Source organism: Hyaena hyaena, unplaced genomic scaffold, assembly GCF_003009895.1.
Source record: "Hyaena hyaena isolate Hyena2069 unplaced genomic scaffold, ASM300989v1 scaffold_377, whole genome shotgun sequence".
Taxonomy (NCBI): domain Eukaryota; kingdom Metazoa; phylum Chordata; class Mammalia; order Carnivora; family Hyaenidae; genus Hyaena; species Hyaena hyaena.
Genome location: NW_024081010.1, coordinates 1,702,885 through 1,774,973, shown reverse-complemented (window position 1 = coordinate 1,774,973; position 72,089 = coordinate 1,702,885).

Genomic DNA, 72,089 nt, shown 5'->3' with positions numbered 1-72,089 from the left:
GAATACTTTTTAGCCTTGTGATTTATTTTATAACTGGAAGTTTTTTCACCCCTTAATTTCCTTCACTGTTTTGCCCATCCCTCAACTCCCTCCTCTCTGGCATGTACCAGTTTGTTCCCTGTATTTATGATTCTGTTTCTGCTTTTTGGTTTTCTGGTTTCTTGTTTTTTTGTTTTGTTTTGGTTTGGTTTGGTTTAGATTCCACATATGAGTGAAATCATATAGTATTTGCCTTTCCTTGACTTACTTCTCTCAGCATAGTACCCTCTGGTTCCATCCACAATATCACAAATAGCAAAAATCTCTTTTTGTTATGCTAAGTAATATTCTACTGTGTGTGCGTGTGTGTGCGTGTGTGCGTGTGCATGCGCGTGTGTATACAGACACGCATTCCCTATTTTCTTTATCCATTCATCTATTAATGGATACTTGGGTTGCCTTCATATCTTGGTTATTGTAAATAATACTGCAATAAACATAGGAGTCCAAAAACTTTTCAAATTAGTGTTTTTGTTTTCTTTAGGTAAATACTCCCAGGTGGAATTGCTGGATCCTATATCATATTTCTATTTTAAGTATTTGAGGAATCTCTATAGTGTTTTCCACAGTAGCTGTACCAATCTATATTCCCACCAGGAGTTTACAAGGATTCCTTTTTCTCCACATCGTCACCAACACTTGTTATTTCTTGTCTTTTTGATGCTAGCCATTTTGACAGATGTATGGTGATATCATACTGTGGTTTTGGTTTGTACTTCCCTGATGATGAGTGATGTTGAGCATCTTTTCATGCGTCTGTTGGCCATCAGTATGTCTTCTTTGGAAAAATGTCTATCCAGGTACTCTATCCATTTTAATTGTTTTTTTTTCTTTTTTTCTTATTGAATTGTTCAAGGTTTTTAAGTATATTTTGGATGTAAAGCCCTTATCAGTTATCTCATCTGAAAATATTCACTAGGTTGTCTTATATTCAGTTGATGCTTTTCTTTGTTGTGCAAAAAAAAAAATTTTTGGTATAGTACCAATAGTTTATTTTTGCTTTTGTTTGTCTTGCCTGAGGAGACATCTAGAAAAATGTTGCTAATCCCACTGTTCATAAGATAAGTACCTATGTTTTCATTAAGCAATTTTATGATTTTAGGTCTCAAATTAAGGTCTGTAATCCACTTTGAGTTTATTTTTGTATATAGTCTAAGAAAGTAGTCCTGTTTCACTCTTTGGTATAGAGCTTTCCCAGTTTCCCAGCACCATTTTTTGAACAGATCATCTTTTCTACATTGTATGTTCTTGCCTTCTTTGTCATAGATTAATTAATCATATAAGGAGGGTTTATTTCTGGGGTTCTCTATCCAGAGAACATCTCTATGTTTTATTGATCTATGTGTGCATTTTAATGCTAGTATCATACTGTTTAGATTACTATAGCTTTTTAATATATTGAAAATCCTGGGATTGTTTGTTCTTTTGCAAGATTCCTTTGACTATTTGGAGTAGTCCCATAAAAATTTTAAGATTATTTGTTCCAGTTCAGTGAAAAATAATATTGGGTATTTTGATAGAGACTGCATTGAATCTGTAAATTGCTTTAGGTAGAATGGACTTTTTATCAGTATTAATTCTCCCAATCCATGAACATGGAATGTCTTTCTAATTGTGTCATCTTCAATTTCTTTCAATAGCTTTTTATAGTTTTCAGAGTACATGTCTTTCACTTCCTTGGTTAAAGTTATTCCTAGATACTTTATTCTTTTAGTACAGTTATAAATGGCATTGATTTCTTAATTTCTCTTTCTGCTACTTCTTATTAAAGTATAAAACTACAGTAGATTCCTATATGTTAATTTTGTATCCTGTAACTTTATTGAATTAATTTATTAGTACCTATTATTTTGTGGTGGAGTGCTTAGGCTGTCCTATCTATTGTATCATTTTATCTGCAGAGAGTGACTTTTTACTCCTTCCTTTTATTTATTTTTCTTGTCTGCTGACATTAGGCCTTCCAATTCTATGTTGAATATAAGCGGTAAGAGTCTTACTTAAGTCTTGTCTAATTTCTGATTTTAGAGGAAAAGCTGAAAGCTTTTCATCATTGAATAATTAAATATGATTTTAGCTATAAATTTGTCACATATGACCTTTATTATGTAGAGTATGCTTCCTCTAAAACCACTTTGTTGAGAATTTTTATGAATGGATGTTGAATATTGTCAGTCTTTTTCTTCATATATTAGTATGATTATATGGTTTTTATCCTTTATATTGTTAATGTGATGTATGATACTGACTGAGTTGGGGATTTAGAACTGTCCATGTATCCCTGGAATAAATCCCACTTGATCATGGTAAATGGCCCTTTTAATGTTAATTGAATTTGATTGGCTAATATTTTGCTGAAGGCTTTGCATTTATATTTACTGGGGATATTGGCATGTAGTTCACCGTGTGTGTGTGTGTGTGTGTGTGTGTGTGTGTGTGTGTGTGTGTACTTTTGTCTGGTTTTTGTATCAGGGTAATGCTGGCCTCATAGAATTTGAAAGCTTTCCTCTCTCTTACATTTTCTGAAATAGTTTGAAGATAGTAAGTACTAAATTTTTTTTTTTAATTTTTGATAGAATTTACCTATGATTTCACCTGCTCCTGGACTTTGGTTTTTTGGGAATTTTTTGATTACTGATTCAATTTTGTTATTAGTTATCAGTCACTTAATATTTTCTATTTCCTTCTGATTTAGTTTTAGAAGACTTTATTTTTCTAGGAATTTATTTCTTCTAGATTGTCCAATTTGTTGGCATACAACTTTTCATAGTCTATTTTAACCCTTTGTATTTCTGTGATGTTCATTATTACTTCTCTTTCATTTGTTTTATTTGAGTAAATCATCTTTTTTCTTCTTAATGAGTTTGACTAAAGGCGTATCATTTTTTTAATGTTTTATTTATCTCTGAGAGAGAGAGAGAGAAACAGTATGAGCAGGGCAGGGTCAGAGAGAGAGGGAGATACAGAATGTGAAGCAGGGTCTGGGCTCTGAGCTAGCCGTCAGCACAGAGCCTGATGTGGGGCTCGAACCCACAAACCTTGTGATCATGACCTGAGCCGAAGTCGGACGTTTAATAAACTGAACCACCCAGGTGCCCCTAAAGGCATATCATTTTTATCTTTTCAGAAAACCAGCTCTTGGATGTCTTGGAATCACTGATTTTTTTGTCTCTATTTCATTTATTTCCTCTCTGATCTTTACTTTTTCTGCCTTCTACTAATCTTGGGTTGTGTTTGTTTATCTTTTTCTAGATCCTTTAGGTGAAAGGTTAGACAGTTTAATTGAAATTTTTTGTTTGTTTCTTGAGTTTGGCTACAAATTCTTAGAACTGGTTTTGCTGTATCCCAAAGATTTGGACCATCATGTTTTCATTTGCTTCCATATGTGTGTGTGGGGTTTTTTTGTTGTTGTTGCTTTTTGGTTTTGGGATTTTTTTTTTAATCTCCTCTTTGATTTTGTTTGTTGACCCATTAGCTCTTTAGTAGCATGTTTTTTAGCTTCCATGTTTTTGTGGTTGTTTTTTTTTTCAGTTGTTGTTGATTTCTCGTTTCACACTGTCATGGTTCAAAAAGATGCTTGTTATGATTTCAGTCGTCTTAAATTTTTGAGACTTGTTTTGTGGCCTAACATGTGACTTCTACTTGAAAATTTTCCATGTTCACTGGAAAGAATGTGTATTCATTCTACTGTTCTGGATGGAATGTTCAATATATATATGATTCTGGTCTAGTATGTCATTCAGTAACACTGTTTACTTACTGATTTTCTGTCTGGATGGTCTATCTATTGATGTAAGAGAGGTGCTAAAGTGCTACTATCAATTTTTCCTTCATTTCTATTAATAATTGCTTTACATATTTACATGCTTTCTCTTGGGTGCATATATGTTTACAACTGTTATAACCCTTGTTGGATTGATCCCTTTATTATTAGATAGTGCCTTTCTTTGTATCTTGGTACAGTCTTTGTTTTCAAGTCTATTTTGTCTGATACAAGTCTTGCTAGCCTGTTTGCGGGGGGCGGGGCAGGGCTTTCATTTGCATGGAATATCTTTTTCCATCCTTTCTTTTTTCTGTCTTTTTTAGGTTTGAGGTGAATCTCTTATAGACAGCATGTCGTTTGTTTGTTTGTTTGTAATTGTTGCTTTTAACCATTCGTTTACCCTATGTGTTTTGAATGGACCATTTCGACCATTTACATTCAGAGTAATTATTAAGAGGTATGCCCTTATGACTATTTTATTGATTGTTTTGTTGTTGTCGTTGTTATTCTATAGTTTTTCTCTGCTCCTTTCTCCTCTTGGTCTTCCCTTATGATTGATGTCCTTTTTTGGTTAGCCTTATGTTCCTTTCTCTTTACTTTTTAGTGTACATATTATAGATTTTGGCTCATATATGACACCTTAAACATATAGCAGTCCATATTAAGTTGATGGTCACTTAAATTTGAACACATTCTTAAAGAACTTTATCTTTACCCCCATTCCATGTTTAAAGTGTATGTTGTCATACTTACACCATTTTTTATTTTGTGAGTTCCCTTAACTAATTTCTTAGGTAGAACTGATTTTACTTCTATCTTTTAACTTTCATACTATCTTTACAAATGATTGCTCTACTATCTGTACTTTGTGTTTGCTTTACTTGTAATTTTTTTTCTTTTCATAATTTTCTTAACTCTACTTATGGCCTTTACTTTTCCACTTAAAAGAAGTCCACTTAATATTACTTGTAAGGCTGGCTTAGTCATGATGAACTCCTTTAACTTTTGTTTGGGAAATCCCTTTATGTCTCCTTAAATTCTGAATAACTATACCAGGTAGAGTATTCTTTCTTGTATGTTTTCCCGCTTTCAACACTTTTCTCATGCCACTTCCTTTCTGCTAGAAAATCAGCTGATAGCCTTATGGAGTTTCCTTTTTATGTAACTAGTTGTATCTCCCTTGCTTCTCTTAAGATTCTCTTTTTATCTTTAATCTTTGATATTTTAATTACTGTGGGTTCTGGCATGGATTTCCTTGCATTAATCTTGGTTGGGGCTTTCTAGGTTTCCTGGTCTTGGGTGTCTGTTTCCTTCCCTAAGTTAAAGAAGTTTTCAGCTCTTATATTTTTTTCCAATATTTTTTTCACCCCTTTCTCTCTCTCTTCTCCTTTGCTTACTTCTGTAATGTGAATGTTAGTATACTTGATGTTGTTTTAGAGGTCCCTTAAACTATCCTTGTTTTTAAAATTCTTTTTTTTTTTTCTCTTTAGCTTGGGTGATTTCCATTTCCCCGTCTTCCAAATTGCTGATCCATTTTTCTGCATCCTCTCATCTGTTATTGATTCCCTCTAGTGTATTTTTCATTTCAGTTATTGTATTCTTCAGCTGTGGTTGATTCTTTTTCATATTTTCTATCTGTCTGTTGAAGTTCTTACTGAATACATCCACTCTTCTCCCCAGTCTGGTGAGCATCTTGATGACCATTATTCTTAACTCTTTATTAATCAGGTAGAGTGCTTATGTCCACTTCATTTAGCTCTTTTTCCTAGGTTTTTTATTTTTCCCTCATTTTTTCATTTGAACCATGTTCCTCTGTGGCTTCATTTAATTTGACTTTCTGTGTATTTTTTTTTTCTGTTCATTAGACAAATCAGTTACTTTTCATAAACTTGATGGAATAGTCTTTCGTACAGACATCCCCTATGAGACAGCTTTAGCTGGCTGGCCTGAGCTGTACTGAGGTTAGGCTGGGGTCCCAAGGAACTTTGTGTTGGGAACACCCTAGCGGGATGGCTGAAGCCAAAGCATGAGCTGGGCCTGGGGAGTCCTGAGGTGTTCTGTGCAGGGGGTGCCTTAGCAGGACATTTGGAGCCAAAGAAGGCGCTGGCCAGGAGGTGTGAGGGCACTCTGCCTATAGGGGGCTGTGGCAAGACAGCTGCAGCTGAAGTGAATGTGGGTTAGGTAATCCCAGGGTACTCAGAACAAGGGGTGCCTTGCTAAGTTGCCTGAAGCTGAAGAGGGTCTAGGCCTGGAGTATTCCAGCATGCTTTGCACTTAGGTCACTTTGACGACATGGCTCGAGCTGTAATGGTGTCCCAGGGGTTGCTCGGTGTATGCCGCACAGGGGCTGCCTTGATGGGAAAGCTTGAGCTGGTGAGGAGTGAGTAGGGGAGCTGCCTTTGGGGCATGCCTGGAGCTGCTGTGGGCTAGGGGCCTAAGCTCACTGAAGTGTCAGGTCAGCTAGGACACCAGACTCTTCCTGTCTGTGCTCGCGAAGCGGAGGTGGATAAATAAACAGTGGCACCTACCAGTCCCTCTGACTTCAGAGAGTGTTCTGTGGCCCCCTTACCATTTGGTAGACACTCAGGGATGTTTTTTTTTTTAATTCCAGCTGCTCTTTAAACTGAAGTTTTGTTTGTTTGTTTGTTTGCTTGCTTGTTTTTACTGTGACCCAGGGCAGCTGAATCTGTTCCCTGTCCCTTCGTACTTTCCCAGCCTACAGCAATTTGCAGCCTTGTGGGTGGAGGTTCACACCATAACATTGCCTCTGTCTCTCCTGCTGTTCTCCATGTGGTCTCTCAGTCTTTGTTGTTCAGCAGCTGTTTCATTCAGTCCTCCCTCATTCTTCTTCCGGAGAAATTACTCTGTATGTAGGTGAAGAATCACTGTGTCCATAGAGAAGGTCAGTTCATCGTCTTCCCATGTAACCATCTTGGACCCTCCTCTAGTGCTGTGTATATTTTGGACCGCTTTCTCTTATAGCTAAGAAATCAAGGTAGTTCCCCAAGTATAGTGAAGTATTGAACAGTTGTATGTTTTGCTAAATCATATTAATCTCTAATAGCACCATGAATTTGTTTACTTAGCCCTGCCAGCCTGAGCCATGACACGCAATTGATCTTTGTCTGCCAGAGCCTGAAACCCTGGTTCAAGACAGCACACTGATACGACTCCGGAAAAAGCATTTGGGGTTAAATATGCCAGGTGTGGGCCAGGCAGATGGCATCGCCGCGGTGCCTTGTGTTGTCATGCACATAATCTGATTTTCTGAAATGACCTCGAGACACCAATTTGCTCTGCTCCATATCAGGTGTGATGTGAGGAGCCCAGTCTCCGGGGAACGCGAGCACCACTCTTCAGCCCTTCTCATCTGTGGGCTAATGGACAGCACTCTCATTGGAGATGGCACTGCTTGCTCTTCGAACAGGAAAAAATTGTTAAACTGCTGGTGGCTTTAGCAGGCAGCAGGTGTGGCTGGAGATCCTGAATAGATAATTGAAAAGAATTTTTTTTTTTTTAGTTGCAACTTTGGCACCCTACAGAAAATAAATAATACCATTAGGAGTTCCAACAATGCATAACAATCTAGTTTAGCTTTTGTTTGAACAGCTATTGACATCTACCTTTCTTCCTCTTTCTTTCTTCTTTCCTTCTTTCTTCTTCTTTCTCTTTCTTTTTCTCTCTCTTCCTTTTTTATAAAAAAGTTTGTGCTGTTTTTCCATATGAACTTTGAAAAAATAAAACAGTGCAGTGATATAGCACGCTGTTATTTTCTGTTTAGTGACTAATAATAATAACGATGACTTGTGCATTTGTTTCTAGTGCACTTTCTATGATTTCTAATAGGATAGGTTGTCTGAGAAAAGTGTCTGTTTTTCTTCAACTAAGAAAATTAAAGGGACCAGATGCTTGAGCTCTCTAAATTGAATGAGCCAAACACAAAGGATTTTGCTAAATATAAGACATTCACTTAGGAAACTCCACCAACTTTGTTGACTTGATTAAAGTACATTTCTGAGTTTTGCTTAGAAAATCAGGTACTATGAAGCCTTTTGCCAAAATTACACTTCTCCATCCTAAATCTACCAAATAGAGAACATCATTTCTCTCCCTGGATTTATGAGACACTAAAAGCACACTATTTTATTAGTTGTCCATCACTTACTTAATAGGTCAAGTAATTATTTTTAGTCCTGGAAATTATTGATGGATTGATAAAATAATTTAAGTTTATTTATTTATTTTTGAGAAGGAGAGCTAGAGAGTGAGAGAGTGTGTGCATGCAAGTGGGTGAGGAACAGAGAGAAAGGGCGAAAGAGGGAATCCCAAGCAGGTTCTATGCTGTCAGCAAAAAGCCGGACGCTGGGCTCAAAATCATGAACTGTGAGACATGACCTGAGCCAAAATCAACAGTAGGACCCTTAACCAGCTGAACCATCTAGGCACCCCAAGATTTTAACTTTTTGACAACTTGAGTTGCTAATCTGAAGGCAAAATTTTATCATTAGTGGAAACTTTCCATAATGCTGGATCTTAAAGTATAGGATTTCAAACATAACTATACAAATAATGACCTAACTCAATAGTTCAAAATTATTTGCTGTACCAGTGGAGGACAATATTTCTCCAGAGAACTCTGAGCTCTAGACAAGCTGTATACTCTAGGGATTTCTGGATGTGGAACACTATTTTGATTTATCATGAAATCATTCCTTATTTCCTAGAAAAGAAAGATCTACTTTAAATTTTTGACAATACTACTTGACAATATGTATGGGGAGGCGCTGTTTTACCCACAAGTGAGATATGATGTTCATTTCTGTCTCTTAATTTCTGTATCTTAATTGGGAGACTGAAACCCTGGAATATATTCAAAGGAAAAGACTAGGATCTAGAGAAGCTAGGGAATATTATTATCTAAAGAATGCCTGAAGGGATTAGGTGTTTAGCCTGGAAAAGTCAAGGGCTAAGGTCAACATAGATAGTCTTTCAGGGATTGAAGGACCAGCCATGAGGAAAAGATGCTAATCTCAGACTGGCCCTGAAAGACAGAATTTACCGCTAAAGATTACAATCGAGAGAGAGGCAGTCTTCAATTCAGTAAAATAATGAAGTTACTAATTCTTAGAACTCTCTCAAGTAGTGTGTGCTCCAACAGTATGTAGTCATGGTCAGTGTTCCTGGAATTCCTGAATTAGCCACGGGAACCATTTGTGGAGGGGGGGTGAGAACTTGGACCAGATTACCTTGAAGTTCCCTTTTCAAAGGCTGGATTCTGTTCCTCTAGGTGAATCTGTGCACAGCCTTTCTCTTTGTGCACACGTATGTTTCAGTATCCATTCCTGATGCCTTGGCTCCTGGTCCAGCCTTATAATTTTCCAGTACATTCTTGCTCTCAACTCCTCTGCCTCTGGAATTGATTCCACAGGCCCGTTCATTCCCATCCCATGGAAGTATTTCTTTTCACGTGCATCGGGACGAGGGGAGAAAAAGCAAAAGTCAACGCTTCTCAAAAAGTATTCGGGACAAGAATGTTCCTTCTGAAATACTAACGACCGTCTTAAAGAGTAGGCAACTTGCACGTGTGTCATCTAAAATTACATCACAGCAGCCAACGGCGCACTATTAAATGCATCTAAATTCCCTGCCTTCCTTTTCAGAATCTGTTTACAAAATGATTCCTAAACACAGATGGAGCCTTTTCTGCCTGCACATATTAATTTGTGTTTTTATTTATGCACTTCTGATCTTTGTGACGTTTGGTTCTTTCGCCTGACACCAAGTCATTTTTTATGCATGTCCTGTGGAAAGGTGGCCTTTGGCCTGCAGTCAACCTCCCAAATCCCTGACACACACGCATGCATTTTTTATTGTTCTCACATGTTGCTTAACAGCCTGAGTGATTACAGCTTTACAGCACAGCAGATGGGGGTTCTTACATAGCGGTGAAACAGATGAGATGCTCAAATCGATTGTTTTATCAACAATCAGTTGCAGATAAAAATCATTTTAATGAGAGAAATTAATGGTGTTTGCAAACATGATGTTAATTAAAGAACATTGCTTAGGCGTCTCCTTTTTTTTTTTTTTTTTGCCTCTCTCTTTTCTCCGTGCACCATTTTTTGTTACCCATGACATCTTTCATTATTGACTCATGCCCCAAAGAAAAGGCGATTAAAATCTGCTTTTGTTTGATGTAGCTTTTATTGAAGAAAGAAATAGATCTTTCTGAAGCTTCCTGGTGAGATGAAAGTCTAATTATCTCCGCAAATGAAAGGAAAAGCTTTAATTAGGCCTGTGCTGAATCCGCGCGCTGTGAATTTGTGCATTGTGATGGATGGAGCCCGCATCTCCTCCGTGGCCGCTGCTAAAATAATGAAGGAAGAGGAAGGTACCCGCTCCCATGATTCAGCTTCCAGAGCCGAGTCGGAGGCACACCTGGGTTGTGAGCGGGTGCCCAGAGCAGCTGCCACAGGCCATGTTTCAGTGCAGGGCATTCGGCTGTTTTACAGCCTCCCTCTGAGCTTTGATCTCTTTTCAGACAGCAGGGGTCCTAACAAATCAAGCTTTTCATGTTTCACTCAGTTTCACTCTCTTTTGCTGCGCTATTCACACTCGAACTCCAAAGAGGATGGATAAAATATTGTCTTTTTCTGAAGCAATTAATGATCAGCAGCTGACATGATTGAAGTGGGTATTATGTGTTACAAGCAGTATTTTAAGGGTGACTGTAGGGAGGAGGCCTGGGGAAGGAATGAATCATTTATTTAACTTTTTAGTTGTTTACTTCTCTGTTGATTATGTTACTAACCATTTGTAGATAAGGCTTCACACGTAGGACACTTTAAGAAACGCACCCAAATGTCCACAAGGGTGCGAGGGGTGACGTTGCACATTATTTTCAATGGCTGATTGTAACATGGGATAATTAGCTATAAGTACCCAGTGTGGTCAGATCCCTTATTTTGTCCACTTTTGCCATGCCGAATGTGGTTGTTTCTATTTCCACGTTGTCACTTCCGCTGATGCCAAAAAGGTCAGACTCCTACTTGCTCTCTCATAGCTTGCTGTTAATTTATTCTTTTCAGTGAATCCAAAAGCACTTCTGACATCAAGCGATGATTAGGATTATTTCAAACACTTTTTTTTTTTTTTGCCACAATTCACAAACAAGTTAGGAGGGGAGAAATTATAACAAAATTGAGCAGCATGTAACAAGGGAATTTGACTTCCCCTTGCTTAGGAATTCCTATTTTGAAGGAGTGATGAATTTGTTTCAAAGGTTAAAAAAAAATTAAGCTGTCAACCCAGAATCATAAGAGAACAGAAATTGTGTGTAGAACATGGCACTTCCTCATAATCTAAGAGAGAGGGTGAGCTGACAGGTAACTCTGGTGAGTCGAAGAAAAAATACTACCTTTAGATGACCCTTTTTTTATTTTATAAAGGTCAAAATTGGGCAGTAAAGTTGTTCATTGGATGGAATATGGTTGAATTAACTGAGATAGGTACTGAGGTGGGCTCTGACTCGTTCTGGGGGAGGGAAAATTTGAGATGAGTGCCTTCTTGAACGGAGCTTGTCACTTTCCTGAAATGGCGAAGTTTGGTATTCATGGCTGAAGTGTAATTCTTTTTTTTTTTTTCTTTTTTAACACTTCTGGTAATTGTTAGGTCTCTTTGTAACCGATTGTGCCTCCCTCCCACTCTGGTTCCTCCTCGTTCTCTGCCAGCTGTTTTCCTCATCTAGGGAAAGCTTGATAGCCTCTGTGTTTTGTGTTCGGGCATGATCACTACTGTTTATAGATTTCATCCTCCAGCCCTGACCTTCTCGCAAGGTGGCTGGCACCCAGCAGGAGGGCCTTATTAAGGTCACAATAAGGAATCAGAGGGCTGGAAACAGAACTTGACAGCTGCCTTGCTCTCATTCCATACTGCAATGATGTCAGTTATGGTCAAAACAGCACCGAGGGAGGAAGGAATTTAGAGAGGTGCTAAGGGTGACAGATGATGCGAATTAGGGAAGAGTAGATGAAATCAAACAGTTCATTCCACAGCACACATGAGTGCCTGGCCTGTCCTTCTCCTAAAATCAGAAGTGTCTAGGGAAGGGTAAGAACCTTCGAAACTCTATAATTTATTTCAGTGGCATAGAGTGTCGGCGTTAGAGGGTAAAATACAACTAAAACTGAACGCCAGAGAACAGATGCAAGCAAACCCCCTCATTAAATGCTCACTTTCCTCCTTTCAAGCTTTATCTGCGTCAACATTCAATTTCACTATGTGGAGCTCAGCCCCATCTCCTCCATATGTGAGTTCAATAGTGATATAAATGTCTTACGTGGGAGTGTGTACAATGCGGATTCCATGAAGTGACACGGTGGCATCACGAAGCTAGGAAGACTCTAAAAACTTAGACCGTGTTTATTGGTAGTTAACTTTCACAGCTGAAAAATTTTCAAACTGGCTTTCTCTTTTCCTTCTTTTTAAAAATTGGTGTGAGATTGAAGGCCATTTAAAGTGGAAGCGATGACATTGGTCCTTGAAAAAGTAGGAAAAACCATCCGACGTACAAGGGCGGGGAGATAAGTTAGCCTTTGGGGGGCTTCCCCACTTTCTCCAGGGCCAGCTGTAACTTTTTCACAGTTCAGCCCTAAGTCTCCCGGGGGTTAAAAGTACCTTGTAATAATAGCCTTAAAATAGACACTTCGTAGGAAACAAATAAATAAAACCTATTAAAGTTAGGTAAATTACGACTGCTTAGTAAATGAGTTATGTGTTACATACTCATTGAGTATTCAAATGAGAATTCAGTAAATTAATAATCACATCTTAAAGAGGCAAGTAAATCGGTATGTAAATAAACATATGTGTAGGCAATTTCAGAATTCCAAAATATCGGAGTCAAATACTCAAAATAAGGCTCATATCATACTCTGGAGATGAGAAGAGAAGAATTTCTGTGTTTCAAGAGTTCAAGAGGTTGTTAGAAACCCTCCCTGCCCCCCCCCCCAAATGTGACTCACTGGAGGGTGAAGGGGAGAAGCAGGGAAGGCATTCATAATGGCACCTTCTGCCCGGTGGATGCTTCACACCCTCCCAGGCCCTGGTGAGTGTAGGTTGGATTCCAGATGCGTTGGAGACTCCGCCTCCCGGGCCCCATTTGGCTAGTTCTCCATGCCTCTATTTTCTTATCCAGGAATGGGATTCCAAGATGTCTACCATGTATGGTGGCTGCTATGTGGTTGAAAAATAGTAGCCACTGTTCCAATGGGAAATCTCTTAATTATAAGCATCAGAATGGTTGTGCTCTTGTGACTTGAGTTGCTGTTATAGGACCCCCCCACCCCCATCCGACCCTTCGGTGAAGACTTTTCCTGAACAGAGGTCCTGCTGTCTCTTTCATTCTGGGGTGAGAAGTAGCGAATGAGTACAAGACACTTTCAGAAAAAAATAAGCCAGGGACTGTTCGGTAAGAAGATGTCAGGGGGCTCCAAAGCTGAGGACGTGGGTAGCCTGAAGGTCAGACGTGTCAGGGGTGGTCTCCAGCAGTGGGGAGTCACCAGAAGTGGAAGAGGAGCATAAAAGGAAAGGCTACAGTGTGACAGAGACAAAACTGGCCCGAATACCGGTGCAGCCAGTCCAGCCTTGCACTAAGTATTGATCCACGTGCCTCCAAGAGTCGGCCTTGGGGTACCAAGCATCACACCTGGCTTCAGAAACCTTCAGTAAACTCTCTGTCAGCGTCAAGAGGAAGTTCAAAGTGTTCAGCACAGTTCTGTAAAGTCTGACTCGAAGTCTTGTCTCCTGCTTAGCCGCCATCTTTTACTGCTCACCGCTGGCCCTCATGAGGCCAATGTCACGGCCACCCCAAACTCTTTTTCAGACACAGATTCCCTGCTGGGTTTCCTCCTTGGGGCTGCCAGCCTGAGTCCATCTTCCCCCACAATTTTCTGTGATAGCCTGATTCTCTTATTGCCATCTGTTTGCCTAATGTCTCTCTTACAGAAGAATCTACCATGTTCCCAGAAGGCCAAAGACTGTCTCATTTTTCTCTACATTTCCAAGTCATGGCATGCCGGCTTGCACATGCCAGCAGTAGAAACGGAAGCCATTTTCTTTTTCTTAATTAAAAAAAAAAAAAGGAACTTAAGAGTGATGACAGGTGGGGAATTGATCGATCTGTATAACGTGAAGTGTGTATTTATGAATTGTTATAAATCAGTCCTTCATACTGTCTGCTGGTTCAGCCATCGTTTCCTCCCTTACATTATGCAATGTATAAGTTCCTTGCAAATATGCAAGTTCATTTCTTTATAGGAAAAGCTCAATGCTTATAAACATCTGAATTTGACTTCTTGGCTAACCCATTTATCACCCAGGCTCCTGTACTTCCACCTACATTTAAAAACCAGGACATATTTCTGCTGCAGAGTCTATGAACCAGATTGTCTATTGCACTTAAAAGTGTTTTTATAGGAAACAACCAAACATAAATAATAAATAGTGAAGTACATTTTACTCTTCCATCATGGTATTAATTTGCCCTCCAGCTCCTATGTAATGCATCAGGTACACAAGTCTAGACTCATTTAGATTAGGAAGAGACCAGAATGTGGATTAGACACATGTTTATCATCTTGACTTATTAAGGAGCAGCTGTAGAATGATGCTAATTAAGTGTCTATGCTTTCTTTTTGAGACTATAATTGTTTCGGGGACAAGCAGAAATATAAGGAAACAAATAGGCAGGGTTATTTGAATCCATTAAGTCTCTCTTGTAAAGATGATGTTACCTTACTTTTTCCTGAAATTTACATATTTAAGGAGGAAGCCCATGGTTTATAAAAAGCTGCATATAGTAGACATTCTGCTAAAGCATTTTTATGGCATTATTTATACCACTTTGAATCATTTAGCCCCTAGATCCTGAGTGTCTTCAGCCTGCTAACCTCTGCTTGGCTTGTGGTCTTCCCATTAGGAAGTTTTCAAGCATTCATAATTTGTTTTAATTGAAATGGTATAAATAATCACGTGCAAGGAGAATGTAAGCCTACACACACACACACACACACACACACACATATGTACTTCAAATAACATTCTTCAGACTTTCATTCAAAATTATATAGTCTACCTTAACTAGCTAGTAACAGAGCAACTGTAACTGTTTTTGTTTTGTTTTGTTTTGTTTTTTAAGATTAACCAGAAGCCCTCAAAGTTTAAGGTCAGTTTCTTCTTTAAGACTACCTACAAAACTCAGGGAAAAGTAAATGTATTTCTTTGGATTAGTTATGGCAATAACATAGTTCCATAAAGTGAGAGACCTAGATCAAATAAGCTTACAGTTGGTAAGTCTAGTAAGAACAGAATAGGAGGGATGCCTGGGGGGCTCAGTTGGTTAAGCCTATGACTTCGGCTCAAGTCACAATCTCATGGTTCATGGGTTTGAGCCCCACATCGGGCTCTGTGCCGACAGCTCAGAGCCTGGAGCCTGATTTGGATTCTGTGTCTCCCTCTCTCTCCTTCTCCCATGCTCATGCTCTGTCTCTGTCTCTCAAAAATAAATAAATGCTAAAAAAATTTTAAAGGACAGAAGGATAAGAGAGTTTTTCATTGAAAACTTCTGGCCTAATAAAGAAATACAGTAAATACCCTCAAACCCCTGCTTCCACACTATCTGCAAAATGAAATTAGAAAAAAAGATTAAATATAAAGGACAACTTCACAGAATTATAAAATAGATGGGTTTTAGTCAGACATAGTCCCTGCATCATATCCCATTGCTCACTTTCTTGTTCCTATAATTGCTCCTACTTAAAGGTCATGTTCTTTAAACCTATGTTGAGAAGGACACCATACAAACCAGGCATATGAGGCAGGCTAGCTCTTGGTAAGTGTACTGTCCAGACCACAACATTAGATCGGTTTTCTTCTTCTTCTGTTTTTTTGTTTTTTTGTTTTGTTTTGTTTTGTTTTACCATTTTCCTTTTAGAGCATACTGCAAGGCTGGCTTTTAAAAAAACGTGTACTAGAAAATAATTTTCAGCATCAACTAAGAGATTTATATAAATATTTTAAAACAAATGGAATAAAGTACACCAGCAGTAATCCTGTCAACCCACAGCCAATAATATGTTCCTCAGCTGTGATACGAACAAAGAAATCACAGTTTAGAAAACAGTAAACACTATTACTACTTGAAAAACTTGACCCAGATAAGGTTCTTGAAAATGAGGGTTGACTCTCATTTTCAACTCAGACCTTTTCCACAGAACGGCTGTATTTTCCTGTGAGGATACAGGACTTGTAATTCCATTTTTGAAATTGCAGTAGCAGTGATTTTTTTTTTAATCTAAACCTTTGGTTCACTAACTTATTCTGTGCCTTCCTTATTAGCATCAGATTAAAAGTTCCAGGTTTGGAAGAAAGGCTGTCATATATTCAGAGCATTTAACTTCTTTCTTCTACTCAGTCTAATCTGTACTTTCGCTGTAAACTTTCTTATAGAAGAAAAGTGAAATAAAATTAGTAACCAAATGGTTATATTGTTCTCCTGGAAAAAGAAAATAAAGTAAGACAAATTTTCTCTCTCTGGAATAGTTTTATGTCAGATTATTTGACTTTGCCAAAATTTGTGAAAAGACGATGCTTTTGAAATGTAACACTTCCAGACCAGTCATGGGCCTCATTGAGGCAACATGGGGAGGTGTTGGGGGTGAGTGGGACCTTCTGGCTAGATCTACTCCCCTCTGGGTTCTTAGGTGTCACTGCTATCGATGCTGAGGGACCATTGCTTCTGTCACTCTCTATAACAAAAATCTAAGAAAGTAACAGAACAGTCCTTTTAGAAAAGCGAAAACTGTACTTCATAGCATGAATTGAGGGTAACGTATACTAAGGGCGCCTAGGTGGCTCCGTTGGTGGAGCGTCCGACTCCTGATTTTGGCTCAGGTCATGATCTCACAGTTCAGGAGTTCCAGACCCATGTCTGACTCTGTGCTGTCGGCATGGAGCCTGCTTGGGATTCTCTCTGCCCCCACCCCTGCTTGCATGCTCTATTTATGAAGGTAACGTGTCCTGAACACTCTCACATTTACTAATCAAAGCCTGGGGCCCAGTAGACGCTTAGGGAAATTTGAGGAATGTATGTTCCTGGAAACACACTAGACATTTCCTGCCTATAATGGCCCTACTTTGGAACAGACCTGGGAGACAGGTCTTGGTTATTTCCAGTGTATAGATTAGGTACCTGAGGCCAAGAGAAGTGAACTCTCCCCGGACACACACCATGAATAAGCAGTGGACCCAGGGCTGAAATCGAAGCCAGATTTTCCTTGAAACAACATTTGCATTCTTACATGACACTTTTATAAGCATAACCGTATACAAATGTCTTTATGTCATATTCACTGAGGCTCGGACTCAAAGCTTCGGTCCTTTTTGACTCAGGTGTGTGAGAATCTGCAGCTGGAAGTGGAAAGGGAGTCGCCTCTGTTGTCTCCTGGCCTGAATTTTTCTGCTTGCACCACCACGCTGTTCAGCATTTTTCTCTTTGCTCTACTCATTCCCACTAGGTTGGGCTAGGCTGGAATTTTCCTTGTGTTAGAGTTTGAAGCACTGACTGCACACCGTTGTGCTTCCTATTTGCTCAGTTCCCACCCTTGAAGTGGGACGTTTCCACCTAGTGTGTTTCCATGGCTCTTCTCCAACATTCTTTGAAAAGATCTGTCATTAACAACCAAGGAAGGGTTCCTCCAGACACTGTCTCTTTGCCAGTGCTTTCTCTTTGCCGTCTCTGGGTTCTGCCCCAATATCTGAATGAAGTTCCTTCAGAAATAGTGACAAGGAGCTTTTTCCATGTGCTATGAAATCATGATTGTGATTGAAAATAGATGTTGTCCATCCACTTTTTAAAATATGAATGTCAGTGCTCGCTTCGGCAGCACATACACTAAAATATGAATGTCATGGGGCGCCTGGGTGGCTCAGTTGGTTAAACATCGGACTCCTGATCTCAGCTCAGGTCATGATCTCATGGTTCATGGGATCAGGCCCCACGCTGCCCTCTGCACTGACAATGCAGAACATGCTTGGGATTCTCTCTCTCTCTCTCTCTCTTTCTGTGTCTGTGTCCCTCCACTGCTCATGCATTCTTTCTGTCTGTGTGTCCCTCTCTCTCTCTCTCTCGCTTTCTGTGTCTGTGTCCCTCCACTGCTCATGCATTCTTTCTGTCTGTGTGTCCCTCTCTCTCTCTCTCAAAGTAAATAAACATGAATGAAATGAAATGAAATGAAATGAAATGAAATGAAAAAATAAAATAAGAAAGCCATGAGACTTCTGTAAGACTGTTAAATAACCCTTGCAGTAACTCACTGTTTGAGCACAACTCCATTTCTCTGTCGCTCTTCATTTGCACATGCCATAATAAGAAATTGTTCTAAATCTTGTGAAGAATGAATTACAATTCAGGGAATGGTTTCATAGTCCATTCTTGCTGTTCTTTCTTGGCATCATTAGAGCCTCCCGTTCTCTACAACCATTGGCCAATGTTTAGCTTCTAGGTCTTAAGAAGACTCATTGTGAAGACTGACCAGTGGTAGAGCCTCTTGAGGAAGATTAATCAGGTCCCAGGCAAAGACAGAGCAGTTTGGAGTCCCTTCTTTTAGCCCACAGAAAATCAATTTGCTCCTGGATGCTAAGATTATAACCAACCCTCCTTCAATTGAATATAACACACACACCCCGTGCCCCATCTCTGACTGTGTCCAGTATTCCCAGGTTTCTTCATGCTCATGATGCTTTCTTAAAAGCCTGTGCTTGAAGCTTCTACATCAGGGCCAGGATGAGGGTGGTGTGACTGAGGCACTCATCTCAGGCACAAAAAGTCAGCAATCAAAATAAATGATATCTTAAAGCAATAGTTTTAAAAATCAAAATGTGTACAATAACCCATGGTAAACAAAATATAAAGATTTTTAATCAACACCATATCAGTGTTGCTTGTTTTTTTTTTCCTTTATTTTTCCTAAGGTCCCAATATGACATTAGCACAGCATTGCTCCAAATCCACACAGACCTGGAATTCCATCTCCTGGGGAACAAGGGCATGGAATGAGTAGCCACTGGCTTGCTCCCAGCCCCCCCCACCCCCACCCAATAATAATACTAATACAAAAGGGCCTCTTACTACGTACCACTTTAAGTATCATCTCTTTTGACACCTTGAGGTAGACATTACCACTATGTCTAGTTTATATATAAGGAAACTAAGGCCAAGGTCCACTTAAGAAGAGAGAGTAAGGATTCATATCTCTGCAGCCTGACTCCAGAGATCCTCAACTCAAGCACTAGGCTCATTTGCCCTGACTCTCCATGCAGTCATTTTCGTGCCTTAAAATCCTGTGTGTATCCTTTGCCTTGTACACTGTAATGTATTCAAAAGCCAAGGAGCTGTTAGTTACATTACTATCAAATGCAACTGGTTGGAAAGTAAGAAGTTGGAAAGAACTAAAAATTTTCTTAGATCAGTAAGAGAGAGGAAGACAGAATTGTTCTTGAACCGGAACAATTCATCAACAACCCCTTCAACTCATGATCCATTTTTTAAACTTTTTCAAGCATTCATATTATTTTCCTCAGTTCTTGGCATCTAGAATCATGTATACAACGTCTGTGTATTTCTGAATCATATATATTTTCTAAAGTCAAATAAAACTCTTATCAAGGAAGAAGGTGCCCCCCAGAGTATGGAGAATAGGTACCCATAAGTATATTTAGAAGGTGGGAGCACACAGAGATTGTGTGAAGCATGAAAAGAGAGCATAAAAGTTAGCACTGGCCCCACAGAGCAAGATCGCACCTCTGTAAAATGCTTTCATTACCCATTATTACAGAAATGCTACACAACTCAGGATATTAACAAAAAAAGTTCTCTTTACACACTCATGCCTATTTTGGGTTTATTCCCCTAGCACATCCCAATTGTCTCACAATCGGTTTGTTCATTTATTTTCCAATAACCACAATGTTTTTTCTACTTCACAACTCTTTTCAAAATACTGCTGATGTCTAAACCGCAGTGGGAAACCTGAGTGGTTCGCGTACGCTGTCCTGTGTGCTAAGTTTTCTACCACATGGGGCTTTCCAGGTGATAATAGAATAATTCTCTACTTGTATCAAACATGTTCTTGCACTTGATTTTTGTTTTTCAGTGGGAACAATATTTGGGTGTGTATTGCAGATTTTACCTAAGGAACAGACATAGACTATTTTGCCCGTTTTAATTAAGTCCTTTCCAGCACGCTCAGGTGCGCTCATTCAAAGCTATCCATCACATCCAAGCACATCAGGAGGAGGGTTTAACATGTGTTGGGTAGTAATCCTGTTGTATTCGTGTTCATCAAGGAAAAAAATAGTCAGTTTAAAGCAACATGGGAGTGGCAATCCTTGTCTTTAAAGCAACTGTTGTATAATTGACCTCCTTTAGCATTTAATTTCTCAAGCCTCTAGGAAGCTTAATTTTGAACATCAAAGAGGTACCTGTGGAAGAAACCGTTCCAGACTGGTGAGTAAACAAATTAGAGTTAATAGGGTCATTAGCTTTTGTGGTAAAAATTTAGACTGGGTATTCCTCACCAACGGATGTGCAAACTGTCAGCATGTGGGGGGTTTTGGTGTTTTTTGTAAAGCCTCTGAAAAATAGTTAGATCTAGAATCTGACAAAATGCTGTATATTCTTTGCTTCGTGCCTTTTCTCGGTTTAAATGGAGCTCCGTTGTTATAACGTTACAGTGTTGATGAAAATTCCTTCCTAGCCACATGTAATCCGCGCTGATAAATGTATTCCTGTATGGCCATGAATTATAGAGCTCCGCGATTCCAGCTACACAGCGAGAATCATACTGAACCATCCAGGGTGCCAGCTATGGAACAAAGTGCCTGGCTCCTAATTGCCCAGAGCACAGTATCAACAGTGATCTGTTTAAACACATTGAGTAATTCATGAAGATACAATGGTGGGGGGGAGGGGGTTGGAATTAATAAAAGAGTTTGTTTTGCATTAAACCTCAAGACTGGTGAAGGAAAAAAAAAATAGGTGTGTGTAACATAGAAGAAAAGCAAATATTTGCTAGCTTTGACAGAGGAGACTTACAGCAGCCTTTAGACTGGAAAGCTGCAGCTGGGCAAACACATCCAGTGGTAACCACCTTCGTACTGTGAGAACTTATTGTACCAGCAGGATACGGGGAGAGAGAACGACAATGAAAGAGAAAGCTAAAAGTCAAAGAAAAATAGAGTAAGGCAAAGATCATGTGGTGCTTCGTGTTTTAAACTGCTGGGTTCGAGACCTACAGGATATAGCTTAATTATGAATGAAGATTCGTAACTGCGCATTTACTCTTTCCCTTCTGAAAGTGTAACTTATTAAAGCACAGTTGTAGGTTTTCTGATTAAGTGGCATTAGGCAGCTTTACCCTAAAATTAGTCTTTCCTCATCCCCTTTTGTTCATCTTCTTTGGTCTCCATCAAAAGAGAAATGTTTTATTCCCACCACTACTTGGATCGAAACAACACACACGTAAAGGTAAAAATAAAAATACCGTAATGAGTGTTCAAAACTTCTAGAAGGACACAGTTCTTGTGTTGGGTTTTATACACCATTCAGAGATAACGATGGTGGGTTTTAATAATTTCATGCTTATAGGTGGCTATGTTACATCATTTTTATTCAATGGTCGTTGGTTTTGTACTTATGGAATTAAGGCAGTTCATTACTTTTAAGGTAATATAGTAATCGCTTTTTTGAAAACTTCTTCTTTCCCATATGGGGAAGGAGAGTGAGACAATAGATTTCCAACACTGATACCTTGAGGCCATAAAAGTCTAAACAATAGAAAGAGCACATTAGAAGCTGGCGGGCACACCTCGGGGAGGGAAGTGTAGCCAAGACTCTAGGACTCCAGCTCACAGCAGCTTTAGAATCACTCAGGTCAGAATTTCTGTCTTAGTGCCCAAATATGTGGTGATAAATACCCCCATAGAACTCAGGCCTTGGAGGCTGCCGGGTTACCAAAGTTCATTCTAGGTCAAGGTCAGCAAATGAAGCCTTAAGCTTTTCCACACTATGTCGGTAAAACCCCAAATCTTCTCCTCGTTTCAAGCATTGCCATTCTTAGGGAGATAAACTCTGAGGAACCATACAGGGCGTACGTTTACCACTTGTAAACAGCCTTATCATCTGACGGGGTCCTGACACACCACTTCTGCTCAATGCGGCTACAACCTGCACTGGGCAGACGGGTGCTGTGCTGGCAAAAGAGAGGAAATGCTGATGTGCGTTCTCGGCTGGATTCATAGCCTGAATTTGGGAATGTTTCTGCCCACACAATACTGCTGTCACTCCTTCACCTTTGCAACTGCCAGAGGGTACCTGAGTGTGTGTGTTTGTGTGTGTGTGTGTGCGCGCACACGCGTGTGTCCGTGCACACACATACTGAAAGAGAAAGGAAGGGATGAGTGACAGAGACTGTATTGTGGTAATGAAACAAATAACGATGCATAAACGCAAAGCCAAACAAAACCGTATTTTTTCTGTACAAGAACAAAAGAGGAAACAGTGTGCTTAAGGAGCTGTATTCAAGAAAGCATCAAAGACTTTGGGGAAATAAAAGAATGATGGAGATGAAAAGTCGATACCGAAAGACCACGAGAATGTGTTCTTTCTTGTAAACAGGTGGGGCTTTCCTTTTCACTATCCACCTAATGAAAATTATTTAACGGATCATTTTTGGCCACTCCAAATGCAGGTGTAGAGTTCTGTCGGCCCATGTCAAACACTGAACAATTTCATGACCCCAGAAGTTTCGCACATCTGTGTCGTTTACCTGAATTAATCATGGGGCACAAATTAAAAGTAAATCATCAATCATCATTAATTATCCGTTCGACTGATGTCTGCACCTTCTTACAGTTTCATCTTCATTACCGTGTAGCAAAGAGAAAGTCCCAGAGAATGTGCCACATGCGTTTGTGTGTTGCGGGTCCGTCTCTTCTGAACACTCCACCGCTCAGAAAAAATTGCTCTCCTGGGTGGAACCCCCAATGCCCCCAAGGCTCTTCCTCAGGACGCTTCAGATTAAATCACGAGGCTCAGGCTGAGCAGCCACGGGCCAAAGCTAGATTCAACTCTTTTTGTCTGAGATCCTGATGTTCTTGCTCTTGAGCGCTGTCTACAGCCCTTGAACCCTGCCCCGTAAGACACTTGGCATTGCATCCGCGCACCCTGGAGAAGCAAAACAGCCCCTTCCTTCTCAATGGGTTTCCCTTACTTCCGTTAGAAGCTAGAAACTAGAAGCTAGAATTCCACTAGCTTCTTTCAATTTGTGTTAAATATACAACACGAGGTTTGTAAAAATGGTGTGAAAAAATGGCTTGCAGTTAGGTTACTGGGAAAGGTAGAATGTAAAGAATGTTTTTTGATGAGCCCAGGTAATGAATGATAGATTTTATGCAGAAGCTTCTTGTTTCGCTTTGTATTATTTCCTCTACTGAAGGATATAGATGTTCTTCGTATGGGCAATTATAACTCAATGACAAAGTCTTATTGTATACGACAGAGTACTTAAATGCAGGAACCGCTTGCTCTCAGACTGTCCTCATTTCTGAACTCTTCTCTTGCTATAAATTAGAAGCTGCACTGTCCCTTCCTAATTATTTAACTGTATCATTTGCACTTGCCCTCCCTTATTCAATGTCAGTCATTAACACAGAAGTGTGAAGTGGCCCGTTCCAACCTGTATCTGCCAAAGTAACCTAAGAGGCTATTGTGGGGAAGAATATATTCCTCAGGCTGGCTGCTGTTTCCAATGGGGAATATATCGTTATACATAAACTATCGGTATTTTATAATTCACATGATTTCACATCAATGAGAAGGTCTGGCAAAAAATACTAATAGAATTCTTTAGAGCTTGGAGATATTTGGTGCTTACACACATCGCCCAAGAACCAGATTACTTTTATTATCTGTTCTCAGGCTTTTAAAATGTTCTGACATGATTAGAGCAATCTTATGAAAATTATTCAGTTGCACCCTGATTAGTTAAGCTAATCTCCCAGAAAGAGCCTCCAACCTTTTCTCTAAACATTTTTCTTTTAAAAATGGTAATTATTAGAGAAACGGTTGCAATATATCTTTTACTAGTGATAGAAACACGATGACTCAATATGTCTTGTTGCACTGAACTGATATTAGAAAAGCAGCAATTGTGGAGAAATACATAAATTCAGAGTCCGTTCCTCAGTCAGTGTGTAAAGGTCTCAGTTACAGTGCAGGGTGGTTTTCAGAATTATTTCCCAGGGACAAGGGGAAGACTGAGTGAAGGATGGGGAAGGTACATGGACCAGAAATAAGAATCCATCTCTGACTCAGTTGTAAATGCTGTCTTATTTTTTTTTAATGTTTATTTTTGAAAGAGAGAGACAGAGTGTGACCAGGGAAGGGGCAGAGAGAAAACAGGCTCCAAGCTCTGAGCTGTCAGCACAGAGCCTGGTGTAGGGCTCTAACCCACAAACTCATGACCTGAGCCGAGGTCTGACGCTTAACCAACTAAGCCCCCACCCCGCCCCGCCGAATGTCCAGTGTAAATGTTGTCCTATTGACAAATAAGTCTGCACCCTCAGAAAATGGGATTGTACATCCTCTGCATATTCTCCTTCTTCAGTTAATTCTCGAACTTGCTCTCCCTGCTCCCAAATGCCTTTGACCTGCCACTTCTATGGTGAATTGATAAACTAGCATGGAAATGCATTTCCTTAAAGCAAGCTCTAACTGAGAGGAGAGTATGATGCTCTTCTCCCAAGGATCAGATACCTTCACAGAGGTCCCCTGTGCACCACAAAGCAGTTTTAACCTTCAAAAGTATCAGTGTCCTTTGGTGTACTCAGAGCAAAGCTACATAGAATAACATCCTACAGGATTCAAACAGGAGCATACGGGAGCTCAATCATCTCTGAAAAGCTTTCATTTGACAAAGAGGGAAAAGGAAACAGGTCTTTGTTGGTTTCTCTTTTTTTAAGAAACAAAAGGGCGTTCAATCCTCTCTTCCTTTTCCTCGTCCTAATTAGACTCCCAGAATCGTATATGGCTTTGCTGCTGCAGAAGACAAAGATGGCTAGCTCCTTTGTCATCCGCAAAACACCAGCCTTCCTGAAATCATGCAAATCCTTCTTTCTAAAGATTCACCTGTGACAGAGTGGGTGATGAACAGTGCTGGTATTCATTTCCATGGTTTTGTTGGTTTTAAAAACATGGAATTTTTTTTTCACTTCTGCTTTACAGTATGAATCCAGATGGGACAGCGGCTCATCAGTTTATACCAGGACAAGTAAAAATTATGTTGAATAAATTGGTGGCTCATGCCCTACTGGATGTGATAGGAAAAATTTCAATACCAGGAAAATCTTGTTAGTGAATGCATATGCTGTTAGAATGGAGAGGAAAAGTTTAAAAGGAGCCACAGTCAACTGAGTGTCCATTCCTCCTCTTTGGGATGAAGGCATAGGTCTGCAGTCAGCTCTAGTTATATGCCCTGGTTTAACCAGGAGTCAAGAGGCTATTTGACTAATCAGTTCCTAGCAGGTTTTATGCATTAAATTTTCTTTTACATAATCCAAAAGTTATTCTTATCCATACCTCTCAGTTTGACTGATTAATTATCTATGGTTCCCCAGCACATAGCATGATCACAGTAATGTTCTTTGGAGATAGAATCATCAAAGAGCATCCCTTGGTTAGTGTGGTACATGAGAAGGGCATAAATAATGAAACAGAACAGGAGCCATTAATTCCTTCTGTTTTGTTTTCAGTGCTTGGAGGTTGGTTTACTAGGCAGGGGGTAGGGAGGAGATGGGGATTGAGGGGGAGCTGGAGAGTGGGGTTTGTGTATCAGAATCTTGCACTGTGCCTTTCAGCCAGTCCTTCTCTTTGGGCCATGAGCCCTGGAGCTCTGGCCAGCCTTGAGGGCTTAGAAGGTCTCATTTGGGCTTGCCAAGCTTTGGGTAGTCCTGAGGCGCATCGCTCTAATTTGGATGGTTTTACTTTTTAACCCATTGTTCAGTGCAGGTTTTTAAGCAGTTTTCTTTAATATCAAAGGTTGACATCTTATTGCTAATTAAGGACGCAGAAGAGCCGAGGAAAAAGCAAAGCTTTTAAAACCTGTGCCCCTGCTTTTGATGAGTTTGAAGCGCCTCTAGCTGAATTCACCCCCCACGTCTACAGTGCATTGTTCTTCCCAAATACTCATGTTGTATAACATTTATGTCAATAAATTCTGACAATCTTGTTCTTTGTTATATCCCTTTTCCTATTTACGTTTTCTCCCCGTGTTCTCATTTTTCCATAACTTGAATGTTTCTGTTGTATAGACATTTTAGAACAAAATTATGGTTGACCGGCTTACTGAATACTGATCTTTTCTCAAATGCAGTAGTCAAGGGCTGTGCCCTGGCAGGTGTTTTTACCACGTACTAATGGGAGCAGCTGGGTTAGTGCCCTCGGGCAGAAGTGACCCATGCACAGGGCCACTCCTCACAGCTCCCTGTGGGTAATTAAGTGGTGTAGTGCTCCAGCCTGCTAAGGACATCAGACCTACTCCTGAGCTGGATTTTTGTTTGTTTGGTTGGTTGATTGATTGTTTGTCTGTTTTTCTGGTCGAGAAGAGAACAGCACAATAGGTCTTAACCAAATAATGCAAGTACAGGAACATTTGGGGAAGACACGTTTTCCAGAGTTTCTGCCTTTAGCTTTCCTGAATAGTCCTAAACCAAAATATTCACTCGTAGCATTACTCTGAGCAACGTCCAGAGAATGGAATGTTTCGGTGCTATTTTCCTTTGGCATAGGCTTGAATTCAAGTGGCTGATCCATTTCCCCCGTCAAAGGAACTCATTCTTTCATCCTTCTGAAAAAAAAAAAAAAAAAAAAGAATGTTTTGAAATCGAATCATTTTTGCTTTATAATTTCAAAACAATTGAAAACCAAGGGTGGTGGGGCAGGGGAGAAACCAGTTTTAAACCTATTTAATAAATTGGTGCATTGATCATAAAGACTCCAGAGTACAAAATGTAAGATCTACCCATGATATAGTTCTGACCCTGTCAAATCCATATTTGACAAGTAAAATGTAATTTTTTTTCATTCAGGTGTAAATTCCCCTGGACTTGCTTGTTTGCAGCCAGAACCAATTGAGAGGTTTTATAATGTGATTCAGAAGTAAAGATCAGCCCAAGGGGAATAGGTTCTGTCTGATTGCCATTTATTAAAGGGCCTTTTTTATCTTTTCCTCTGCAGTAGTACAGTAGTAGGCGCATGTCTTGCATTTTGCCCTTCGTGTAAATACTTCTGAACAGTGTATTGAGATCTTTGTGGCAGTGGTGGTGTCTACCATTTGTGATTGGGACTGAGTACAGGATTAGTTGAGAGAAACTGAACAAGTATTACGGAGAGAGCAGTTTATAGTTTATTGTCTCTCTGTCTTATTTGGAGGCCCTCTTTCATACTTTCTCTCCTGTGTGTCTCTCTCTGTCTCTGCTTCTCTCCATATGTATCTCTTTCCATCAGCCACAGAGTCAATTTGTCTATCTTCCTCTCTTTAGTAGAGAACGGTCTATAAATACATATATGTCTCTAACTATCATTTGGTTCTGAAATAAGCATTAAAATTAAATCCATGGTCAATTGTCACCTCCTTCATGACCTGAAGACACCCCTGGTGAAGCTCCCGGCTCAGGAGACTTCACTCTGGATTCTGAGACCACCCCAGGGCCAACATACTCCCCTGACCTCCCACAACCAGCACTGTTGTTTGCAGGGAGAGCTCAGCTTCTAGGTCCACAGTTGCTAAAAGTTCCAATCTACATAATGAGTCCCTGTTTCCAATTAATGTCTGCTTAGCTTGGGAAACGTTAAATGATTTTTCCAAGTGAAAAATTTTAGAAGTGCATGACCAGACTGTTTTTCTAATGGCTTTGCGTAAATGGATTCCCTGTTAAGTGTTTTATCTGAAGATGAAATGGGTTAAAAAGTTGAAATATTTTTTAGCAGGTTTTTTTTTTCTATAAAAGTAGAACTTGAACATTTATTTGCAAAATATACATATACATATAAATATGTGTATGTATGTTCAGAAGGAAATAAAAATAAAAATATAATTCTCCCACCCACAGAATTATTTTATATTATGATAAATTTGTTCAGTCTTTTTTTTGTAATGTAATATATGCACATATTGTTGGCATTTTAGTATGTAAAGCCATTTGTAGATCACCCTTCTTTTCATTTACCTTATACTATAAATACTTCTAAGCTAAGGTCTTCAAAAATATGATTGTAATGGCTAAACAGTATTCCATTGTATGACTATATGACGATACCCACAATGTACTGAAAACTTATTTTTAGACAAAGAAGGTTGAAATGAAGAAACCTACACCTAAATCTTATGTATATGTATACATATATGTATGTAATACATATGTATATAATGCATATACACACATACTTTTTATATTTCTTTTTAAGGGAAAATTTGAATTATTTTGTCAAATTAAAGTCTATGGTTTCACATATGCTGTTTTCATGAAATAGTTATGTAATACATGTGTTTCCTGTATTGGGCTTTTACATTTTTTGGCATATATGCCACCTAATATCATATTAAAAAGAAAGCTACTTAATTCCTACAATGTAGCCGTTATAATAAATGACCTTCAGGACAGCTATTGGTATTTTTTTTCCTTCCTAATCCTAAGGAAACAGGATTTTTGTCTTCACTAAAAATGAATAAGTTCCACCTCGATAGCTAATAGCTAGAAAAGGCAACTTCTAGCACAATGCTACACTTGAGGAAAACAAAATTTAAAAGATTAAGCGATGAGATTTATAAGCTTCTCGTGTAAATGTGTCTCACAAAGTACAGGAAAGTCTACATTCCTGATATTCTTACCGTGTAACAACAGGAACGGTAGCTAATACACTGATTACTACTAGTGCCGGACGCTGTTTGAAGTGCTTTATGTGCATTATATCATTTAATCTAATACCTATCCTATGAGGTCGATTGACTTGGTACCTCCATTTTACAAATAAGGAAAGTGAAGCTCAGCGAGGTGAAGTCACTCTCCCAAAGATACCCAGTAATACTTGGAGGTATGGTATTCTATCCCAGGCCCTGTGCCCGACACCTGCGCACTTCACCTCTACACAACGCTGCCCCCTCGTGTGAGTGCGCTCTCATCGCAAGTATCTGTGCGCCCAGGGGCTGCTCCTTCACATATGAACTCGAAAGGTCTTCTGTTTTAGAGTATAGTGAAGAGCTTATGACCATACACACACGTGTGCACATATATGTATAAAGCTGTATGTGTATACATTTGATATAAATATGTGTATATGTTTGATTATATGAGTAGTATAAATATAAAAGAAATATTTTAGGTAGAGATAGATTAAAGAACTTTTTTTTTTAATTTAAAGCTTAATGTTTAAAGAACTTTTACTTACATTTTCCTGTTAATGGGAAAGGCACAGCAGAGATTATTGAGCCCATTTTATGGGGGAGAAAACAGGCTTGAAGAGATTAAAATATTTTACCAAATGTCCTACAGTTAGGAGAGGCAGAGTGGGGACTAAAATCAGATCTTCTGAGGTTAGTCCGGAGTTCCTTCCCTCACCTTACATGTCACCAACAGTGCCTCCCCTGTCTTGTCTGAAGAGATGAGCAGAAACAAATGGGAAGTAATAAGGGCAAAAAAGAATGATCTACCATTATATATATTTATTTACATTTTAATATTTATATTAATATTATATTATTTGTATTTAGGCTATTTATATTACTTATATTTGTATTTATATTATTTATATTTATATTATTATTTACATTTATTTGGATCTAGAAAACAGGACGGAGTGGTAGAACTGCTCTCTGAAAATGACAGTGTTATGTTAACAGATAACAGAGAAGGAAAAACTACCCAATTCATTTTTTGCTTCCATTCTTCTCCAGAAGGATTAAGTTCGAACAGAATACCGAGAGAAAATACAGTGGGCAATGTAAATACTAAAGGCGTAAATCCTTTTCAGAAACAAGAGAATTGACAACTGACAGCCTAAGGGAAATAGAATCACATCTGATTGGGGGAGAATCATTGTTATTAATCTCAATGATATACATTATTTCTAATGGCACCAGACATATAGATAGGTGCTACAGTAATGCTTTCTGTGGGAATGAAGATACTGCTTCCTGACCAGGTAATGCGAAGCCACAGCATTGCATTTACTCTGAGTCACTCACTGGCCTGTTTAACCTCCCCTGTGGTCAGGGGCAAACATTTGTAAGGCGGGCACTTGGGCCAGAGTTCAGCTGGCACAACCCTGTGTACATAGTAGGTGCTTGCAAAATATTTGCTGAATTAAGTAGAATTGGACTGAACACTTTTATGAGGTTGTCCATGCACAGTTCTCTTTCTCTAGAGTACAGCCTTCCTACAGGGCCTTAAGAAAACACCAGAGTCACTCAAAATGTGTCCTGAAACAAAGAAAACTAATAATTATTAAGAATAGGACACATAGAAAAATATCTTGATACCGCAAAGACTCACTCTTCTCTTAATCTTCTGACTTGGTAAACTACAATAATAACTGTGTACAATTACATTTTAATTTATGCTCCAAATGAGAAAGTACTTTTGTTAAAAGTAGCATTTTAAGTGTCAGAGAAAAGGCATATTAAACTATTATTTCTTTCTCAGTGATCATAAAAACATGCATTCTGAAATAAGGACAGCTAGATGCTTAAAAGCGCCACATCTAAGGTAATAAATAAGATAAATGAATAATTGAAATTTTGCATTATGTGGTACCAATAGATTAATTTTTACAAGGGAACTTATTTCCATTAATGATCTAAGGAAGTGATCCCTCATTAGTAGCTGTCAGTGGATGGAAGGGTAGCCAGCCTTCACTACATAACATAAAGCAACACAGCTAAATTCTCACAGATTTCCCCTAAGAATATTTTATAGGTGACTCCTATCCACTCCAACAAGCCAAGCTTGTGCTGATGGAATGCATAAAAAGTCTTTTTTTTTTTCATTCCTATCAAGCATAGAAGGTGTGAAATCAAGCCACTTTTAACGAGTTTTAAGGGGATGCTTAATACACAACATAGAAAATAATGCATCTTCTTTTCCAAATTCTGTAAAAGTTTTATCTTCAAAACAGACATAACCATAAAAAGAAAACTGATCTTTAATGGATGTTGATTCAACAACAAAGATACTATCTATTCAAATGGTAGATTCTTTGGAGGACTAAATGTGCATGTGCGCACGCACGTGCATGTATGTAGTTCTAAGAATGGACGTGGTCTAAGTTATGGCTGCTCATAAGGCCTGCAGACCCCATTCCCATGTGTGCTGCACAAGTTGGAAGGAATTTCCGCTACTCTTTTCTCTCTCTCCCTTCCTCCCTCTCACCCCCTCTTCCTCTCTCTCTGCCTTTCCCTCTCTCCCTCCCCCCTCTCTCTGTCTCTCTCTTTTTCTCTCTCTTTCACTCTCTCTCTCTCTTTATGTCAACCCTAATTGTTCAGGTCTTACTCTGATATCATTCTTACTCTGAAACTGTGACTTTCAGAGTGTATCGTGCCTTTTTATCCGCAATGAATGCCTATTACCATCAATTTTTATTACATTCAAAATAGCCGTCAATTTCTCCTTCAATTACACGTTTAAATGTCATGTGGTTATATTCTGCCTCATGGATTAGATAGTAATCAGAACCAGAGTGACTTTAACTTGAACTGACCCATAGAATAAAAGTGGCCTGAATTATAGAGAAAAGAAGTGGGGAACTAAACAGAGATTTACACTGCTTGTCTGAGAAGAGAAGGGAAAGGTTGGTTCAGGAAAGGCTTTCAAAGACCGAAGTGCCAGAGGAAAGCTCTGTCTTCCTCAATTCTTGTCTTAGCCGTGGCGTTAAAACAACCATCTAGGTGTCACATGTCAAAAGACTCATGCATGCATGTCCCAGAGTCTGCTGCTGCTGGTTTTCTTGGCCTCATGTTCTTTCCATCTTGGGCTCTACCTCTTTCAGGAGGGAGCACGTTAAAGGCCCCATGTCATTCTGGTTTAAATCACGAGTTTACACATAGGTTGTGAACTGTAGCAAAGTACTTGAGCACCCACCAGTTACCAGTACTGTAGGAAGCTCTGGGAATACAGCAAACAAGACAGCTGGGATTCTTACTTTATGGGGCTTTCAGTATAATGGGGAAGAAAGACATTAAACAAATAATTACAGATGTTAAGTGCTGTAGGAGAAGCCCGGGCTGTTATGGAAATGTAAAAATGGAAGACCTCTCCAGGTGTGTGTAAATGTATATGCGAGGGGTGGGGGGTGTATAGGAAGCTTCCCTGAGGCCCTGTCACTTAGGCAGAAGCCTCGGGGAAGCAGAGTAGTTACCATTGTGCCATAGGTGTTCAGTTCTTAACTCCAAAATAGGCCATTAACTTAGACCACGTTGTAAGGATGAGGAATTACCTATGCGGTTGCACCTGACATGCTTTGCACATTGTTCACCGATGTCTCTAGGAGTTAGCTAGCTGCTTAGCAGAATGAGATGGGGAGATGTTGATGGCAGAGAAAAATATTATAGAAAGAAAAGAACCATGACTTAGAGGAAAGAGAAAAAATGTATCATAGAAGTAGATGTATGTATCTTTTCCAGGAGACTGGAAAAGAAAACAAGGGACCCAGTGGCTGAATCGTGTACACAATGTTATGGCTTTATCATTTTGCACTAAAGAAATGGTATGATATGTGTTTAAAGTGTTGCTCAAAATTAATATCTAATGGCAGAGGACACAACGGGATGGGGAGACTAGGATTTAGACTTTTCTAGAAGTTATGGTGAGAGCTCCCCATGGACAGGATTATGACCATGGCAAATTCCAAGTGCATCAGGAAGTAGAATGTACAGTACATGGGTGTTGGAGGGAAGAAGTAGGGACAAACTGAGATGGCATTGACATTCCCGGCTTGTATCACATCCTGATACAAGGCTTAATGGGGGTCAATTTTTAACATCTTGAGGTTTAGGAGTTGATGGGTCAGACAAATGGACATATTAAAATATGAAACAATAGGTGGTTCTAGGGGAAGAAAATAGATCTTTTTGTGGGACGGGGAGGAAGAGATCTTGATTGAAGATATAAAATAGAATAAAATAACCCATTTGGGTAAATTAAAATCTGCTCGTATCAAGACTTCCTGAGTGTACCTCTATTAACAAAAGTAAAGGGGTTAGGAATCAGTACTATTAAAATACTTCAGAGCTTTATGAAGCCCATGTAAGTGAGGAGGAAATAACTATATTCTAGGAGGATTTTTATTTTAAAAAACAAGAATTGTTATGAATGGCTATATAGTTGTTTGTGTGCTACTGTTTTTAACCCTGTCTTTTATGTTATAATGTGTTTAATATAGCATATAATGTTTTCACCCAAATATTTTGTATAGAAATTTCTGCTTCTTTGCTTATTTTCTTAAAATTATTTTCAGTGTGATAACCATTTGTTAAAGGCTTTAATGTATTTCCAAAATTCTCTCCATGACTACTTTACTAATTGAAACTTCCAACAGCATTGCAGAATCATATGAAGAAAAGGCATTTTATCCCAGGATTTTAGGGGAGAGAATTTATGACCAATTACTTTAGACCAAAGGTAATCTTTCCTTCTAAATTTCCTTCATTCCTGGAGAAATCAATTAGTACAGTAGGACCCTGAAAGGAAGAATCCCAGGTATGGCTACTCCAGGCCAGCTCTGGGTATTAAAGGGATGGAATAATGTTGCCCTTACGGTTTTCTGTAGCACACTGTGTCATAAAGAATATTAGGATTATTCCAGAAGCCTTACTTAGGATTACACAATTTACATGCCTCTATTTTTTTTTTATTTTTGTATTTTTTAATGTTTGTTTCTTTTTGAGAGAGAGAAAGAGGGAGAGCACAAACAGGGGAGGGGCAGAGACAGAGCGAAACACAGAATCTGAAGCAGGCTCCAGCTCGAGCTGTGAGCAGAGAGCCAGATGCAGGGTTCAAACTCATGAGACATGAGATCATGATCTGAGCCGAAATCAAACCCTTAACTGACTGAGCCACCCATGGGCCTCTACATGCCTCTATTTTTAAACAGTACCCCTGCCTCCATCTTCCAACTAGATTGTGGATACAGGATTCTGATTTTGATTTAAGAAAAATGAGTATCACAAATTGCAATACAAAAAAGTTTGCCCACTCATATTTTTTCATGGGCACGGTGGGTGATAGGTCACCTCTGGGGAAAGAGACGCACACAGAAGGTCAACATCTCCTGTACGTTCTCTGTACCAACATTTGTTCCCATACCTTCCCTTGGTCCCTGAATGACTGTCTGGTTTTCTAGTTACTAGGCCCCTAGAGGGAAGGGACTAGTCCTCATCCCCCACTCCCTGGCACAGACAGTCCCTGGGGTCTCCATCCCTCCCTGTATTTTTCCTCTTTTCTCCAACTAGCCCCTCAACACAAGGCACAAGACAGCCTTCAACTACTGCCAAACCCAGTGTATTTCTGAGATACAGTCAAAACTACTTGTTTGCGTGTTTACTTCTTTCCCTTTATTTATTATGCTTTTGCAATCTTCCATTAAGTTTCAAGGAGTAGACAGACTTTCACTCGGACTCATTCCTTCTCATGTTTTACTTCCATTCCAAACTCTTCTTTGTTGGATCCACTGGCATAAATTCCCCACATGGGTTCACCATGTTTCCTGACAACTTTAGCAGCTGTTGTTATCATTGATAGAGATGAAGACCTGTGCTAAACCCTGAGACATGGCCCAGGGACATAGTGTAGCCAAGTGGGTCACAGAGAATCTAGGGAATACTCCACAATCATTCTGAGTTTCACACAAAGACTGGTGGAGAATCTAACGGTTAATTTTAACTTAGAACCAAAGTTAGATACACTTAAGAGTTTGGAAAAGGAATGCATTCAAGATGTTTGGAGTTATAGGAAATTGGTGTAAATCTTAAACAAGAAGACTTAAACTTCTTGTCTGAAGTGGCCAAACATGTTAATCAGCTAACTGTGAAGCTCAACAATGAAGATAACATTTTCCAATAAGATTTTTTTTAGTTTAGTGGCCATGTGATCTTGATAGCAAATAGTGACTTCCTCTGAAGTTTATTCCCCCCTCATACCTTTCACCTTCTCTGTACGCTTCTTGGCTGTTTCTGAAATTGCTGTCCTCCCCTTTGTTTGAACAATGTCTACTACGTCTTTTGAGTTTTCAGTCCATTTCTTGGGAAAGTCCATTTCCAAAATGGCCACCAGGGTGGGAAGGATTTCTTGAGCTCCAACCCCAAAACACCATCAAATTTCTTCATCACATTTGTAAGGCAAATTGATTTAGAATAGAAACTGTATGTAAATCCCTCCCACATACACACACTTTTACCCTCTTCCCACCTCACTCTGTTAAATCTCCCTTCCAGTCTGTGAATAATACCCGTAGGCAGGTCCCGTAATTGTTCAGACATTGTGGATATTAAAGCCCAGATCAGTCTTCCTTTAAACTTCCAATCCTGGATCTGATGGAAAATGTCCCCACCTGGATTGGGTTCCAGCTGTTGTTAAAGATGAAGGGATTCCTATATGTAAGGCTATAGCTTATACACTATCGTAGCTGGCAATTTCTGCTGCTCTGACTTACCCGAACTAGCTGCTCATGTCTTTTGTGTGGTGTGACTTCAACTCTCTCATGGAATATATTTTTGGATATCTTAAGCAACTAAGACAGCTTCCTGGCTCTACAGTCCCAGGGAATTCCAACCCTATTTCCACCTCTTCTCTCAGCTTAGCCGTCAGTAGTGGGCAGTGTTTCACCTACAGGCTCTTCTTCTGAGGTTTCATGATTCACCAGTTGACCTTCTGAGGAGCTGGGGTTGGTGGTGTTCAATATCAGCTGAGTTTTCCTATATCCATGCAGGGATTCATACAGTTATGCCGCACCACCGAGTATCGGCCCTGCAACCCACTCCCTCCACCTGCCCCTCCAGTGATCTTCTCCTCTCTTCAGATAGGCACAAAGGCTGGTCAACATCATGGCCAAGCTATTATCTCTCTTCTAGACTCTTGCAGTAGCCGCCAACTGGCACCTTTAACCCTATAGTCTATCTTTACAAAATACGCAAGGTAATCCGGTGACAATAGAAGAGAGATCACACCTGTACTCAAGATTCTTAAAACGGTTGTTTTCCATCTCATTCCAAGGAAAAGATAGACTTTTCACAAATGTTTACAGGGCCAAGTGATTCAGCCTCACCAGTTCTGCAGCCTAATCTACTCCCCCTTCGTTCTACAGACATTGGCCTTCTGAATGCTCCTCAAACATGCCTAGCCAGGGCTGCCTCAGGACCAATGACCTTTGTTTCCCTATCTCCCCGGATATTCTCGTAGTGCCCCATGGCTCAACCCTACTTCCTTAGACTCTGCTCAGACATCGCCTTATTACAGAAGTCCTCCTCAGCCACCCACGTTAAGTGTTAGTGCTCCCATCTTTTCACCCCTCCTTCTTTTTCTTTATAACAGTTATCACCACATGACATGTGATAGGTTTATCTCCCATGTCTAGAAACCACTTCGTACACACCAACACAGCCACTTGTGAAAAGTTGGCTTTGTTCACGAGGCCAGGGATCTTGCTTTGTTCATCTTGATATTTTCAATACTTACAAAAATAACTAGCAGCTACATAATAGGTCTTTGATAAATATTTAGTTTGAATGGATAAATAAATAAATAATCAGGTAATTAATAATCTGTTGCCTAAATCGATCATTGAACCAGAAAATGGAATGGCTGTCTCCCCTTCATACACAAGTCACAGCAATATCCGCCTGACTTTGGAAAGAACTACCCCTCATCCTCTTTCACTGGGGGGCAGGGCACTCTCTACAGGCAAAGACTCCCCAAACATTTTCTCTCCCCGCTTCTCTCCTTACACACAGTGTGATAAGTCGCTAAGACAGGTTTGGCAGCCTCTTATTAAACCCTGGGGGAAAGAGAAGGCTGACTCTAATTGTCAGCAACTCCCGGAGGTTTTTTTTTTTTTTTTTTTTTCAGATAAGTATATTTGTCCCTATCGTTCTCAACTTTGGATATTAGCTATATTTCCAGAATAAAACAAAAATCCTACTCACATCTTATCACAGATTTATAACAACTTGCATTGCGTCTCCTTTAACGTGCTTGTGTAAAATGTGAGCTGAAACAACATAGCTGACTTGTTTGCTCCATATCCCTCTTCATGCTTCTTTACGTGGGAGGAATCCCATGTGCCTAGCAGGGTTCCTGGTAGATAATAGGTGCTCAATAAATACAATCTTCTGAGCCTCCCTATTTAACATCAGCATCAATCGACCTCCACCAGTTAGACGCCTGTTTTTTGTGTTCATGTATTTGTTTTCTTTCCATTTTATTTTTTTTATGTTTGTTTATTTTGAAAGAGACAGACAGAGTGTGAGTGAGGGAGGGGCAGAGAGAGAATGAGACACAGAATCTGAAGCAGGCTCTAGGCTCTGAACTGCCAGCACAGAGCCTGACGCAGGGCTCAAACTCATGAGCCGTGAGATCATGACCTGAACCGAAGTCAGATGCTGAACTGACTGAGCCACGTGGTGCCCCTGTTTTGTTTCTATCTTAAAGTCACTGCTGCATTTCAGATGGACTCCTAACTTCTCATTCCTGCATGTGAGGTAATTGTGATCCTCAGCCATCATGAAGGTCAGAAATTATTTATGTGTCCTGAGCAAGCTTCTCCCCTGCTCCTCATCTTCAGTGACAAATTCTGCCAAGCTCTCTGAAGGCCATTACTGCAGTGCCTTCAAGAGAAAAGCATTCTAGAATTTCATTCATGATGGATTTACATTTTCAAAATATATATGCATGAGAGTCAGAGATATTGTCACATCTAATAAAAAAAGGTATTTTATCTCACGGCACCATCAACTGCCATTGGAGTGATAGGCAGTTCTGATAAGAAACTGTTAAATCAGAAATAAATCTTCATCTTTCCAATGAGGAAGTGGTGAATTTCTTGATTTCTGCCATGTCATTAGTTCTTTGGACACTGGGGCCATTGAATAATTTGATTCGTCTAGGACACTCCATTGCATTAGTAGTTAATACATCTTTGAAATAGCTTTCATTATACTGAACTGCGGGTAGTTCTAGCCACAGAATTATTCAATAAAGGATATCTTTACAGAGTAGGCACATGGCTTTTTTTTTCCAATGGATTAGAAAAGGGCAGTGTTTCATGAAAGTCCTAAATTAATTTGTGGGAAGAAATACGGAATGAGGAAATAGGAAAGGTCCCTAGTGAACTCTGCTCTGTGTTAGAGATCGCCTTGTAAAACCTTAATCAGACCTTCCTCAACCTACTCCAGATGGGTTAACTGGTGCTGATACAGTAAAACTTGCCTTCAGCAAGTATAGAGAAATGTTTTTAGAGATAATAAAACTTTATCTGTTTATATTTGTCTTTCGTATGTGAATTCAAGCTTCTTTATAAACCTCACTGTCCTGTACGAGAGGCAGAGAAAGATGAGCTTTTTCCAGAATGCTGAGGCACAGCAAGGTTGGGCTTTGGTTACAAAAAGGAGTCTACAGAGAAGTCAGAAATCACTTTTAACTTTCCTGACTCGTGGCTCAATGGTCAAGTCAGATTTTATATTTCCATTATGACAACAGTTTGCCTTGGGAATCTGGCCGAGAGTGTTCTGAGGGCTTATACCCGAGACACACTGCCACTCCAGAGGCATTATAACTTACAAATGTAGAGTACGCTGGAAGAGAAGCAATTGGCTGAACATTCAAGTCCTTGTAAAAATGTGAACAAGTCAGTAAATCTCACTAATTGAAGCCCATGGAAGAAAGGTCCAGTCTGAATTAATAAAAACACTGAATTCTAAGACCTTACAAACAAATTGAGTTATTACTTCAAATTACACCAAGAGAAGAGAATATACACAATGACTGAGTCCTTAAGCACATTTTATATTCCAAGCAGTTTAGCAGCTTTGTCTAAGATTTAGTAACATGCAACCTCCACGTGATGGATATGTTATTACCTTCATTTTAAAGTTTGGGAAACAAAGGACCAGAGAAGCTAAATGATTCCCGTAAGGTCACATAGCTAATAAGAGGTGGTGCCTAGAAAATCTGTCTTCTGCTACCCCGTACCGCAGCCTTCCTATTTCTGGTAACACAAAACCTGAAGTTAACCAATGCAGGAAAGACAAACTCAATCTTTGTCTACATTAATTTACCAACACTAGCCCATTTATAGTTACATTTTCATACATAAATGCTTAATGTAAAACTACTCGAAACATGATTTACTCTAGGAATTGGAAATATACTCTGTGTATGTTTAAAATTTTTTTAATGATTTATTTATTTCTGAGAGAGAGAGAGAAAGAGACAGAGAGAGAGAGTGTGTGAGTAGGGGAGGGTCAGAGAGAGAGGGAGATACAGAATCTGAAGTAGGCTCCAGGCTCTGAGCTAGCTGTCAGCACAGAGCCCGACGCAGGGCTCGAACCCCTGAACTGCGAGATCATGACCTAAGCCCAAGTTGGCCACTTAACTGACCGAGCCACCCATGCGCCCCAACTCTGTGTATGTTTAAAAGGTTGGAGGCAGAGAAGGTTCTGGCATTAATACACCTGCTTAATTATTTGTTTCATCCCAGGCTGTGTCATAATTAGAAGAATCAAAATAATAGGGCATGATATTTTCAATTTTATATTTGCTAGATCTTCTTAGAAATGGGCAAGGATCCAAAAGGGAAAGAGCTCTGATATCATGAAAGACAATATTTTAAAAGTTAAAGATGTCCCTTACCCCCATGTCCACCATGTTTGTTTTTGTTTTTGTTTTTTTAAATATTTTTATTTATTTCTAGGAGAGAGAGAGAGAGAGAGAGACAGCGTGAGCAGGGGAGGGTCAGAGAGAGAGGGAGACACAGACTCTGAAACAGGCTCCAGGCTCTGAGCTGGTAGTCAGCACAGAGCCCGATTCTGGGCTCGAACCCACGAACCGCGAGATCATGACCTAAGTGAAAGTCGGACGCTTAACCGACTAAGCCACCCAGGCGCCCCCACCATGTTTGTTTTAAGTACTGTATTAAACTGGTCTACTCATACAACAGGACTGGTGTCTGGCTTCTAGCAAGCCTGGGACAAATAAGCTCAAATCTTTCATTCTTCCATTCAGTCATTTATACATTTAATCAAGCATCCATCTAATCAATGCACCAGGAGGCACTTGAATACAAAGATGAATGAGACAAATATTGGAGCTCACTGTAAATGGGACGGGATGAAGGTAGAGGATGCAGTGGTTAATAAAGTGAAAGGCAATCATAGTGTAGTGTGAAGTAATCTACAAGAAGAACCTGGAACGTTTTATGGTTCCAGAAAGCAAGAAGATACTAAAAACAAAACAAACCGTAAGATGGGGATATGTTGAAGGCTTCTAGGAGCCAACTAAAAGTGTTCCCGGCGGCCAAAGCTGGAAGAATTTGAGTAATGAAATAAAGCAGTAAATAAAGCAATATTGGATTACAGCCCAAAGTATAAAATACATATTCATGAGCTGTAGTGATACGAGAAATGACTAGATAGATAGGTAGGTAAGTAGGTAGCTAGGTAGGTAGGTGAGTAGGTAGGTAGATAGACAGATAGATAGATAGAAGACATAAGTCTCCTGTGGAGAATTTTGTAAATACTTTATGTATTACTCCCCTCTTAAGGAGGTAGAACATGATGTCTGCTCCTTAAGTGGAGACTGTGCAGAGACTTCTTTCAAAAGAAAAGGAGTGACTTTACCATGGGGATACCTAACAAGCCTACCTCAAACCAGGAAGTCAGTGATAAGCCATGTTGGTAGAATGCACCCTTGACATGATATAATGAAAATGGTACTTGACCTCTGCGGTCTTCCTTCCAAAACACATCATCCCAGTTTAGTGATGAGAAAAACAAGAGACAAATCCCAACTGAGGATCATACTGAAAACTGCCTGACTAGTATTCCTCAAAATTGTCAAAGTCATCAAAAATAATGAAAAGTCTGAGAAACCATTATGGCCAAGAGAAGTCGGAGGACACATAATGACTAAACGTAATGTGGTATCCCAAATAGGATCCTGCAACAGAAAAAGGACATGAGGGAAAACTGAAGAAATCTAAATAAAGTGTGGACTTAAGTTAATAGGAAAGCATCATTATTGATTCATTCGTTGTGACAAATACATCCTGTAATGTGCGAAACTGTGTGCAGAGTATAGAGGAACTCTCTGTACTCTTTTTACAAGAATTCTGGAATTCTGAAACTGTCCTAGAAAACATGTTTATTTCAAAATGTGTGTCTGATCATGCTTATAAGAGAGGATTCCATTTAAATTGTATGAATTTAAAGTTCATACTGAAACAATGGAGCAGCTACTCAAAATTCACTAGTCAAATGCAAATAGAAAGTGAAACCTACTCTTAAGTTTATGTTCACTGCTGATTGATTGGTCCATGATGAGTCATTGAACTCAGCTTTGGTAGATGGTTTGGCAAACCCAACCCCACTATTAAGAATAATTAATAGTAATAATCAGCCCCATTGCATCCTTTTGCTACAGCACATTAGAGAAGGAACAAAATGTCAGATGGCAAGAATGCCCCTCCACCAACTGGCCTCTTTTCTTAGCTCCTCTCTTTCCAGGAACCCCAGTGTCTGGGCTGGTAATTCCTGGGATGCAACATCAGAACACAGTTACTCTGAAGCCTTCAGAAGGCCAGCATCTTCCACCATGCAATGTACTTGCTTTAAGAATTACTTACACTGAATTTAATTATACCATAAGAAATAATTTTAGGCCTCTAGTTCTAGGAGAAAATCTAGATCCCCTAACTACTCCCTGTTTGCCTCAGTTTCACATTGTTTGCCTGCACTCACAAACTAGAAGTCTGATACTTAGTGTCAAAAGGTGGGTCCTTATGGAAAGATGCCACTTGTCAGTCATGTATTATCAACTAGATGGCAGGCATTCCTATAGGAGCTGAGGGAAGGGAACTGATAAACCCTTCCCTTAAATTTTGGCATAGAAAGACAATAGTAATGTAAAGTGATAAGCTATTTCATATCATTATGGATGCTTTGAAGGAAATAAAATTGAAAGTAACTAAGAGTAGAGGCCTATTGAATGACAAAGGAGGCATCCAAACAGAACTAGGTGAAGAGCATTCCAGACAGAAGGCAAAAGAGGTGCAAAATCCCAGAGATGGAGACTCGCTGGATATGGAGAGCTGGGATTCAGGAGATAACTGTGATTGGCTTGCAGAAGTGTCATCTAAATCCAAAATAGAAGATCTCTTAGGCCATAATAGAACATTTGGGCTTTACCCTAGAAACAGAATGAAGCCAAGAAAGGGTCTGAGTAGTAGACTCGATTTATCGATGGGAAGGAACACTGGCAACTCTACGAAGTTGTAGGGGAAGAAAGGACAGCAGGTAAGAAGCTCTTGAATTTGTTCTGGAAAGAGACAGTGGTAAGTTAGATTAGGAAAGTGGAAGTGGGGAAGGAGAGAAAGGGATGTATTTAAAAATAAGAGGATTGCAGATGGATTAGGTGTGGTAAATGATGGAATAAAGAATAACTGCTAGGTTTTGATTTTACGCAGAAAAATTTCATTAACTAGCTTTGCCTGGATTGAGATGACTGAACCCAGTAATAGCAGAAGAACTGATTCATTCAAGGGCATGTCTCATGTCTTTAGCCTTTGATCTCCTACTAAAAGTATATTTTCTTTCCATAGTGAATTTCAGATATCTGCGCGTTAGCGTAGGATGAGAGCATCTGGGTGTTATTTTGTGTAATCTATGATTCAAAAATATCAAAAAGCTTTTCATTGTTGAAGTACATCAAGAGTGCTACCATTCCCTCCCTCCACCTATGTGTCAAACTCGATCATCCATCGACTGTCTATACTGCCTAGTCCATCCCCTTTCATCCCAGCCAGCACTCAGCTACACTCAAATCCATTAGAGTGACTGTCAGTACAAACTTCAGAAGACCGTCTACTCTCAAATCTGAACAAGGCAATTGCAAGATTTGATATACCTGGAGAGCCAGAATCTAAATATTTTCTCCTAGATTCTATCTCAGAAATTATACGTCCATTCACTCTCTTCTTTCTGTCTCTTTCTCCACATGTTTTTCTGGAAACTTCATCATTGGTGTCCACTCAGTTTCTGGTCTTCATTGAGCTTAAGATTGGGGATATTGGGTCACTAGGAATGCTGAGTTTTCTGGATAAGTCTGAAGCTCTTAGAGAATATAGAGAAGATGTGGGAGAGACCAAAATGGAGGAAGAGAAGGATCAGAAGCTAGAGAAGAGTAAAGCAACCATAAGATGTAGATTTAGGCATTGTCTGAACAGCTTTTCCTTCAAGGGGCTGTCAAAAAATCTGATTTATTAGCCCAAAACCCTTCCTGAGTTAATGTCTGAAGGATTCCTTTCTGCCTGACAATGAGCTCTCCCAATTTGCAGCAGACTGTGCGTTTCGGACTTCAGCAATGCCAGTCCACAACCTGCCTTTTTTCCAGCTAACCTCTGTCACAACCACCTGCTGTCGGTCAGGTACGATCTGAACTTGCCTACTGCCAGATCTTGTAAAGTCAACACAGGGGTGAAAACTGATGATAAAAATAAGCAGCAGCACCCCAATTTTCCCAATCCAGTTCCTAGAGAACCAGAGAAGTTTCTCATAAGCTCGTTTTTAGTATCTTAATAGTATGCTGGCAAAGAAAGCACAACTGATGATAATGTTCGCCATAGTTTTATGACTCTAACTATATATGTTCTTTCTTAAGTGGAGCATATCAACAAAGATGTGAACCACATAATATTTTAAAATACTTTCCATGTTATACATTCTGCTTAAATAATAAAGAACAAATATGATCTTCCTGGCATTTCCGTTATGAAGTAGCAGGAAAGAATATCAGTCTACTGAATATTTGTACAGTTTTTAAAAGTGTGATGAGAACAGAAATGCGGAAAGGACATAGTCAGTAAGATAACTTAATTTTTTAAATACATTGAGCACATTAGTTCATTATTGCCTTTAGTTCTAATCCTGATACACTGCGATTCCAAATTGGAATCCTGGTTAAGAAATTGGCAGGGCACATGGGTGGCTCAATAGATTACGCATCCGACTTTGGCTCAGGTCATGATCTCGTGGTTCAGTAGTCGAATCCCTGTATTGGGCTCTGTACTGACAGCTTAGAGTCTGGGGCCTGCTTAGGATTCCATGTCTCCCTCTTTCTGTCTGCCCCTCCCCCACTTGTGCTCTGTCTCTCTGTCTCTCTGTCTCTCTCACTCTCTCTTAAAACAAAATAAACATTAAAAAAACTTAAAGGACTTGGCTACTAACCAAACACGGTGAATTATTTCTTAGCATCATATGAAGATAAAAAAGATATAGAGATATCTATTCTCTAATAATAAATTTGTAACTATAAATAATCACTTTTCAGGAGCATTTCATATTTTCGTTCTTTTGAAAGTGTATGAATTTCTGACCCACAGCTGAATAGTTAAGTGAAAAATGAAAATCTGACTTTTAGTTAATATTTTAAAATATGTTCTTTTGCATTAAAATAGTTCAAAGGGATTTTTTCCCTTTAGGATTAAAACAACTAATATTTTATGTAACTACCTCTCAATTATCTGCATTTGGAAAACTCATATTGACAGTTCTTCCTAGAAATGTTAAATCCCGGTCTAACTTAGCCTTGCCACCCACTTCTTGATTATCCCCTACTGCTGTCACTTGGCATGCACACAGGGAATGCAAACATATTTTAATATTAGTTCTAGCAAAGCATTAGCAGGAAGGTAAACCTCCCAGGGAAAACTCACATAATGTATTTGAAAGTCAAATATAAAATGATTTTGGATTATCAGTACCACCCTAGGTTTCCATTTGGACCTACAATTGAGATTTGGCTATAGTACTGTGTTCATAAGCTATGTACCACACACAGCCCGTGGGAAAAAAGAAAAAAAAAAGAAGCTTTCTGAAACACAAATTAAAATAAGGCAGCAGGGACACCTGGGTGGCTCAGTCGGTTAAGCGTCCGACTTCAGCTCAAGCCATGACCTCACGGTTTGTGGGTTCAAGCCCAGCGCCAGGCTCTGTGCTGACTGCTCGGAGCCTGGAGCCTGCTTCAGATTCTGTGTCTCCCTCTCTCTGCCCCTTCTGCACTTGTGCTCTGTCTATCTCTCTCAAAAATAAAATTTTAAAAAAAATACAAAAAATTCCAAATAAAGAAGCAAGAAAGTGTGTGGTAGAAACAGTGAGTCTTCATAAAGAGGGAGCTGGAGTACACGAATGTTTTTACTTTGTCTTTTCTCTTAGAATATGAAGTTTTAAATGATACGCAGCCACAAGCAGATGAAATTATAGCTCTCAGACACTTTATAATTCTGAAACAGATATGTGATTGATTGCGAGGTGGCATAGCTGCTGGCAGTTTTTGTCGGCACATTTTGATGATACAGTTTCTTACGTGAACTTCAAGTACAACAGTGACACACTAAGGTTCAGACACATTGAATGATTTTGAAGCTAATAATTTATGAGAGCTTTTGGAGCAAGTTATTAGGTTTGAGTCAGGAGAGATTTATTTTCTTTAATCCTAGATTCCTTGCTGTGTATTCTGTTTATCTCATCTTATTTTGCTGGTAAACAAATACGTAAACCTTTAATGTGGATGCATCTCCTTTATAACAGTGCACCACCCACCTAAGGGGGTTTCCTATTGGAAACTCACCACTAGTCAGTCATTTTGGAGCCTGTGTGTTTCTTGAAAAACAGGACAGATAAGATGAGGCATCTGAAGTTGCGATTTCATCAAGGAGAAACTGGGAAAATTAAATGATTTGTCCTTAAATAGGAAATTAAAGGATCAACTCCCTCAGAATTTGTTAAATTCCTGGTATTTCTATTTTAAGTTGAGGATAATAGTAGATTTTAGAAAATGTAGTGCTCTGATGAGCTTTTTAGAGGCTATAAATACCAAATCAAGAGGAAATGCTAAAGTGTTATGAAACAAGGTCTAAATTCATTTTTTTAAGAAAGAGTACTTTGGGCCATCTTTTATTTTCAGAACTTCCTGACTATTACATATACCAAATTTAATTAAAATTAAAGAAAATTTAAAGCAGTTTTTACACTACAGCTGACTTAAAATTGAAAAGAATTTCAGGGTGTATAAATCTATTCTGTGAAACTTTTTTAAATCTTAATTCTGCTATTTTTTTATTGTATTGCTTTGAAAAAGTATAAATATGTGTACCTGTATTACCTTTCATTAGCCACTTCGTTAGCAGTCGTTAGCCATTCTTTTGCATAAAAAGACCCATTGAGAAGGAACATTATTCAACAGGAAAAATGCACAGATGCACGATGCATAACTCTGGTGATGGGACATTTTCTCTTCCCCTGGTCCTCAGAGCGCACATAGAAGCCTTCACATGTGGCCTGTTATCGCCATGGTTTGTCTATCTGGCATTTTCTCTCTAGTGGCCACCAAGTATTCTTGTGTTCTTATGCACTGAGCACACTCTCCCTCTCAGACCATGATGGCAGCGTGCCTGTGAATGGTTCCATGGGGCTTCCTCACTCAGATGGCCCTTACGGAACACTCATGTCTTCTCTCTTCATAGAACTGTTGCAGCTTCCTCTTCCTTCCTCATGCCCTTCGGTCAGTCCAGATGTACCAAGAAGAAATATGTGCACACAGCATGAGTTGCACAACCATCCTTAAAAACCTACCATCCTTGTAATTCTTTTAGTATCAAAGGCATTTAGGACTTTAAGATTGTTTTCCTAAAGAGCGATTCTGGTAAAAGGATACCTTAGACATATTTAGGCCATTATAGACAGAGGTTAGATTTTACATGTTTTCCCCTGAATATCTTCAGTCTGCCTTTCAGCAGGTTTTATTTGGGGTGGGAGGAGGTAGAGATGGGAGAGACTTCTGCTGCCCTTGTCATCTCTCATTGGATTTTTCCTGAACATTCTTTGTGGCAGCAATATTCTTTGAGCCATCCAGACCCAAAATCTGAATCGTCTGCCTGTGCTCCCTTCCCTTTGCCAACCTTATTGATGCACCAAATGTTGTCAGTTCTTTCTTCAAAACCCCATTGTACATCATTGTTTTCTGCCTATCACCGATGGAATGTCTTACTTCAAGACGTCATAGTCAATGTGGGAGATTTCCATCCTCAATTTTGGTAGATTATAGTAACAAGTGTATTTTCAATCATGTGCTACTCTTTTTTAAATCTCAAGCATATTAACAAGAGGGGATGTGTTTGTGTGTTTTGCCTTATTTCAAACTTTGAAGAGTAGAAAAGCACAGACACTGAGGGCCAGACGATCTGGAATGTAGTTCTGACCTTATGTTCCTCATCTGTGTGCTTTAGCTCAAACTGCCAACTTCCTTGACTGAGTTATATTTATTTGTAAAAATGTTGAATGAGTTGTTGAAAAGGATCCTTCAAATTGTTGTGATCATTAAATAGCATCATATTTATCTTAAGTACTAACATGAGGCACCTGGTGGCTCAGTCAGTTAAACATCCAGCTCTTGGATTTGACACAGGGTATGATCTCAGGGTCTTGTGAGTTCGAGTCCTCCTTGGGATTCTCTGTCTCCCTCTCTTGGCTCCTCCCCCACTTGTGCTGTCCCTGTCTCTTTCAAAATAGATAAATAAACTCTGAAAAAAATGAAAAAATAAACACTAACAAAGTGCCAAACACATAGAAATTGCTTAATAAATGGTAATAGTATCATTTAAAAATTGTTTTGTAGAGCGATATGTTCTGACGGTACCCCTCTCAAATTGCAAATATATATATAATCTGTAGGTGTAATATATATTGATATATATTTTAATCACATTTGTATATCTGTATTTGTGTATCTGACATATTTGATTCATTGCACTCTTGTCTCTTGCCAAATTATCTCTGGAAAATTATCTTTTCCTGTGGATTCCTCTTGTTGAAGAATGTGTTGAGTCTGAACAAAAAGCTAAATATAATGCATATAATAATAATATTTTGAAACACCTACCCTCAGAAAGAGGTCAGGCACCATTTCTTTCTTTTTTTTTTTTTTTAATGTTTTTTTTTATTTATTTCTAGGAGAGAGAGAGAGAGAGACAGCATGAGCAGGGGAGGGTCAGAGAGAGAGGGAGTCACAGACTGAAACAGGCTCCAGGCTCTGAGCTGGCAGTCAGCACAGAGCCCGACGCGGGGCTCGAACCCACGAACCGCGAGATCATGACCTAAGCGAAAGTCGGACGCTTAACCGACTAAGCCACACAGGCGCCCCCAGGCATCATTTCTTAGCAGGAATTTGAGATTTCAAAAAAGTTATAAATTTGCATGAGTAAAAATAGGCTTATTAGCCAAGGAGAAATGGTTTTAAGAGGGAAAGCAGATGGAAAAGATGATACCAGAACCACAGAAATTAGAACAAAAGGCATTGGAGAGGAAGACACAATGATAAGCAAGCCAGTTAAGCCCACATAAATCCACAAATACCTAGCAATCCAAAACACCCAGTTTTGTGGTTTGACGGTCTCTGCAAAAAGTCAGTTAGATCCCCCAGGCCCCTCTTCATCCTCCATAGCTGAGTGCTTATTCTTTCTCACTGCCAGAGAGAAAGAAAACGTAGACTAGAGATTCTCTGACCAGGAGATGCCAAGCACAGGAGGAGGCAGGGTTGAGCTCCTGGACTGAGCATGGGGAGGTGGAGTGATGTTCAAGACTGTGTCTTGCATGAGAGGTGCTCAGCTCTCTCCCCTGGCTGCCCCAGACGCTGGCAGCCCATCTTCCAACACTAGAGGAAGACGTTGTGAGAGCCTTGTCTAGGGATGAGCAGGCTCAAGGCCAAGACAAGCAGACACAAGTATCTATTCCTCCAGCTAAAACTGGCTCTCTGACCCATCAGTCTACACAGAAGGCTGCAGCTTCCAGGCCCTGCGCCTGTGCACAGAGGTAACGGAAGAAGGTTTACAAAGTTCCATTCTTCCCACAGGGTCACCAAACATCCTGGAACTTCAGCCCACATCTTCTCCCCAACACACAGACTTCCTCCTCCATTCCCACCCCCACTCCCTTACCCCTCACCACTACTACCCCTTGTGAGGCTGCCCCATCAGAGGGCCTTGAGGAGTGAGAGCTGGTACCTTAAATCGTGTGAATGGCAGAAAGGCTGGAGACAAAGCCATGCTGGAACTGTTTCCAGGAGTGACTCAAATCCCCTTTAGTCTCCATCTTCAAGCTATGAACATAGAATGGGGCTGTTTTTAATCATGAATATCATCATTAATGCTTGAGCTTGCTTGCACATGCCTCTAGAAACAAGACATCCTTGGGGGGCTGGATGGGAGGCATCAGAACTGCCACACAGCTATGACGCTCTCTCTATCCCTCCCTGATTCTTGAAATACTCACCATGTGCCACGCTCTGGGCTCTGCCCTTCAAGACACATGGATATGGTATGTTTGTGTTTGTGTGTATGTGTATTCTTTTCCTAAATATGGATCATGTGGTATATTCGTCTTTTAAATTATTTCATTTTTTCTCTGTACCTAAAATTCTTTTAAACAAAATGTCCTGACTTATTTTTGGAAAGCACATGTTAGGCTCTATCTATTCTTTCCTCTACCAAGTCCTCAGAAACCGTACTTCGGTTACTCTAATTCAAATTACTCCCAATGCTGGGTGGGCAGAGTCACCAATTTATTGGTATAATTTTGAGCAAAATAATCTTGTCCTGCTTGTCTCAGTCTATGAAATAAGGGAAACGGATTTAGGGCTCTATAAATATCTTTTCAGCACTGAATTTCTCTGCTAGTACACCTAATACCCAAATGTGCTTTTTTGAAAAAAAAAAAAATCACACGCTTTTTTTTCTTTTAACAACTTAAGGATATAATGCGTATAATGTGTCCCGTCAGCATTTCCCATGGTGACAAGAGAGCTTGGGGTTCATTTTACACTTCTGGTTTTGCAATAAAGTGTTAGGTAGCACTTTCAATGGACTAAGAAATGTGGTAGCCTAAACAAGAGTACAGTGTATTCTAACTGAAGTCACAAAATATCTTATAAGGTCTATTGAAAGGGTATGGGAATGTTCATTTAAAAAGAAAAAAAAAAAAAAAACAGACTTCCCTCAGACATGGGATTTGGATAATAATACTAATCCTCTGAATTTAAATAAATTTCTCTTGATGTATCGAAGTTCTAGTTTCTGAAGGTTTTATCATTTGATCACACCAAATGACTAGGACCACTTACGTGAAGCAGGATAAGAATAATAAGCCTTAGCCAAAGGTGGCATTGAATCAGAAACCAACTTCTGCCAGATCTGGATTCGATTCCTCTGTAAGGGAATTCTTGAAAATCCTCTCCCATAAGAACCAAGTGAGAAAGTGCTCTGCAAGTATATGTTTGTTACTGAACACTGTGCATTGATGATAGTGGGTTATTGACTGTATCTCAACTCTTTATTGCTAACGTTCATTGCATGCTCACACTGGTACGCTGGCGCATGCCAGATACATAGAGAGTAGGGAACCTGGAAAAGAGAATGTGAAAAACACACTTGAAGATTATGACAAGGTTGCGGAAGGAAGGAAAGCATGGATTTTTAAGGACGGCTTAGTTTATGTCTGAGACTTTTATATGTTATTAGATATAGTCCCATGTGTTTCTCTAAGCAGTACTCCACACTGTGAGAGTGGTATCTGAGTTCCGCATTCAGATCTGCCTGCCACAGATGTCCATGCAGTACCCCAGGCTGTCTATACGTCCTGTGTCCTACACACCACAGCCCTACTCCTGTAAATGTGTGGACTCACCCGTGACCTTTCCAATGACTAGTACTATTAAGAATCCCAGAATTACAAGGTAATAAGCAGAGTAACTGTCTACATGTCGGTAATAAGAACAGACTAGACTGAGTTTACAAGATTACTCAACAGGAATGAGGATTTTTTTCCTTTTCTTCGGGAAGCCACTTATGATGGCATGTTTCTCCTCCCTTTCGACAGACACAGAAACAAATTCTTAACAGTAGGTATTGAATTACTTCAACTCAATTATCACTGGATTGAGGAAGCCTGTATTTTGTTTCCACTCCTTCTTGAAAACCTAACACAAGCTCCCAAGGAGGGAAAAATAGATCTTTAGAATGAGCATTTGTTTTGATAGCTATAATTAATAAAAATATGGCTCAAAACAAATGCTATACGGTTTACAATGAGCACCCCCCCCAAAATGCCGCACAGTCACGTGATTATGTTTAATGTGGGCCGGTACTTAGGCCTTCCTGGAAACATGTTTTGATCCTTTTTGACCACACTAATAATACACTATGAGGGGTTGCTCTGTGGGATATAGTTAAAGCCTATTTGAGCTTTGGAAACCACTGGCACTTTCCTGGGGGGAAATATCAGAACATTTTTATTTTTATCTCAATCACTCCAGAAAACTTCATGGAGAATAGTCTCTGTCAGTAATATAGGGCAATTGCTGTCACAAATAGTATTTGAAAAGAGATGGCCTAAATAGTCAATATGCTGTGCAGGGAAGTGGTGAATAAAGAGATTTAGTGGTAAATGTCTAAACTTTCCTTGAGCTGGAGTTGCTGGGGGTTTTTTTGTTTGTTTGCTTCCTTTGTGTGCCTGTGCAGATTAGGCTGTTAATGCATGTTTTTATCCATAATCTTTCCAGAAAATGTTATAAAAGAGTAGTTTTTTGAAATGTTTATTTATTTATTGGGGAGGGGGAGGGGCAGAGACAGAGGGAGCAAGAGAACCTCAAGCAGACACCGTGCTATCAACATGGAGTCCAATGTGGGGCTCGATCTCAGAACTGTGAGATCATGACCTGAGCCCAAATCAAGAGTCAGACGCTTCACCTTCAGAACCACCCAGGTGCCCACAAAGAGCAGCTTTTTTTTCCCACAAATATTTAAGATTTTGTTTTATTATTCTTGGTTCAAAGGCCTAAACCATAAATTATCTGTACGTGTACATGGATGTTTGTGTGGATGAGTGTGTGCGTGTGAGAGAGAGAGAGAGAATGTACTTGAATGTGAATAACTGTAATACATACTTTAAAGTATGAAACAGTACTTTAATTCCTTTTGTCAAATAGCAAGCAATAGCAGATATAGTCTAGCAAATATGGGAGAAAATAAAGTTGTCCTAAATTTATTGAAGAATGCTTATGATATTAGTCATACTAGATCTTGCAAACAGTCAAGTCGGTAAACTTGTCCTTTGACAGAAAGCTGCACTTAATTTTCCCCTGGTTGAGAATGGCATGATTAAATATATTGGGGAGAACAGATGAAAATATTATGGCACCCCATCTCATAAGCATTTCCTGAGTCATTATTGCTAGCAGTATCTTTTCAAGATACTTTTCAAGATCTTTCTTCATGCTTTGAAAATAATGGTGTACTAGAAAGCTGATTTACTCTTGAATGCAAAGGCTCTAATCCCTGATTCAGAGTCGTCATTAGTCCTTCCCATTAGAGCCTCCTCAAAGCTCTCACCGAAGTCCTGTCAGAGCCCTTAATGATTTTCTATAAAACAAAGGCTTCTATGACTTATTATGTTGAGAATGTGCCATATCACAGGCTGGGTGATAGCTTTAGCACACACATAGCTTTAGCTGGGTGTGTTTTCTGAATTCTTCGTCACTGGGGGAAAATGGACTTTATTAATGCATTCTTCTCAGAGGTTGAGAAGAGAAAGATTTACTGTAGAGGAGATTAAGGGAGAGAAATTGCCGAAGCAAGAGAGAAAAAGGCAGCAAGATCACTTTCTTAGAGCAACCATCAAAGATACTGAAGTACTTCATATTCAAGTTCTGGCTTCCCCAAACTGGTGTGTTTACAACCAATTTACCAGTTCAATGGATTTGGTCATTTTGGGAGATTCACAGGTGCCACTCACATGTTCACATGTGTGCATGCACATCCTCCCTCTTCCCCTCTCCCCTCTCCCTCTCTCCCTCCTCCTTCCTGTCCCTCTCTTAGTCTCTCTGATCATCCTTGATGAGACTGCGATATTGTTGATGAGGCTGTGAAATGTTGATGTTGCTCTCCCTCGCTTCCCTTCTCTCTCTCTGATGAATTTGATTTTTGTGGTTCTGAAATGTACGTGATTTAGGGCTTTAGCCTTTTGGTTTGTTGTTTCTTTAAACCTACAAGAGATTTTTAAAAATTATTTATTTATTTATTTGCTTTAATGAGTGGCCTTGGGGCAACACCCTGGTCTCTCTATCCCGGACCCTAAAGATCCAGGGACTTTTAGTGCACATTTAGGCACTTCATTCTGTTAAGTCTGGTTGCTATTTTAGTCATTCTCCCCCTCTCTTATATAATAATGAAAAGTATGTCTAGGCAGGGTACTGGCAATTCAGTGATGAATGAGATAGATAGGGTTCTGATCTCATGAAGTTTAAAAGTTACTGGGACAGGGGTGCCTGGGTGGCTTAGTCGGTTAAACGTCCGGCTTTCGCTTAGGTCATGATCTCGCGGTTCGTGGGTTCGAGCCCCGCGTCGGGCTCTGTGCTGACTGCCAGCTCAGAGCCTGGAGCCTGTTTCAGTCTGTGACTCCCTCTCTTTCTGACCCTCCCCTGCTCACGCTGTCTCTCTCTCTCTCTCTCTCTCTCTCTCTCCTAGAAATAAATAAAACATTAAAAATAAAAAATAAAAAATAAAAGAAAAAAAAAAAGTTACTGGGACATACCATCAAGTAACTAGGGAAAGGAGAGCTAAATGAAACTGTAGAAAAACTCATAACCCCTCTGGCTGGCCTTAAATCCATAGTTTTTCCCTTCATTGCGGCCACGCATCATACAACATCCTCACCTCTCCTAGGTCTCATTGATGGTGATGGAATACATCCATCCATCTCTTCCTGTCTCCCCCTTTCTCTCCTTCAGCTCATGACCTTGCTTGTTTGACCTTTATCCTTCATGCCGCTCCAACGACATAGGAACTGGAAACAGTCTAGTGACTGTATTTGGGAAAAGAGGAGGAGAAAAAGGTGTCTAGTAGAGCAGAGTGGAACAACAGACTGAAGGCACCTCAGATAAGAAGGTTTAAATTGTATAGATACAGGGACTTACATAATTATTAGGTTAAAGTGAGATCTAAATCACTTTGATCTGGAATATTATTATCTAAGGGTCACTGGAAAAGCCCTGGGTATCTGTCTGGCATGCCGGTCATGGAGGGGGAAAGAAGAGAAAGGACAGAATAAGGCTCATGGGGAGAAAGGATAAACTTGCTTCCTACTTGTAACTTAGTTGAGCTTCTTCTATCCATTGATTAAATCACCATGAACAATTATATGCATAATGATACTTTGATGAGGAGAATAATTATAATGTTGTAGTTACATATGATGAGAGTACAAATTGAGAAGATCCAGGAGAATCGAGTCCATCTCTGAAGCTAAAAAATATTCTGCCTAGACTTTATACGTATTGTATTCTATGTGTGTGTATACAAAAATAAAATGTATGTGTATATAATATTTAATATAATACAGTATTACATACATATATAGTGTGTACAATAATACCGTACATATATATTATGACTATAGTTTCAAACCAGCCATACTACCCTGTGCCAATATCAGCTTTCCATTTCTATTAATGAATACTTTAAATCCCTTATTAATCTAACCTTCTGAATTATCTTTGAAATACAGTTGTCAATGAGAGGAAAAAGCTTGAGGCACAATAATGAATCTCAGACTTTACAGTGGAATCTGCTTTTACTGAAGTCAACAACCTGTTGAATAGTCACTTTGAAGCATTAGCCTGTATGGAACCAAGTTGTGCTTAAAAAGAAGTAAAAAGACCTTCGTGTCTAATCTTGCTCTAAGGAATTTGTACTTTTGTATTTTTTATCTGTTATAAAGTCCACTTATTTTGAATCAGCACTGCATTTGTTGTTTACCTTGGCCAGATTAAATGCCATCAGTTAAAATTGCTGAGACAGAATTCAGAAATCAATGAGTAACATTTTTATCATTTTCCATGGTAGAAGACTCTTTAGAGCGTGAGCCTCTTAAGCATGTTAGCTTTTATTAGCAATACTAGTAATAAGCATTAACACTTAATGAATAATTCCTATGTGGCAGACCAACCAAATATTTTAAACGCATTGCCACTTTTAATCTTTATAACCATGGAGTAGGTACTATTTTTCCTCACATTACAGATGAGAAGATTGATTTGTAGAAGTTCAGAAATTGGTCCAAGTTCACAGAGCTATTTACTGCTTGAGCTGGGATTCAAACTGAGTTCTGTCTCATTCTAGAAAGTATGAGCCACTAAAAATTAGTTGCTTCTCATTCTAAATGGTCAGAAAAGTCTGTGTCTGCTTCAAGTATCATAATTCCTATGCTTGGTTGATTTAAGGTGTAAACAGTACACAGAAATTTGAAGTCAAATTTGAATAGTCAATAGGAAATCATATTTAATTAAGAAAACAAATAAAATTATCCAATATAAGCAATTTATTTGTTTGCAGTTTCATCTAAATAAGTAGCCTCTAGGGGCACCTGAATGGCTCAGTCTGTTGAACATCTGACTTCAGCTCAGGTCATGATCTCATGGTTTGTGAGTTCGAGCCCAGCATTGGGCTTTGTGCTGACAGCTCAGAGCCTGGAGCTGCTTCAGATTCTGTGTCTCCCTCTCTCTCCACCCCTACCCTGCTCATGCTGTCTCTTTCTCTCTCCCTCAAAAATGAATAAACATTAAAAAACTAAATAAATAAAAATAAAAAAATAAAAAAGTGGCCTCTAGTTTTAAACTAGGCTTTTTCTTATGTATAACCAGAGTAACCTCACTTTGTAACAAATCTCCCTAACACCTCAAATGGCTAAACATAAGAAAGATTAGTTTAAGTTCTGGTTAAGTCTGATGCAAATTGGTCCATTTTCTGTTGTAAGTATTAATAGACACTGGCTCTCTCTATTTGTGCCCCTACCATTTCCTGAGTCATCGGAATTCTCCCCTGTATCCTGTGCATTTGCTCAGACATTGGATAAAGAGAAAGAATTTGGAAGATCTGGCTAGAAGGATCAGGAAGTGGCATACGTATCTTCTGCACACACGCTATTGGCCAGAAGTCAGTTATAGGCCACACCTAACTGCAAGGGAGAATGGGTAATTTGGTTTGGCAGTGAATCTAGAAGAAAGCCGTGGATATTGGTGAATAACTAAGTAGCCGGTATCCACCATGCTTTTATAGACTTATAGGCTCACAAAGTATGCAGATCTAAAAAACATTTATAGATTTTCAGGTGTCTACTGTTACCTTAGAGATGATTTCTCCTTATGTTTGTCTCAGCAGTTGTCTGTAGACATCATAATTTGCATTGCCAGAGGCTTGGCTGATAATAATCAAAGAATGTTGTAAAAATCTGTGTTTTCTTCTTTAAATTATAGAACTTTCCATGTCATTTATCCTTACATGTATCTTCAATACCTGACAGAATTTTTTATTTTATTTATTTTATTTTATATTTTATTTTATTTTTTGTGAGAGGGTAATGTATGGAGTTGAAATGGGATTGCATACCTGATGGCTTACTGAGTGTTCAGCAGTTCTAATTTGTGATTATTTTCCAAATTGCATACTGTTTATTATATCAATTTTACAACAAACCTTTACGAAGACTTGATCGTAACTAATAGACTTGAATTAACATTCAAACTTGCATTGAAGACAAAGCAAAAATACATAAATATGTGAACATACATACATACATACATAGAACTACATATTTTTCTATAATACATATGTTGTTCTAACAGGAAGTCAAGAAACTAGATGTTAAGACTCAGTTTTTTATTGTTTCAAGACTGAGACTATTTTTTTTATTGTAGTTGCAGACACTGTTTTATCACAACTGATTTTTAATAATACATTCCTAAAAGACATTACTTAGAATATGAAGATTACCAATGTGAATGCACTGGCTGCTTTCTTTATTTTTTCCACCCTCCCTCAGCATATTTACTCTATTCTCATGGATTATTTATTCTGCAGTGTTGATGCATTTTTGATAAAATTAATCTGTTATTCTTTTCTCACTGGGTCATTATCATGAGACTTTGTAACATTTTTCATTTGTTCTTCTGTCTTCATTTATTAAGTTGAGACTTTGTAACTGGCAACATCTCAAGTGCATAGTATACCGAATTTACTGTAATGAGAAGATGTAACCTTTTTTACCCTACAAAAGCTCTCTAAAACTCTTTGATTTCATATAATATTACCTCTTTCCCCTACAGCCTTGATGTAAAAATTCTCTTTACTAATGATGCTTTAGTCATAGATGTATCTCTAAAAATGTGGCTCTCGTGTTAAAAATTCTACATTCTGGACTCTTTTCCCATTAAGCCTCTTAGTGGAAGTTTAAAATATATGTGGCCAAAAGAATCATGTTGGAATAAGCAGTGTCACGTCCTACACAGAACATAATGGACACACAATATCATTTGCTTAATGAATAAATAAGAATGAGGAAGTGTTACTCTGTGTATATTATTGTCTCCACTTATGTGTTCAGGAAAAAAAGTCAAAGGGCCACAATGTCAGTGTTTAGAAGATAACGGCTATAACCTTTGCATAGTCACCTAAGGCCAATTTCTTCTTTATGGCTGTATTATATATGCCATCAGGTTGAAAGTGATAGACCCCTTTTCAGCTTTTACATATCAGACGATGCCAAACATAAGAGGAAGAGCATACTGAAAATGTATCAGAATTTTTCAATAATCTAAAATGTTTGAAGTTACTGCGTAGAAATTGGATGTGATGGGCAAAACATTTCACCCTCTACAAATTTAAATGAAGACTAAAGCTTGGAAACTCAAAGTAAGACAAAGATTCTCACAGGTTTTGCAGAAGTAAAGACAGTGAAGAAAGTGGGGAACTTTCAGTCTACCGGAGCTTAAGTGGTGGTTTATATATTGTTTCGGTGATTGCAAAAGCCACCACTGTCCTTTAAAGTGAGAGTCTGTGATTTTGTTCTGTTTCCAAAGCAGTTGGGAGGTGTGACCCTCCAGAGACTTTGAAGGGATTTGATTTTTGATGCCTAAGTACTGTTGAGAAAGTTCAGGTATTGAGAGAGCATATGAAAAAAATCTATATGGGAGATCAATTTCATAAGTACCTTGTAAAAGCATCAGACAAGAGTCTCACTTGACACAGAATATAGAAGTTCCATGCCAAAAATATGTCAACACACTTGATCTTGTGGACAAAAATATAGACTTGGAGTTACAGAGTATGATGTCCCGTCAAAGCACTGATCACAACTGCATCTCAACAGTAAATCCCAAGAGGCTTGTATAACCCACCACTGATACGTTTCTTGAACATGAATAAACAGTTTGTCGCAAGCTCTGCAAAGATATGAATTTGGATCATGACATGGGTTATAAATTAGTATATGAACTGTTCAGTGTAGTATTATAAACTATTAGCCAAGCACTTATGCATACTCTCTTTCAGAAACCGTTCTATAATCCAAGCAGACAGTTCTCTGTCAGTCTAAATGGATGCATTTAGGATATAATAAGCATGCCTGGGAGGAGCCCTCTAGATCATTAACAGTGGCAGCAATGCCTATGTTGTGAGGATATAACATTTATCAATAACCAGTGCTCTGCAAAGAACGTGGAAGCATCTGGCAGTTCTCCAAATGTATAGGAGAGCAGACCTATACAGCCAACTGCAGCGTGATGTGGGTCAGGCAGAAAACATTTGGGTTAATCATATTTTATGGTTAATAGATACCTTGCATGCATGGATGATTTTGAAGGAATCAAAATACAATAAATCCAACTTATGCAAAAAATATTCTAACCATGGCTTAATAATTGGTAATTTCAAAATCAAAAATTTTGTTCACTCATAAACCTCAGGAATATAACTATGAATCTGGCTTATTATTTTACTGTAAATATGTTGAAGTGACGGTTGCCAGAACTTTCCGGGGATGGCATGCTGGGCCATCCAACCTTTGTTGACCGTCTATCATTGATAATTCAGAAGGTAGAAGTGAAAACTTTACTAAGGATTTGATTACTTTTTCGAATTAAAGAAGTAATCCACAATTCCAGAGAATACAGATAAGCAAAGTACTTCATAAAGAATTATTGGAGTAATTTTTCACAACTGATGAAGGGAAGACCGTAAGGATTTTTTTTTCTTCAGATTCTTTCTGGTAATATACCAAATATTCAAGGACTTAATCCTGAGACAGTGAAATTTATCTTATTTTTTTAAATACTCCAGTAAAGAAAGTACATATATAGGGACCCAAAATGGCACACTGATCTGATGCGTCTTCTGACCTGTTTCAAATCATATCCTGTATTTTCCCATGAGATTTTACACAGGTATCAGCAGAGTAGTGATCAAGAGTGTTTCTGAACTCAGAAAACCTAGATTCAAATCCCAATTCAGCCGATTATTATTTTTGTGACTTGGGCAATAGCTCTTCCAGTCTCTGTTTCTTCATTCAAAAAAATTGTAATAAGCGTCCTTTATTAGTGTGATGATGAAATGAGTTAATACCACATAAAACATGTCAGCGAGCACCTGGTATGTACTATGTATTCAGTAAATGTTCGGTATTGTTACTACAATTATAGTTACCATGATTTTGATTCTTCCGTGGCAGTTCCATGCCTATGCCATTCAGTTTCCTGCCTCGGTTCATTTGCTCCCGCTGTTTCCTCCACCCGGAGCACCTTCTCCACAGTCTCCCAGCCAACCTACCACTACATCCCAAGGTGCTGCTCTCTCAGGTCTTGGTTGAGCTATTTTTAGCTGTACTGAGTGTTATTTCCTATCTCCTTTGTGCCTGTATGCTACGTCACATAATTCTCTATTATATGTGACTATATGTATGCTACGTCATATAATTCTCTATTAAGGTGACTTTGTGTTTGGAATATTTATCCATTTCCCACTGGACAGTGACCTTCCTGTGGACACTGAGCCTTCTGTCATATCTAGGAGGCATTAATGGCCAAATGCTTCCTTGCTTCCCAAAGGACGAATGTGATGCCCTCTGATTTAGTTAACGTCAAGATTTTGAATCTTAAAACATAAGATTCCTCTAAGCATAACACCCTCAAGGTCCATCCATGTTGCTACACATGGCCAGATTTCATTGTTTCTCATTGCCATGTAGTATTCCATGGTGTAGATAAACCACATCTTCTTGAGCCATTCGTCCATAGTCAGGCAGAGAAGGACAAATATCACATGTTTGCACGTATAGGAGTATTAGGAGGAACTTAACTGAGGACCATGGGGTAGAAGAAGGTGGGAAATGGTGGGGGAAAGGGAGAGAGGCAAAACCATGAGAGACTCTTGAATGTTGACAAAAACTGAGGACTGATGGATGTGGGGGGGGGGATGGGCATGGAGGAGGGCACTTGTGGGGATGAGCACTGGGTGTAATATGGAAACCAAATTGACAATAAACTATTTGTTTAAATAAATAAATAAATAAATAAATAAATAAATAATAAAAACATTTTTAAAAATTAAAATAAATAAGATTCAATTATATAATTTGGAGATGTTGTGCCTTCATTTTTAAAGAAAGCAATGATATATCTTTCTTTTTTAATGGATAGTGGATCACTGTTTGCTTTTTTAAAATGTGTTTTTAGCTTTAATGGTACGTCTGTATATACGGGGGATATGTACCATATAAAGATAAACGGTGACTGTAGACTGCTTCGTCCTCTATGTGCCAGCCCCCAGCCCCCCTTCCCAAAGTTATGCTCGCCATATTCAAGCATGTGCATACACCTACTTTTTTATACAAACGAAGACACAGAGGACATATCTGTTGTACCCTTTCTCAGTGTTTAACGGAGTAGATTGGAATTTTTCCACAATAGATTTGCATCATTTGTTAGCAGAGGTGTGTATTCTATTGTATGAGGATGCATTCCACAGAGTGAACGTTCCCTGCTATAGAGCCCCTGGGGAAGGCAGTGCCTTTTCCCGCTTGACTACTTTGCTCTGGGTAGACATAGGATCTTTTGCTACAGGGTGTCAGGCAAAGGGTAGATGACAAAAGGGAGGGGACATTGCTCTAAGTCTGAGTGAGAACAGTAATGAGAGGGAGGAGGAAAGCTTTCACTCCTAAACTGATAATTGTCAATCCTCAATAATGAAAAAATTCGAGTGATTTGTTTTTCTGTGATTTGTAAATGTTTAGTTGAAAGAGAATTTTGCTGCCTGCTATGCGAAGCAAAAACTTTCCTGAGTGTGACATTAAACCTGACAACTGAGTGATTGTGGCATTCTATGGGGTGAGCAGTCAGATTTTACTTTTCTGATTAAAAAACTGGAATATATGAACAACAAAAGGAAAAAAAAATGATTTAAAAATAGTAATGTCAGAGCAGGGATAACCAATATTCACCTTCCAGAATTTTTTATATACTATTATTTAATAAATTTTTGTTTCACTTAGTAGAATATCATAAGCACTCTCTATGGGATTAGGCTTTTTGTAGCAGCATAAATTTTATGCTCCAGAAGTGTGCTGTGTTTACTTAGGCATTTTATACATAACCGACTTTAAAACCTACCATTGTACTTATTTCCAATTTTTGCTATTATTAATAGCAGTGGCATGAGTGTATTTTTCATTACTTTCATTAAATTCTTTTTTTTTCTTTTTTTAAGGTTTATTTATTTTGAGAGAGAGAGAGAGAGTGTGTGTGTGTGTTCACCAGCGGGGGAGGGGAAGAAAGAGAGGGTGGGAAAGAATCCCAAGCAGGCTCTGCACTGTCAGTGCTTGAACCCACGAACCACAGGATCGTGACCTGGGCCAAAACCAAGAGACGGACACTTAACTGACTGAGCCTCCCAGGAACCCATGAGATAAATTCTTTAAAATTATACTACAGAAGTAGATTTTCTGGTTTTAAGCATATGAACAACACTGTTAAACTTTTTCATACATAATGTCAACCACCTAGGGAGATAACAGTTCAGCCTCCCACTCACTACCAGGCTTGAAGAAGATGTGCATTTTCCTTTGCTAATTGTGAGTGTCTTGTTTTCTTTTTTAACTTTACCTACTTGAAATGTGGTTTTGACTTCTGTGATGTTGGTTACTATGTATTTCGTTGCTATGTGCAATGTGTGTATCTTTTCCAGCTGCTGTTGATCAAGAATACTTTATATTGTATATACACTCACTTGTACTTGTATATTGAAAATATCACTTGTACTTATATATTGAAAATATTTTGCCAGTTTTATGTTACTTAGCTTCTTAGTTTTGATAAACAAAATATTTAAAGTCATTTGTAACCAAATAGAGAATCCTTATATATTACATTCTTTTTTTTTTTTGCTTTGTTTTTATGTTTAAAAGGTTTTCCTGTCCATAGGTTTTTAGCTTTAAAGAACAAATACCTTCTTTTAAAAAGAAAAAAAAAAAAAAAGAGGGGGTACCTGAGTGGCTCAGCTGATTAAGCATGACTTTAGCTCAGGTCATAATCTCGTGGTCCGTGGGTTTGAGCCCCATGTCGGGCTCTTTGCTGACATCTCAGAGCCTGGAGCCTGCTTTAGATTCTGTGTCTCCTCTCTCTGCCCCTCCCCTGCTTGCACTCTGACTCTCTCTCCCCAAAATAAATAAACATTAAAAAAAAAGATTTAAAAAAAAAAGAGGCCAACCGGAAGTTGTACATAATATTTCTGCTCATGTGACTGGGGCTGGGACTTATTTTCATGACCATACGTCACAGCAGTGGACGCTGGGTATACTGGTTTGCCTGGGCTGCTGCCTTAAACAAAGTGCCCCAAACAACAGAAATGTATTGCCTCACAGTTTTGGAGGCTAGAAGCCTGAGATCAAGATGTTGCAGGGTTAGTTTCTCCTGAGGTTTGTGAGGAGGAATCTGGACCCATCTCTCCTCTATCTCCTGGTGTTCGCTCCAGTCTTTGATGACCTTTGGCTTATAGAACATCAACCTGACCTCTACCTTGATCTTTACAAGTGCTCTCACTGTGTGTGTGTCTCCGTACCTTTTTTTTTCTTTCTTTAAGGGCACCAGATATTTGGATTAGGGCCTACCCTAGGGACTTCATCTTACCTATCTGATTTTATCTTTAGTTATCTATTTCCAAATACTCTGAAATAGTGGGGTTAGGGCTTCCACATATGAACTTGAGGGGTTCCCAATTCAACCTATAACACTTGAAAATACAGTATTTACCTTGGGAAGGTTAGGGGTATGTGTATAGAACTGAGAGCTAATAGTCCTTGGAACACATCATTTATGTATAGTGTAACTTTACAATTGAGAAAAAAACTATTTTAAATAGTTCAGAATGGACTGAGCCTTTTACTATAATATTAATAGCATACCTATTAGGGTTTACTAAGTTCACAATTAGCTTAACGAAGTAGGCACTATGTTATCCCTATTTAAAGGATCAGGATAATGAGGCATAGAGAGGTTGAGTGACTTCCCTAAAGTCACAGAGTTATTAGACAAGTTGCAGAGGACCGATTAAAATCCAGGGGCATGTAATTCCAGGATCCATTCTCTTAAACACCACATGATATATCTCATGTCTAGTGGGCTCAAGTATCAAATGAGACCAACTGTATGTATTTAAAGGTTTTTCATTAACCAAGGCATATATAAATCGTCAACCAGTATCTTGCGTGAATAGGAATCTCAATAAAAACATCACCCTTCTCTACTCTCTACTCAGATCAGCTCTCTGGTATGAAAGTATAGAATGTTAATGAAAGAGTTCACAGGTAAACCTAGTCAATCACTATTTCTGACCTCCCATAATTTGCAAAATATTTTTGTATCCTTAATGAAGGCATCGATTTACATAAGCCAGAGTCTCCTGCTGTGATCAGCACTAGGCAGGTTCACCTTTAAAGTATTAATGAATCTTCACTTTTTCCTCTTTAATATCTCAGTGGGAAGCTTTGTGGCTTTTTGATCAAACTATCCTCTCAGTGAAGGAACTACCAGTGGAATTCATCAATATATGTCTAGTCCAATACTATATCCTTTTATCCAAGGACCTCCAGATCCTCAGATATTACCACGACTATATATATATCATGGTAATATTTCAGTGTATTTATTTGTGAATGTCACTTGATATAACAAGAGAGTTAACAGCCTGATTATGCTCTTCACACTAGAAGACTTTTTGTAAAGAGGGATTTTTGTTACTAGTCAAATGATTCCCTAACTTGTGTATATTGCTCTTTCTCCCTAAAATTGCTCTTTGATCTTCACTGGATAACAAACTGCTGAATGGGAGAATGTGGGCACCTAGAATGCACATTCTTTCCCCCATTGGTCCGGGGCAGTATGCAGAATAATTTTCGTCTATTGTTGAGCGAAGTTACATGTATATATTCATAAACTCAGGCATTATGAAAAGAAACGTATTTAGAAAAGACATTTTACTAAATGGTTACTATATATCAGGTAATGTACTAAGCCACAGTGATACACTGATAAGCCTGACAATTATGGCAAATAAAAAGCAAACTTTGTAATGTGAGAAATAACTGTATAAGGCGATAGGTACAATATAGTAAATATAATGATAGAAATGTACACAAGATATTATAGGGACTCAAGGAAAGGAACATAGCAAAGTCATAGGGTAGAGAATACATATTACAGTGACCTCAGTAGAAAGAAATGGCTGAACTAAATCTTAAAGAATGTGCTTGCTATGTATACATTTTATATAATTTATTTTATATATTATCATTTTACATATTTAATATTATATTTCTCAGTCTATTTCTACATTAGCTAGGACATTTTTTTTTTAATTCTCTTTAATGTTTATTTATTTTTGAGAGACAAAGAGACAGAGCACAGCAAGGGAGGGCCAGAGAAAGAGGGAGACACAGAATCCAAAGCAGTCTCCAGGCTCTGAGCTGTCAGCACAGAGCCCGACGCAGGGCCTGAACCCATGAACTGTAAGATCATGACCTGAGCCGAAGTCAGACACTTAACCGACTGAGACTCCCAGGCGCCCCTATCTAGGACAATTTGTTACTAAAGAATTATACTGAGTAGATTTCAGTTAGTTGATTTCCTTAGACACGGAAGTCCATGATTTTGACTTGTACTGAATAGGAAACATTGTGTATTTTTAGAAAATAGAAATATTGAAGCCATTAAAAAATACTTATTTCAAGACAGCCAAATAAGTTGCCCTTTGTCCTATCTGTGCTTCAACAGTAACACCAACACGATATCCATCCACGGACAGAACTACCTTGGTGAGATCTGTGGAACCCAGCCCTATAAGCCAAGGGACATGGGCACTCTCCCCCACCCCTGTGTTGGGAAATAGTACAGACCTCGTTCCCAGCTGTGGACCCTGAGGTGACCTCTGAATGGGCTCCAGCCCCTCTAGGCTGTGGTCTGGAACCTCTGAGAACACTACCATGGACAAACAAGGATGGCTTCTCTCATGGATGAGAAAACCTATATGGAAATCCAGGGGTCTGACAGAAAAGTTCCAGCAGACTGTTAGGGAAAAAAAAAATCCTAATTTGGACTCACTGGAAAGGGCAGAAGGGATAGTTTGACTTTATCCACAGTACGCCTCCCCCAAGTCAGCACAGCTCAGTGCGGGGAGAGCCCATCCTGAACCCTGCTTTCTCCTGCAGGGGAAAGTGAGAGCACATAAGCCAGTGCCCGGTGTCCCCAGCTCAGGGGACACACCCAAAACTTTCTCACCCATCTGGAGGACCGAGTCATGAGCTGCGTGACTCAGAGGATGGATTGGGGGGAAAGAGTCTGTGGGAAGCGATGTGAATGAAGCAAAGGGGCATGGATCCCATTCTTGTCATCATGGACGCCATGGGGAATCTGCTGGGGAGCTGCTGGGACACCTTGCCCACAGAGCCCCCACCCAGCCCCCCAGCACCCCCAGCGCTCTGGATGCTTCATCCATACCTACTCCTGAGCTGTACTCAGCTTCCTGTGCACGCTTCTGATGGTGGTGAGAGCAAGCTTTGGTAGAGGGTTAGCAGGTGAGTAAGCACGTGGGTGAGTGAGCACATGGTAGTCATTCCCAACATACAAGGTATCAAGTCATAAAGTCATACAACTTAAACTGTCTCTCTGTTAGATGTCAGTCTTAGTGAGGCTGGGGAGCAGTGCTCCAGGAGTTCTAAAATTCTATAGTCAAGTGAAGCGCATAGTAAGAGACCACACAATGCTTGCTGAACCTGTTGATTTAAAATGAGGCACTTGGGGCGCCTGGGTGGCTCAGTTGGTTGAGCGTCCAACTTCGGCTCGGGTCATGATTTCACAGTTCATGGGTTCGGGCCCACGCATTGGGCTCTGTGCTGACAGCCAGCTCAGAGCCTGGAGCCTGCTTCAGATTCTGTGTCTCTCTCTCTCTCTCTCTGATCTTCACCTGCTCACGCTGTTTCTCTCTCTCTCTCTCTCTCTCTCAGAAATAAATAAAAAACATTAATTAAAAATTTGTTAAAAAATTAAATGAGACACAAATCAGTCACAAATGGAGTGGGGGGTTTTGTTTTTTAATTTCTTTAATGTTTATTATTTTTTTAGAGAGAGACAGACAGACAGAGCATGAGCACGGAAGGGGCAGAGAGAGAGGGAGGGAAATACAGATTCTGAAGTAGGCTCCAGGCCCGAGGTGTCAGCACAGAGCCTGATGTGGGGCTTGAACTCCCAGACCATGAGATAATGACCTGAGCCGAAGTCAGATGCTTAAATGACTAGCCACCCAGGTGCCCCCACAAATGCGGTATTTTAAATTGAAGAGGCAGAGATGGAAATTATATGTTATGATTGGTAGAACAGCATTGCCAAACTTCTCTGTGGAACACTAGTTCCCTCACAGATGTTTGGCAAAACAAAAACAAACAAACAAAAAAACATGTTGTGTTGAAATGACTTGGAGAAGATTAGTTGAAGTCAAAGTGGAAAGGTTTTCTTTTTGAAAGAAAAGTTTTTAGAACTTTAATATTTTGTAGTATTCCCCCGAAATTAATAACCAGAGGAATTGCTACTTTCTCTAGAACATCTAGGAATGTGCCACAGAACTCATGTTTCACAAAACACTATTTGGGAAATAATAGCATGAAGAGTGCAAGAGAAATTTTGGAAAAGTACACATTTGCCAATGTCTTCAAACTCTTCTAGACATACATTTGAAAGAAAAGATACTCTTTTTCTGCTATTAAATTGAATCTCTATCCTGGGCTTCTATTCGACTTGATTGGAAGGATTTTTATTTAGTCAAGTCCAGGTAAACTCAATTTCATCAGTTTGAGATGTTCCTCTTCCCCGCCCTTCCTCAGGTGGCATCAACACGTGGTGGGCTTAGAGAGGATCTTGGCGTTGGGATCTGCATCTGGTTCTCATCTGGTAACTGTCCACACAGAAGCCAGCTGTGGTTTACATGGTCCCATCTGGTTCTCAGTTGTTGTTATTCGTCTCTGAAATGTCTGTCTTTACATCTGGTTCCCCAACCGCATGTCTATATGGCATCCACAGCATTGCCACCTCCTCTTGACTCAAAGACTCCTTCATGTTAGTCAGCTCCGTCTGGGCTTTTCTAAAGTCAAAGAAAAAGTAAATTGTTCCACTGTGCCATTCTGTGTTCTTGGGAAATTCTGTGAGGCTGTCCAAGACCCTCTCTGGTCCTCAAAATTGCTCCCATATCAACTAGAAAAAGGATCTGGCGATGAAGATGCCACCTTCCAAGGCTCCAAAATAGGAAGTCTCCATCCCAGCATCCTCAGCCTTAACTTACCGGGACATTAAGCCATTCTCCCCTCCTCAAGGGAGCCTGAGTGTTGGGAGCTGGGATGTGAAAGGCTACTGCAGATGATCCCACTTCAGACACCATACTCTGATCAATAAGAATGGCTACATTTCCAGTGATTTTCAAGTGAAATAGTCAGACCCTGCCAGCAAGGTAGAATGTATCTAAAAGGGCTTTTTTACTTCATCGCAGTAAAAATGAGTGGTAAAAATCAGTGTACTTTGAGCTTTGTGCCCTCGATACAGTCGAAAGAGTCAACTGATAGTTTATAGCAACTTTTCAAAAATAGACTGGTATTTATTCTGTTAGATGTCTCTTGAAAATGTAGTAACTTTATCTTGACTTAGATACTTTTAGCAAAGAGGAGGAGTCTAATTAACACTAGCATAAATTATTCAATCACCGCATTAGGCAGACACCATCAAATGGATAACCTTGTGAATTAGCAATATGTTTCCCTAAATGCTGAACATCATTTTTTTTAAAAATATGATCTTAAAAAAATAAAAAAATAAAAAGTCTGATTTTAACACAGAGAAAGCAGCAAGGCAGTGAGGTATATGTCTCTCACATTATACATCTTTAGTTAGGATTTGAAATGAAGCAGAAAAATCACAGTATATTTATTTTTATGAGTTACTCAAAAGCAACCCATACAGTAAAAGGAAACTAACATGTTTTGTTATGTACCAGGTGTTTCCACACTAATACTGAGTTGAGGTAGGCGCTATTATTACTTATTTTATGGATGAAGAGACAGAGAAAAAGGGAAATGAAGTAACTTGTCCAGGACTATAAAGCTGTAAGCATTTAAGGTAGAGTTTAATATCTTCATCTGTTGATAAAACTCATAATGAAACTTCATGATATTATTAGAGATGTGTATTCTCCAAGACACAAAGGGAAGAAATAGATCTACTTAATTCTATATTTATTGATCGATCGATTGATAGATAGATAGATAAGACAGAGACACGGATGGACGGATGGATGGATGGATGGATGGATGGATGGATGGATGGATGGATGGATAAGATAGGCAGGCAGACAGGCTGATACATAGATAGATAGATAGATAGATAGATAGATAGATAGATAGATAGATAGATAGATAGATAGACAGACGATAGATAGATAGATAGATAGATAGACGATAGATAGATAGATAGATAGACGATAGATAGATAGATATCTCACATCAGGAACTAGGAAATTCATTGGGTTTCTTAAAATTTGAGTAAAGGAATTATCAAGCATATAAAGTCTTTCTCATCCCTTTTTACAACTGATAGATTTCCAAGCATATGTTTGACCCACATAAAGGGTTAAGGGTGGTCATTGATGCCTACCACTGTTTTTTACTTTTTGTCATCTCAGGCTCGAAGCACCCTCTGTCATCTCAGGGCCAGTGTGGTCCTCCCCTCCCACCCAACTCTCAGGGAATTCTGGAACTGTAGAGTCTTTTTCTGCCCTCTGGAACTATCTTTTTCTGACCTACTTCTCAGACAGCAGAGCCCTCACAGAAAATCTAATACTTTATTCAATTCTTTGGAGTAGCTGGCCTAGTAAAGTGCCCCTCATAGGAAAACAGACCCTCATCCCCTGCTCCTTTCTGAGCCACCACAGATCTTACTATTCCCACGAGCAGACTTAGTCGCTTGTTGCCTGTTACAGACAGCTATCTTTGTCATGCGACAACATCTGTAGAATTGTAGTCCTTTGGAGAATAAGAGGAACCTGAGATCAGCTTCCCGATGGCAAGGAATTTTGTCCCTTCTGTCCCTTGATGTGCCCCAAGAGCTTAGAACAGTGCCTGGCACATAGATGGCACTTAAAAGCACACATTTATTGAATGCATAGTAATAAAAGGGAGAAAAGTAATAAAAGTGAGTTACTCTGCTGCTCAGCTATTTCTCACTTTGCTGTCTGATTTGCCAGAGTAGGAATATGGTGTGGATATAGATCACTAGGTCCTTGGTTAAGCTTCTTCTGGAATTCAAGTGCACTATTTGGCCATTGTGAATCTGAGAATTAAAACCTGACTCATTATATGGCTCTAAATTCTATTGTTGCTACACTACAACTTACTGAGTCTTTTTTTTTTTATGATTTAATGTGTACATTTTTTTTCAATGGGTAGGTGGCATGGGATGTCAGGATGTGGTCTGTGATGATAAGATTCAGCCTGCCCTCTCACTTATTTACCCAGCTAGGGTTGATTAGTCCTTTCTCATTGGATTTCACTACTGTCTGCTAGAATTTACTGGAGTTCTCACTGATGAATACATAACCTGCTAAATATCTAAAAGGTGTACTAAACCTATAAAAAATTTATAGACCCTGAAGAGTAAGGCTTTGACATTTTCTATTTTTTGGACTTTAGCCAGCCAGTGAAGTTACTTCCGGTCTCAGGATAGTTTTTCCATCCTGCCACTAGATGTCAGAAACAATAAGAGTCAGCTTGTATCTACATTGTCAGAAAAGAACCATATTCCAGAACTATGCTTTTCAGTCTTTCTCAGAATTGACATTCATTTATTCAGTAAATACTTATTGAACACGCACTATGTGTCAGCCACAGTTTTAAGGATTCGGGATACATCAGGAAGCAAAACAGACTATAACAGACCTAAATGACAAAGAGAGACATGATAGAGCTAGGTGGTATGTCCAGATAAGAAAGGACTGGAAAACAGAAAGAGGGTGAGAAGTAATCAGAAGGAAGCTTCTGGTAGGCAGCGGTAGATAAAGCAGAGAAGGGTAGGCAGGTCCCTAAGGTGGATATCAAAAGGGTTCGGGTTTACTGAGGTCTTCTAGGAAGCAGACATCCAGAATGGGATGAGGTCTGCAAGAGATTAATAGGTGGGAAGCACGTATGAAAGGGGGACAGAGCCAAAGAAGGTGGGGAGGGCGTTTCGCCTGCCATGAATTTCTATCCCTGTGAAGTAGAAAGGAAGACAGGAGCACTGAGGAAGGAGTGCACCTTTGTAGTGCACCTCTGATGGCCAGACTGATGGGGGACACTGAGCCCAAGCTACTCTTGTATCTTTTAGGAACCCCCTGCACTGGTACCCCTGCTGTGCTGGCTGAGGGCAGGCTTGGGATTTGTGTGCTCTTAGACAAAGGACAATGGGTAGAGAGGGGCAGTGGTTGGTGCTGGTCAGGGAAATTCACCACAGGGTACCCAAGAGATGCAATTTCCATTGTGGCCTCAGAATTCAAGAAGGCTAGAGGTAGAAAGAAGAAAAGAAGGAACAAGAGAGAAAATACATGCAGTTACTGGATAAGCCATTACAAACTTAGTGGACAGCACCTAGTAGACATTAACTTATTTTTATTCTTTTACTGTTTTTATTTGGTTTGACAAAGAGAGAGAGAGAGAGAGAGAGAGAGAGAGCAAAAGAAAGAGAGAACATGAGCAGGAGAAGGGCAGAGAGTGAGGGAGAGAGAAAATCCCAAGCAGGCTCTGCACATCAGCGCAAAGTCCGATGTGGGGCTCAGTCCTATGAACTGTGAGACCATGACCTGAGCCAAAATCAAGAGTCATATGCTTAACTGAGCCACCCAGGTACCCAGGAATTCATTAAATCCTATGGAATTTTTAAATTATGCCATTCTTTACATTTTTTGTTATTTATCCTCAGTGTAGAACAATATATTCTTGAATAGTAATTAAAATAATATAATGAAAAAAAATGAAAAAAATAAAATAATAAAATAATATAATGAAACAAAGCATCTGTTCCTTCTAATACCAAACTCTTTGTTACTGGACATAAGTTATAAAGCCTTTGTTCCATCCTTTCTGTCACATGAAACCTTAACAACATTTTGACCTCAAAGACATGCCAGTAATTCCTGTTTCTTACTGTACACTTTATTACTATGCTCTTTTTCCTTTCAGAGAAAAGGAGGAGAAAAAGAGAATATACTCATATATTTGACCACCATGATATGAGTCTTTATAATACTTATTGGCTCAAATAAGAAGCAGGCATTTTTACAGCTGTACAGTTTATCTTATCATATTTTATCCATAGAGATGCTGCAAGAATCTTTAAACCATAGATAAACCATCATTCTGATAAGCTATGAAATTTAAACAAGTTTACAAGCATTTTTCTACTTAGAAACTTCTGTCGGTTTCAG